At 34.9% G+C, this 72089-nt stretch overlaps 3 protein-coding genes and 1 pseudogene across 3 annotated transcripts; all 4 read left to right on the forward strand.

Moving 5' to 3' along the window:
- Window positions 1-14415: 14415 nt before the first annotated feature.
- On the forward strand, window positions 14416-56607 carry LOC145798793 (uncharacterized). The gene is made up of 4 exons (XM_082887796.1): window positions 14416-14492; window positions 14588-15111; window positions 15209-15292; window positions 56555-56607. The coding sequence occupies exons 2-4, from the start codon at window positions 14752-14754 to the stop codon at window positions 56567-56569; spliced, it is 459 nt and encodes a 152-aa protein (XP_082743922.1). The 5' UTR covers window positions 14416-14492; window positions 14588-14751; the 3' UTR covers window positions 56570-56607.
- Window positions 43660-47484, forward strand: LOC114272438 (beta-amyrin 28-monooxygenase-like; annotated as a pseudogene).
- LOC145798792 (uncharacterized) lies at window positions 52179-54506 on the forward strand. The gene is made up of 7 exons (XM_082887795.1): window positions 52179-52362; window positions 52452-52551; window positions 52628-53315; window positions 53448-53685; window positions 53783-53812; window positions 53902-54152; window positions 54233-54506. Exons 4-7 carry the CDS (start codon window positions 53454-53456, stop codon window positions 54449-54451), a joined length of 732 nt encoding a protein of 243 aa, XP_082743921.1. The 5' UTR covers window positions 52179-52362; window positions 52452-52551; window positions 52628-53315; window positions 53448-53453; the 3' UTR covers window positions 54452-54506.
- LOC145798994 (uncharacterized) lies at window positions 54461-55413 on the forward strand. Its single transcript, XM_082888505.1, has 4 exons — window positions 54461-54607; window positions 54703-54789; window positions 54885-55226; window positions 55324-55413. Exons 1-4 carry the CDS (start codon window positions 54461-54463, stop codon window positions 55411-55413), a joined length of 666 nt encoding a protein of 221 aa, XP_082744631.1.
- Window positions 56608-72089: the final 15482 nt, after the last annotated feature.

Raw genomic sequence — 72089 nt, forward strand, 5'->3', positions numbered from 1 at the left:
TGACTCAGAAAGTATGAAATTATATCATTTTTTATGTTCTCCTATTAAATCGGTAAATAACTAACTAGGATAAGACTACCTACCTGTTTCAGAGAAATTGGATGGATAGGTATCATGGTACATGAATACGTAGGTATTATATTTAGAGTTACTTTGATGAGATATTTTTGTGGATGTGTACAGATGATGGATAAGAGTTGGATCGATTTTCCAAATAGGATGTCGAGTGAATACATTAATGGGATTGATGAATTCCTTGTGTTTGCCTACACCAATAGGGTTGAAGGTTCAATGATCAGTTGTCCGTGTAGGAAGTGTGAGAATCGATACTATTTTGTACGAGAGGGTGTACGGGAGCATCTGATTTTGAATGGTTTTTTTAAAAAATACAAACATTGGATTAATCATGGGGAATCTTACGTATCTCTGCATGGTAATCGAGAGAATGAAACATTAGCTAATTCAGACATTGGGGATGATATGATTGGAATGATACAAGGGGCTATGGGAAATCCACATGCCGATACAAGTGTTGAGGGTGATGAACCACAGGGGCCTGATCCCCATGCATTTGAACCCCAGCTCGGTCCAAATGCAGAGACTGCAAAGTATTTCAAACTTCTTCAAGATGCACAAAGTGAATTGTATCCGGGTTGTCAGAAGTTCACATCTTTGTCATTCATTGTTCGACTTTTACATTTGAAGGTGCTTAATCAGTGGACAGACAAGTCTGTTGACATGCTGCTTGAGTTATTGAATGAGGCGTTCCCGTTGGGTGTGAAACTCCCGAACTCATATTATAAAGCTCAAAAGGTCACAACAGATTTGGGCTTCACGTATGAGACGTGGGATGCATGTCCCAACAGTTGCATGTTGTTTCGAAACGAGGACGCCAATCTTGATAAATGTGTCATATGCAACAGTTGTAGATGGAAATCAAATGGGGATGGTGGTTCAAATGGTCCTGACAAAGGTGGCAAACGAATAGCTGCAAAACAGATGATGTATTTTCCTTTAAAGCCAAGGTTGCAGAGGTTGTTTATGTCATCCAAGACGGTCAAGTTAATGAGATGGCATGCAGAGGAACGAACTGATGATGGTGTCTTCAGGCATCCTGCTGACTCCCTTGCATGGAAAGATTTTGACCGTCGGAATATTGAGTTTAGTAATGATTGCCAAAGTGTAAGGCTTGGCTTAGCATCTGATGGTTTTAACCCATTCAGAACGATGAACATAGTTCATAGCACTTGGCCTGTTGTGCTCGTTCCATACAACTTGCCGCCATGGATGTGCATGAAGCAACCATTTCTAATTTTAGCCGTGCTTATTGACGGCCCAAAAGGACCTGGTGACAAGATTGATGTGTACATGCAACCGTTGATTGAGGAGTTGAAAGAACTATGGAATGAGGGTGTGTCAACATTTGATGCATCAACAAATCAAATGTTTCAAATGCATGCAGCTTTACTGTGGACAATTAGTGATTTTCCTGCATACGCAAACTTGTCAGGATGGAGCACTAAAGGCGAATATGCATGTCCTTGTTGCAATAAGGAAACTACATCGTGTTGGTTGAAGCATAGTAGGAAACAATCATACTTGGGTCATCGCAGATTTTTACCTACTGGCCATAAATTCCGGAAGGATAAAGTATCATTTGATGGTACTCGGGAAGTCCGACTCAAACCCAAATTGTTGTCTGGAACTGAGATGTTGCTACAATTAGAATCTGAGGGTATTTTAACCCAATACAAGAGGGATGACCTTAAGGAGAGGCATATGAGACAGGTAGAGAAGGAGAAAGCTGGACATTGCACCCACAGTTGGAAGAAAAAGAGTATCTTTTATGAATTGTCATATTGGGAGCACAATCTAATAAGACACAACCTTGATGTGATGCATATAGAGAAGAATGTTTGTGACAATGTGTTGTGGACAATATTAGGGGTTGCAGGAAAATCGAAGGATGGCGTTAATGCTCGGCGTGATTTACAAGATATGAATATTAGAAAACCCCTACATTTGCAGTTAAGAGGGTCGAATAAAGCCTATTTACCAGCAGCACAATTCACGATGACCAAGGATGAGAAAGATTTGTTCTTGAAAGTGTTGAAGGAAGTAAGAGTTCCTGACGGCTATTCATCCAAAATATCACGTCGTGTGCGCTCACATGATAGAAGTATTGGGGGTCTTAAGAGCCATGATAGTCATATTCTGATGCAACAACTTATTCCATTGGCTATTCGAAGATCGTTACCGAAGAATGTAATTGAACCCTTGATTGAATTGAGCAATTTCTTTAGACAATTGTGTTCCAAAGTGAATCGTGCGACGGATTTGCAATATATTCAAGATCGTATCGCTATAACACTTTGTCATCTAGAGAAAATATTTCCTCCGAGTTTTTTTGATATAATGGAGCACTTGCCTATACATCTAGCTGATGAAGCCTTATTGAGTGGAGCGATTCAGTTTCGATGGATGTATCCAATTGAGAGGTATCTTCTTACTTTGAAGCAATACGTGCGTAATAGAGCTCATCATGAAGGATCAATTGCTAAAGGATATCTTATGGAAGAATGCCTGAATTTTTGTGCACAATATCTCAATGATGTGGAAACCAAATCTAGTCGACCCGTGAGGAACTATAGTGGTGCTGATAATTTGGGTCATGCTATTGGTGAAAACACAAGCTTTTATCTTGATAATACTTCTTGGGTACAAGCTCATCGGTACATCTTATTCAATACAAGCGCGGTTCAACCATTCATAAAGTAGGTTAAGTCACTCACTCAATATTTTATTATGTTTTATTGAATTTTCTACAAAATTTTTTGTATTGCTAAAATTTCAATCTACACAGCGAACACCTTGAAGTACTTAAGCTCAAAATGCCTCGTGTTGACGATCATCAGCTTCGGCGTGAACATTTTGAAACTTTTCACATTTGGTTCAAGGAACATGTATGTATTTAACTCTATAGATTCTATGTAACGCCCTCAAATTAAACCCATAATGTACATAACATTAACGTGCATTATTAAAAGAAAACGAATCTTTTGAATTATTCATCAGAGTACTTTTATTAAAAGTCATTACATGGAACATCAAAATAAATGCCCTAAGGGCTTACATCTTTCCAAGCTAACACTTGGACACAAAAGAATGAGTATTAACCCATTTACAAGTTAAGCCCTTGGCTTGAATGTTTACATGTAACCTTATTTAAAATAAATAACTAAAGACAAGTCTTCAAAATCCGCATCCTTCCAAACTAAGTCCTGGGAGGTTGCTTATCACCTGAACCTGAAAATGATGTTCCCATAAAGGGTGAGCCACAGCCCAGTAGAAATATACTAAACCACATATAAGCAATGAATAAAGCAATAGTATTTGACAGATGGTTAACCAAGATAATCAACCACTTCATTTTTACAGTCTCATGACACTATTGTCTAAGATACAATTTACTCTCCAATTTTATCAACATGGCTCAGAACCTGGCCAACCTACAACAGTGAATTACATATACCATATTCACATCCTTCCAATATCAACAAACAAATGAGACTCAAGCTCAATTCACAACACTTCATACTTCCAGATTGATACACATTTTAGTGTTGTATCAATAAAACACTTCTATATAAATAAGCACACATAAAAGTGATGCTAATGGAGTCCATCCCCTATCTCCTCCCAAACAAAATCCGGTTTAGAGGTCCATCCCCTATCTTCCCCTAAACCGTGGAGTACATCCCCTATCTCCTCCCACACAAAACAATGTATGCAAATGCAATGCTCAATCAATACACGTATTTTCTGTATCAATGCAATAGTCAAAGTAAATGACTTAACCAATGTGATTAGTTTCAGTTATTCCTAATCCACATGCAATGTCTACAACAATCACGACTATCCTCCACCGATAGCCCAAAACAGTTATTTCTAAACAGGAAATAAATGTATCAACTAACATAATTCCAACATTTTCATAGGTGAGTGATTAAACTAACCAACTACACCATTTAATCAATAAATTCATTAATTCCATGAATTCAACTAAATTCCCCAATTTTCCCTGAATTGATTATATAAATTAATTTATTACAACAACTAGGGTTTTCCCGAAAATTACCAAAGTAACCCAACACATCAAAATACCAAAACTTAGAGCAAAACCTATAAGATGGAGTAGGAAATCCCTACCTCAAAGAAAACAACCCAAAAAGGTGAAGAAATAGATGAATGCCCAAAATACCAAAGTGCTCCAAATCGTCAAATGCTCAGATTAAATGGTAGCCCTTGCCTCACTCTATCTTTTTAATGAAGGATCTAGGGTAGAAACACAACCTATGTGGATCAAATCTAAGAAAGAAGGTGAGTAGGGAGAGAGAGAGAAGTCGAACCTGGGGTTTTGAATCAAAAGAATATGAAAAAGACTGATCAAATCCCGCTGCTGTGTATATAAACTGGACAGGCTCGCTCGAGCGAAGACTTGGTCGCTCGAGCGACCAGACACAGAGAAACTACGCTCGAGCCAAGGAAGCCTTGCTCGAGCCAACAACTCAAATGCTCACTCGAGCGAAAGAAAGCTCGGTCGAGCGAAGAACTCAAACCCTCAGGTCTGAACCCAGACACACGCTCGAGCGAAGGAACTATAGCTCGAGCGAAGGATGAACTAACTCGCTCGAGCGAAGAAAAGCTCGCTCGAGCCAAGAATGCTCAGCTACAGGTCCAAATCAAACACTACCTCTCGCTCGAGCGAACAACTACTCGCTCGAGCGAAGAACCAAAAACCTGGACAGCAACTCTTGGTTTCTAAACCCAACCAACCTGAAACAAACCTGCCCAACACATCCTATAATTCCAAAAGAGAAAATAAGGAATAACAACAACAACCATTATACAATGACAAAATCTACGGAACAGTCCGGATACAATAATTAAATGGGAAAAGACCAGGGTCGCTATAACCTCCCCTCCTTCAAAGAATTTCGTCCCCGAAATTAAGCATGAATTTTTTTGAAAACAGATTTTTTCTCAATTTCCCAATGATATAATATAACCATAATAAACAACTTGACCCAATACTGGTCACTTCATCTTTTTATCAAGAGGTATCCCACAATATATATAAAATAACATATATTTCAACCTGCACCACTATTATGCATTATTCCCTTCAATGTTAACAATTTCCATATCATATTCAATTGCATGATATATATAACACATCCAACAATGTAACCAACATATACAATGTTAAACTAATCTTCTATAATGAAACAAGTTTCAAGATACAATCAATTACCAAAACATACCCAATGTTTTACAACTTAAGACATATATAAAGCTCTTAAGTTCAACAATATAACAGAATCTAGTTGTAAGATTACAAATCAACAAACATGTCCGGATATTTCTCGCGGACTTCCAATTCACGTTCCCAAGTGGCTTCCTCCACTCCATGGTGTTTCCACAAAACTTTGACCAAAGGGATGGTCTTGCCTCGCAAAACTTGATCCCGCCTATCCAAGACTTGAATCGGTCTCTCCTCATATGAAACAACCTCATCAACTACTAAATCGGTCCAATCCAACACATGTGATGGATCCGGCTCATACTTCCAAAGCATACTCACATGAAACACGTCATGTACTCCGGACAACTGCGGCGGCAAAGCTAAACGATAAGCAGCCTCGCCAATCCTCTCAAGGATCTCAAACGGACCAATGAACCGAGGGGACAACTTCCCACTCTTCCCAAACCTCATCAAACCCCGTCTAGGTGATATCTTCAGAAAGACATGATCACCCACCTCAAACACCAAAGGTCTCCTCCTACGGTCGGCATACGATTTCTGACGACTCTGTGCTGTAACAAGTCTCTTACGGATAAGCTCAACTTTCTCCGTTGTTTCCCTCACCAACTCTGGACCCAACAGAGGTGCATCACCCACCTCGGCCCAACACACAGGAGATCTACACGGTCGGCCATACAAGGCCTCAAATGGTGCCATACCGATACTAGACTGGAAACTGTTGTTGTAGGCAAACTCTACCAACGGCAAGTGCCTCTCCCACGACCCACTAAAGTCTAGAACACAACCCCGAAGCATATCCTCAAGTATCTGAATAGTACGCTCGGACTGTCCGTCAGTCTGAGGATGGTAAGCCGTGCTAAAGGTCAACTTAGTGCCTAAGGCACTCTGCAAACTCTGCCACAACCTAGCAGTAAAACGAGGATCTCTATCTGAGACGATCGTCACTGGGACCCCGTGCAATCTCACTATGTCCCGAATATACAAGTCAGCAAGATGATCTACTGAATCTCTAACATGCATAGGAATAAAATGCGCCGACTTAGTCAACCGGTCCACAACTACCCAAATAGCATCACTACCCCGCTGAGCCCTCGGAAGACCCACAACGAAGTCCATAGTGACATGCTCCCACTTCCACTCGGCAATAGGCAAGGGTTGCAATAAACCCGCTGGCCTCTGATGTTCGGCCTTCACTTGTTGACAAGTAAGGCACTTAGATACGAAAGCTGCCACATCTCTCTTCATACCCCGCCACCAGAACTGGCGACCCAAATCCCGATACATCTTAGTGCCTCCCGGATGCACCGCAAGGCGTGAATGGTGGAACTCTCGGAGTACTTCCTCTCGGCAAGACTTCGGCACAAACAGACGGTCTCGATATCTCACACTCTGGTCGGAATACACCGTCAAACCCTGCTCTACCTTCCCACCGGAAATCTTCTCATGGAGAGATTCTACCTCAAGGTCACCTCTCTGAGCCTCTAACACTCGAGTCACAAGTGTGGGCTGTGCAACAACAGAAAATAAGGCCGCAGCCTCAACGGATTCGCCTAGAAGTAAGTCAAACTCCCCAAGTGCACCCAACATCTCCCATTCTCGGATGGCTATACCAGCCATATCACCAATAGGTTTCCTGCTAAGGGCATCGGCCACCACATTGGCCTTTCCCGGATGATAATGCAACTCAAAGTCATAATCCTCTATAAATTCCATCCACCTCCTCTGCCTCAAGTTTAAGTCTTTCTGTGTAAACAAATATTTCAGACTCTTATGATCCGAGAATACCTCAAATCTCTCACCATAAAGATAATGCCTCCAAATCTTCAAGGCAAATATCACAGCTGCTAACTCTAGATCATGCGTAGGGTAATTCTGCTCGTGAATTTTCAACTGACGAGAGCCATAGGCAACTACTTTCCCTTCTTGCATTAACACACAACCCAGACCCTCTCGTGAGGCGTCACAATAGACTGCATAACCCAACCCTCTCTCTGGAATAATCAAGACCGGAGCGGTGGTCAGTCTAACTTTCAACTCCTGGAACGACTTTTCACAAGTCTCACTCCATACAAATTTGACTCCCTTCCGAGTCAACCTAGTCAAAGGCGAAGCTAATCTGGAGAAATCTTTTACAAACCGACGGTAATAACCAGCTAATCCCAGAAAACTACGGATCTCAAAAACGTTCTTAGGCTGTGCCCAATCCTGCACTGCCTCTACCTTGGATGTATCAACAGACACTCCTTCCCCAGAAACAACATGGCCTAAAAACTTGACCTCTTCTAGCCAGAACTCACACTTCCCAAACTTAGCATAAAGCTTATGGGCTCTAAGTAACTCAAGCACCACTCTCAAGTGTTCCTTGTGCTTCTCCTCAGAAGGTGAATAAATAAGGATGTCGTCCACAAAAACGACTACAAACCGATCCAAGAATTCCCGGAAGATCCGGTTCATCAAATCCATAAAAACTGCCGGTGCATTGGTGAGCCCGAATGGCATCACCAAAAACTCATAATGGCCATACCGTGTACGGAATGCCGTCTTCGGAATATCCTCTTCCCTGACCCTCAACTGATGGTAACCCGATCTCAAATCTATCTTAGAGAAACAACGGGAACCTTTCAACTGGTCAAACAGGTCATCTATACGGGGCATAGGGTACTTATTCTTGACCGTAGCCCGATTCAACTTCCGGTAATCTATACAAAGTCTCAAAGCACCACCTTTCTTTTTAACGAAGAGAGCTGGTGCTCCCCACGGCGAAACACTAGGACGAATAAAACCCTTGTCTAGCAACTCCTGGAGCTGAGTCTTCAACTCAACTAGCTCGGCTGGGGCAAAACGATAAGGTGCCATGGAAATCGGCGTCGTGCCGGGCACTAGGTCAATAGAGAACTCAATCTCCCGATGCGGTGGCAAACCAATAAGATCCTCGGGAAAGACATCCGAGTACTCACAAACCACCCTTGGCAACACAATCTGAGTCTCATCATCCTCACTAATCAAAAAGTTAGCAAGTAGACTACTAAGCTCACTCTGTCCTCGCGGAATGTACCCCGGTGGCAACACATCACCAACCCGGTCCCCCAGAAAATGAAAATACTCTCCGCTCACGGTACAACAAGTGACCCTCTGGCGGTAGCAATCAATAACTGCCCGGTATGACGATAACCAGTCCATACCCAAAATAACATCGAAACCCCTCATAGGCATAACTACAAAGGAAAATGGGATTCTATGATAATCAACCTCTATATCACAACCCCTAACACCTTGTTTCAAAATCAATTCACCTCCAAGAGGTGACACTACACAAATAGGAGATGCTAACTGTGCTAACTCCAACTCCAAAACAGATGCAAATGCAGCAGACACAAAGGAATGAGATGCACCCGTATCAATCAAAACATTAGCAACCGAGTTGCAAAACAAGAAGGTACCTCTCACAACTGATGGTGCTGGCACAAGATCCTGTGCGGTAACAGCATACACTCGCCCAGACGACCTCTGATCAACCTGCTCAACCCTAGGAGCATAAGATTGCTGTACTGACTGGGACGATGAAGCCCCCTGATTGGCCCTCGAGGCCTGACCTGACGGAGCTGGCTGCTGACCCTGAATCGGCCTCATACCGGATGCACCAGGTGTGCCACCCAACTGCGGGCAATACCTCTTCATATGCCCTGGCTGACCACACTGATAACACGAGAGTGGCTGGCCTCTACCCTGACTCTGGCTCTGAGATCGAGCCGAAGATGATGCTGCTCTCTGAACTCCTCCCCTCTGAGGACAAACTGGAGACTTGTGGCCTAGCTGGCCACACTTGAAACAGGTAATGTCTCCCTGGCTGCCTTTCCCCGAACTAACACTCGGTACAGGAAAAGTCGATCGAGAAAAGCTACCCTGAGACTGCTGGGAATTATAACCCTTCTGTCTCCTACCATCATTCTGACCATCCTGACTCCTCTTGGAGCCCTTCTGCCCTTCCTCCTCCTCCTGCATCATGATCTCCATATGGGCTGCAGCATCAACCATACGCCCATAATCTCGAATCATAGTTCCCCCAACTCTCAGCTTGAGGCCACGCCTCAACTTCTTCTCAAACTCAATACAACGGCGTTCCTCAGACGCCACCAACTCAGGTGCAAACCTGGACAAACTAGTAAATGCAGCCTCAAATTCGGCCACTGAAGAACTCGCCTGCTTAAGCTGACAAAACTGATCTCGCAGCTTCTCCCTGACTGCCGGAGATAAAAACTTCTCCTGGAATGCATTCACAAAAGCCTCCCATGTACCTCCTATACGCCCCTTAGTAAATTTCCACCACTGACCTGCATCCCCCTTCAACTGGAAAGATGCCAAGGTCACTTTCAACCCCTCGTCTTCGATGCCAAGCATCTCAAACGTCTTCGTTGTCTGTTCGAGCCACTCATCTGCCTTAAGCGGCTCTTTAGGATCACCCACAAATTCATCCGGATTAGACCGGAAGAACTCCCTCTTCAGAAAGGAAGGTCCTGCATCTGCAGCAACAACCTGAGCTTGATTCTCAGCTCTAAGAATGCCTACTGACTCCCTGAATGCCCCTGCTATCTCTCGGGCAAGAGCGCCCATAGCCTGCTGGCCTACTGGCTCGGCCACATTGGCCTGGCCAACTCCCTCCTGAACTGCCGGAATCTCCTCTGGCACAGGCACCTCCTGCCTACCCGGCCTACCACGCCTACCGCGTCCTCGTCCTCGTCCTGACATCCTAATAAAGGAAACAAAGACATTAGCACATTAATAAATGTGCCGAAGCTAAACACTCGCGTCCTAATGCAATGGACAACAATAATTCATTCCACATAAGCACATAATCACATAAGCACCTACGAATTTCATTCCCGGATAATGATAGTCCCAATGCGTTACTATAGTTCCAGTTGGAAGCAGCAGTGATCAAGTGCCTTTCCAACAAGACTACTAGAAACTCAAGGGTCCAATCAGCATCCTAGAAACTACATTCCATACCCACATAATCACATAAACATGTTATCACATAAGCATATAACGTTACACTAAGTCTCTATCAAACGAGACGAACCCATTGTGATACTAATCACTTCCCACGTACCCAAAGTATTCAAACCCGGTACGCTCTGATACCAAGTTGTAACGCCCTCAAATTAAACCCATAATGTACATAACATTAACGTGCATTATTAAAAGAAAACGAATCTTTTGAATTATTCATCAGAGTACTTTTATTAAAAGTCATTACATGGAACATCAAAATAAATGCCCTAAGGGCTTACATCTTTCCAAGCTAACACTTGGACACAAAAGAATGAGTATTAACCCATTTACAAGTTAAGCCCTTGGCTTGAATGTTTACATGTAACCTTATTTAAAATAAATAACTAAAGACAAGTCTTCAAAATCCGCATCCTTCCAAACTAAGTCCTGGGAGGTTGCTTATCACCTGAACCTGAAAATGATGTTCCCATAAAGGGTGAGCCACAGCCCAGTAGAAATATACTAAACCACATATAAGCAATGAATAAAGCAATAGTATTTGACAGATGGTTAACCAAGATAATCAACCACTTCATTTTTACAGTCTCATGACACTATTGTCTAAGATACAATTTACTCTCCAATTTTATCAACATGGCTCAGAACCTGGCCAACCTACAACAGTGAATTACATATACCATATTCACATCCTTCCAATATCAACAAACAAATGAGACTCAAGCTCAATTCACAACACTTCATACTTCCAGATTGATACACATTTTAGTGTTGTATCAATAAAACACTTCTATATAAATAAGCACACATAAAAGTGATGCTAATGGAGTCCATCCCCTATCTCCTCCCAAACAAAATCCGGTTTAGAGGTCCATCCCCTATCTTCCCCTAAACCGTGGAGTACATCCCCTATCTCCTCCCACACAAAACAATGTATGCAAATGCAATGCTCAATCAATACACGTATTTTCTGTATCAATGCAATAGTCAAAGTAAATGACTTAACCAATGTGATTAGTTTCAGTTATTCCTAATCCACATGCAATGTCTACAACAATCACGACTATCCTCCACCGATAGCCCAAAACAGTTATTTCTAAACAGGAAATAAATGTATCAACTAACATAATTCCAACATTTTCATAGGTGAGTGATTAAACTAACCAACTACACCATTTAATCAATAAATTCATTAATTCCATGAATTCAACTAAATTCCCCAATTTTCCCTGAATTGATTATATAAATTAATTTATTACAACAACTAGGGTTTTCCCGAAAATTACCAAAGTAACCCAACACATCAAAATACCAAAACTTAGAGCAAAACCTATAAGATGGAGTAGGAAATCCCTACCTCAAAGAAAACAACCCAAAAAGGTGAAGAAATAGATGAATGCCCAAAATACCAAAGTGCTCCAAATCGTCAAATGCTCAGATTAAATGGTAGCCCTTGCCTCACTCTATCTTTTTAATGAAGGATCTAGGGTAGAAACACAACCTATGTGGATCAAATCTAAGAAAGAAGGTGAGTAGGGAGAGAGAGAAGTCGAACCTGGGGTTTTGAATCAAAAGAATATGAAAAAGACTGATCAAATCCCGCTGCTGTGTATATAAACTGGACAGGCTCGCTCGAGCGAAGACTTGGTCGCTCGAGCGACCAGACACAGAGAAACTACGCTCGAGCCAAGGAAGCCTTGCTCGAGCCAACAACTCAAATGCTCGCTCGAGCGAAAGAAAGCTCGGTCGAGCGAAGAACTCAAACCCTCAGGTCTGAACCCAGACACACGCTCGAGCGAAGGAACTATAGCTCGAGCGAAGGATGAACTAACTCGCTCGAGCGAAGAAAAGCTCGCTCGAGCCAAGAATGCTCAGCTACAGGTCCAAATCAAACACTACCTCTCGCTCGAGCGAACAACTACTCGCTCGAGCGAAGAACCAAAAACCTGGACAGCAACTCTTGGTTTCTAAACCCAACCAACCTGAAACAAACCTGCCCAACACATCCTATAATTCCAAAAGAGAAAATAAGGAATAACAACAACAACCATTATACAATGACAAAATCTACGGAACAGTCCGGATACAATAATTAAATGGGAAAAGACCAGGGTCGCTATATTCTAGTTACTTAAGTCGAACTACATTTTAAATTTTACATTTTCGTGTAAAATATGTCCAAACTTTGCGAAGGACTACTGATGTCATATTTTCTGAAGAGATTATTCTATTGGCAAATGGTCCTCATAACTTGGCAAGGAGGTTCAACGGGTATATACTGAATGGGTTTCGGTATCGAGTAAAGGCCATGGATGATCGTCGAGCCACACAAAATTGTGGTGTAGCTTTGAAGGCAAATACCATAAGTTATGCTAGTCGAAAAGACAAGAATCCTCGTGTGGGGTCTGTGTACTATTATGGACAATTGACAGATATTGTTGAGATTCGATATTCCAATGAGAAGAAACATGTGTTGTTTAAGTGTGATTGGATTGACAACATTCACGGAAAGAAAGAAGATGTCTTCAATTTCACGTTGGTGAACTTCAATCATTTGTTGTACCGAGATGATCGAATTACCAATGAACCTTTCATCTTGGCGTCCCAAGCAGAGCAAGTTTGGTATGTTGCAGACCCATTACAACCAGACTGGCAAGTCGTGGTGAAGATGTCTCAAAGAGGTTTATTTGATATGAGTTCGACTGATCCACAAATCGAGCCATACATGAGCCAACAATTGGAAGAAAATATAATGCTTCGTGATAAAGAAGTTGGTTGGGTGAGGGAAGCCGCAGAAGGGGAAACAGTTGATGTTCAAATAGGCTGATAGTGGTGGAAACATTAGTAATTCAATTAAGGCCAAGGTTGTAGTTAATCATCAATTTCTTAATTTACTTTGTCTTTGTAATTGTATTAGTTCAATTAATGTCATATTATAGTTGACAACAAACCATTGTCTATGTTTCTAATGTCAATTAATGTTATATTGCTTGCAGATTATTATGGGAAGGAAGAGGAAGCCTGATCATCCCCGGCGTATGATGTCTGATGTGCTACATAACAGGACATCAGTAGCACCACCATCAGAGGAGACATCACATCGGCCACTATCGGAGGGGCCTTTAGTGACACCACAGCAGCTACCATGTACTCAGCCTCCACGCCTACCATCGGTGCGTCCACCATCAGTGCCACCACAGCAGCTATCATCATCAGCTTATGAGCCATCCGCAGGTATATAAATTTGCTTTGATTTGTATGAAAATTATTTAAACATACATTTATTTATGCTCATTATATATAACTTGTTTATTCTCATTGTATTTTCCAGACCCTTCGACTTCTTCACAGCCCACCTCAGGTTTATGTGATATGATTTGTATTCACATTATTTAAATTTGCATTTGTTTATTACCATTGCATATTGTTTATTGTTATTGTATCTCACAGGTCATGTTAGTTCTTCATCAACCTCGACTAGGCGTGGTAGAGGATGTGCCAAGGGCATTAAAGAGTGGGGTACTGGTAAAAAGCTAGACATACAATTTGATGAAAATTACTGCCCAATAGGGGATAACGTGGCTAAGTTAACTACTCAACTTGGCATTATTGTGCGGAATGGTAACATTGTTCCTCTTACTTTTCTTGACTGGAACAATGTGCCTGATGATATTATTGATGCTATCTGGAAGGATATGAAGGTAAAAGTATATTTTTGTCCACAAATTCGAATTCCAAAATTGTGTTATTATTATTTAAACTTTGAAATTGTGTTTTATAGGACAATTTGAATATATGTCCAGAGGAGTACAAGCCAATCTGCATGAAAAACTGCAACAGCATATGGAAGGATCACAAGAACAAGCTTAAGGCTAAGTATTTCAAGCCTAGAAGTTCTGATCCTAATCTGAAGGATGATGTTCCTATGCACATTGTGCCAAGCCAGTGGGAAGAACTTGTGGAGTATTGGCGTACTTCCGATGCTGAGGTATACAAATAAGTTATATTTATGATATGTAAACATACAAATCATATTTACATACTCACATTTGTCGAACCTGTTATAGAAAATCGCAACTGGAACGCTAAAAATCGGCGAGCTCACGGCATAGCTCATACCACAGGGCGTACTACTTTCTCTCAGATACAGCATGAGGTTTACATTTTATTGTTATATTTTTGTATATAAATAAACATTGTATATTTACAAATTATTTATATTCTAATTTTCATATTTCTAAAAAAATGCAGATGACCAGTAAGGGGGAGTCTACTGATAAGATGAATGTTTGGCTTATGACACGTAGAGTAGATGACCCAGAAGTTATTCAGACCTTGGTAGTTTCCAAACACCTTTGATTGTATTTAAAGTTTATTTTTTGTGTGTCAACCATCTTAATTTGGCATATACTTATATGTCTTATTCAATACAGGATGAGTTTAATCGTCAACTCTCTATGCTACCTGAGGATGGTCGGACTTTGGAGGCTAGGAATGCCATTTTCCAAGAGTTGATAGGTCATGACGGACATGGATATTATCGCACATACGGGAGAATTGTGCCTCGGAGAGCGGTGTATAAAGATGGTGCTGGGCCATCACAATCAACACCCCAGCCATCGACTATTGATCAGATCACGCAGAAGGTTCGTGCAGAGCTAAGGGATGAGTTGAGGGAGGAGCTGCGAGCAGAGTTCTCTACACATTTACAGCAGATGAGAGCTGAGATGATGGCCTTAGTGTCACAGGGGGCAAGTGTGGATCCCAACAGACAGGTTCGATATAAATTAAATTGTTTGATAGTTCAATTTTTACACAAGATTATGTATAAAATTCGAATATGATTACCACATTATGTATTGACTATCATAGGTTCCTGATGCATCGAGTGGCCACCGGGCATTTAGGGAATCTGCAGAAGACAAGAATCCATATACACCACCACCAGAAGATCAGGTATAAAATGTATCTTTGCATTCTAAGCTAAAATGTATCTTTGCATAATTTAGACATTCTAAGTTAAAGAGAGACTTGTGGGAGAAAACGGGGCTCGAATCGGGTTCCCAGTTTGGGAGTTAGAGCCGGATTTCACTTTAGGCAAACTAGTTCATTAAGAAACTTGAATTCGAGGCGTTAATGCTCCAAAATCACCAAACAGCGTCGGTTGAGCACGAAACTTGGCACACGCGACCGCCTAGGCACGAGAGACCTGTGGGAGAAGACGGGGCTCGAATCGGGTTCCCGGTTTGGGAGTTAGAGCCGGATTTCACTTTAGGCAAACTAGTTCATTAAGAAACTTGAATTCGAGGCGTTAATGCTCCAAAATCACCAAACGGCGTCGGTTGAGCACGAAACTTGGCACACGCGACCGCCTAGGCACGAGAGACTTGTGGGAGAAGACGGGGCTCGAATCGGGTTCCCGGTTTGGGAGTTAGAGCCGGATTTCACTTTAGGTAAACTACTTCCTTAAGAAACTTGAATTCGAGGCGTTAACGTCCCAAAATCACCAAACGGCGTCGGTTGAGCACGAAACTTGGTACACGCGACCGCCGAGGCACGAGAGACTTGTGGGAGAAGACGGGGCTCGAATCGGGTTCCCGGTTTGGGAGTTAGAGCCGGATTTCACTTTAGGCAAACTAGTTCCTTAAGAAACTTGAATTCGAGGCGTTAATGCTCCAAAATCACCAAACGGTGTTGGTTGAGCACGAAACTTGGCACACGCGACAGCCTAGGCACGAGAGACTTGTGGGAGAAGACGGGGCTCGAATCGGGTTCCCGGTTTGGGAGTTAGAGCCAGATTTCACTTTAGGTAAACTACTTCCTTAAGAAACTTGAATTCGAGGCGTTAACGCCCCAAAATCACCAAACGGCGTCGGTTGAGCACGAAACTTGGCACACGCGACCGCCTAGGCACGAGAGACTTGTGGGAGAAGACGGGGCTCGAATCGGGTTCCCGGTTTGGGAGTTAGAGCCGGATTTCACTTTAGGCAAACTAGTTCCTTAAAAAACTTGAATTCGAGGCGTTAATGCTCCAAAATCACCAAACGGCGTTGGTTGAGCACGAAACTTGGCACACGCGACAGCCTAGGCACGAGAGACTTGTGGGAGAAGACGGGGCTCGAATCGGGTTCCCGGTTTGGGAGTTAGAGCCGGATTTCACTTTAGGCAAACTAGTTCCTTAAGAAACTTGAATTCGAGGCGTTAATGCTCCAAAATCACCAAACGGTGTCGGTTGAGAACGAAACTTGGCACACGCGACCGCCTAGGCACGAGAGACTTGTGGGAGAAGACGGGGCTCGAATCGGGTTCCCGGTTTGGGAGTTAGAGCCGGATTTCACTTTAGGCAAACTACTTCATTAAGAAACTTGAATTCGAGGCGTTAATGCTCCAAAATCACCAAACGGCGTCGGTTGAGCACGAAACTTGGCACACGCGACCGCCTAGGCACGAGAGACTTGTCGGAGAAGACGGGGCTCGAATCGGGTTCCCGGTTTGGGAGTTAGAGCCAGATTTCACTTTAGGTAAACTACTTCCTTAAGAAACTTGAATTCGAGGCGTTAACGCCCCAAAATCACCAAACGGCGTCGGTTGAGCACGAAACTTGGCACACGCGACCGCCTAGGCACGAGAGACTTGTGGGAGAAGACGGGGCTCGAATCGGGTTCCCGGTTTGGGAGTTAGAGCCGGATTTCACTTTAGGCAAACTAGTTCCTTAAAAAACTTGAATTCGAGGCGTTAATGCTCCAAAATCACCAAACGGCGTTGGTTGAGCACGAAACTTGGCACACGCGACAGCCTAGGCACGAGAGACTTGTGGGAGAAGACGGGGCTCGAATCGGGTTCCCGGTTTGGGAGTTAGAGCCGGATTTCACTTTAGGCAAACTAGTTCCTTAAGAAACTTGAATTCGAGGCGTTAATGCTCCAAAATCACCAAACGGTGTCGGTTGAGAACGAAACTTGGCACACGCGACCGCCTAGGCACGAGAGACTTGTGGGAGAAGACGGGGCTCGAATCGGGTTCCCGGTTTGGGAGTTAGAGCCGGATTTCACTTTAGGCAAACTACTTCATTAAGAAACTTGAATTCAAGGCGTTAATGCTCCAAAATCACCAAACGGCGTCGGTTGAGCACGAAACTTGGCACACGCGACCGCCTAGGCACGAGAGACTTGTGGGAGAAGACGGGGCTCGAATCGGGTTCCCGATTTGGGAGTTAGAGCCGGATTTCACTTTAGGCAAACTAGTTCCTTAAGAAACTTGAATTCGAGGCGTTAATGCTCCAAAATCACCAAACGGCGTCGGTTGAGCACGAAACTTGGCACACGCGACCGCCTAGGCACGAGAGACTTGTGGGAGAAGACGGGGCTCGAATCGGGTTCCCGGTTTGGGAGTTAGAGCCGGATTTCACTTTAGGCAAACTAGTTCCTTAAGAAACTTGAATTCGAGGCGTTAATGCTCCAAAATCACCAAATGGCGTCGGTTTAGCACGAAACTTGGCACACGCGACCGCCTAGGCACGAGAGACTTGTGGGAGAAGATGGGGCTCGAATCGGGTTCCCGGTTTGGGAGTTAGAGCCGGATTTCACTTTAAGCAAACTAGTTCCTTAAGAAACTTGAATTCATGGCGTTAATGCTCCAAAATCATCAAACGGCGTCGGTTGAGCACGAAACTTGGCACACGCGACCGCCTAGGCACGAGAGATTTCTGGGAGAAGACGGCGCTCAAATCGGGTTCCCGGTTTGGGAGTTAGAGCCGGATTTCACTTTAGGCAAACTAGTTCCTTAAGAAACTTGAATTCGAGGCGTTAATGCTCCAAAATCACCAAACGGCGTCGCTTTAGCACGAAAGTTGGCGCACGTGACCGCCTAGGCACGAGAGACTTGTGGGAGAAGACGGGGCTCGAATCGGGTTCCCGGTTTGGGAGTTAGAGCCGGATTTCGGTCTAGTCAAAATTATTTACTAAACTATCTTTCTAATTATATAGTAGTCAATTTTTTTTTCTGTAATTAAAATATTAACACCATTATATGGTTATTAATTATTTTTATCTTGTTTTTTTCAGATTTTTCCTGAGTAGCAGCTTGCTTCTTGTGGAATTCGGGCGTACAAAGATTATTACCAACTTTTTTTTTGTAACCCGTCGCAAACTTGTGAATAACATCAAGACGAAAACTTTTGGTTTTGATTTTGATTTATGTTATTTAAATTTGTGAATAACATTATGTATGTAGTATGCGACATTATGTAGTGGCATAATTTTTGTTTTCATGAATTTTTATTTCTGTATTGTTATGAATGGAACAACATTATGAATTTTTATTATTTGTCAACTTTTGTTTATGTATGTATTTATATTATTATGTAATTTTTGGATTTTTTTATAGTTATTTTTCATTTAATACAGGTTATTTTAATTTTTTTAATAATTTCCCAACAGTTTTTTTTTTTTTTTTTAATTTTTTGAGACGGCGTAATAACCCGTCGCAAAAACATTTTTGGAGGCTTTTGCGACGGCAGACATACTGTCGCAAAAGCTACGAAATTTAATTTAAAATAAAACCTTTAGCGACGGCTCAGGCTGCCGTCGGCAATAGTATAAGCTACGACACTTTTAGCGACGGCCTTCTTGCCGTCTCAAAAACCTTTTTTAGCGACGGAAATACTGAGCCGTCGCAAAAAGTCAGATTTTCTTGCATTATTGGCGACAGAACATTGCCATCGCAAAAAAGACAGCCTCCCGTCGCAAAAAACAATGGCGACGGCACTTACCGTCACTAAATCCCTTTTGCAACCCCCTCTGTCGCGACCCCCTTTGCCGTCGCAAAAAGCCAACTTACCGTCGCAAAAGGTATTAGCGACGGCTCACGGACCATTTGCGACGGCGTTTTGCCGTCGCAAAAAACACTTTTTCCTGTAGTGTATTTTATCCTCAAGTATCTGTGTATGTCACTGTGGTTAGGAGGTATAACCAATAATAAATTCCTATGTATTGATGCAAAAGTTGTGGCTATGAAGTAATTCGATTTGTGTTTTTCATACAAGGAATAATTTGGGTAAGCAAACCCAAGGTTCAACAAGCCTGACTGGACATGACTAGATTATCTCCTGAAGATAGAATTCTAGATTGTACATCAGGAATTGTGTATGTACGTGAGGCATTTGCTTGTCAAAAGTACTCTATTATTTATTTGGAATTACATTTTGTTAAAAATATGGTTAATAGGCGTGGAGGCCCTTTTTGCCTTAAACTAATTAATCGAGAGTTTAATGGAGAAATGAGTCGCATCGATCTATATCTACCAAAAAAAAATCAATAATACCACCTCATCAACTATTGTCAGCCAGAGAGCTTAGATGATGTTTAATATACAAATAAAACCATATAAGTACTTTAGTTAAGAAGTCAAAAAAATTACTATAAATTGTCATATCACTTTTTTTATTTTTCTATATTTTTCTTCATAGAAAAATTAAAATTTATTAAAATAGCATGTATCCTTCAAAAATCACCTCTATAATAGGAGGTTTCTTCCACCCCTAAGCTTATCCAAAACTATAGTTGAGTTGTTTATTGACCACAGTTGATCTTTTCTTCATGGCCAAGTTCATCTTTCCAAATGTACCAATATCTTCTGTTTCACCAAGTGGCTATGCTATATAAGCATTGGGTGGGCCAATTTTACATGGGTTGATTAATGGAAAATTTATCTATAAATTTCGTATTAAGAAATGGTGATTCATTTAGTTCTAAGAATTTTTATATAGACCAATTAATCCTATTGATGATGAAAAGATATATGTATTATATTATTTAAAAATTAGATTTACGGTTATATCCTTATTTGTATTATGTTTCCTTCTCTTTTTTTCTTTTATACTAGAAAGGTAAGGTACATTAGAGAATCAAATTTGAAATGAATTTTTATATGAGAATTTTTTTTTATTTGGAAAACATTTCAAAAAGAGTATAAAAATGAATTGAAATATGAGATTCTTTAAATATTCCAAAAGGATGTGGGACTTTTCAAATATTTCAAAAGCAGTACAAAAACTTTTTAGTAAGTTTTGGACATATGTATAATTTCAAACTGTAACACTCCAATGTAGCACTCAAACGTAACACTTCAACAAAAAAAAAAATTCCTTAGTGTACTTTCCCCAAACGTAACACTATAATATAACACTCCAAAAAAATTCCTTATTGTAGCACTCTAATGTAACACACAAAAATTTCATAGTATACTTTTCTCAAACATAACATTTTAATATAACTGTCACGACCCGAACCTGCCCCTAAAGATTTAAGTCATGACTGGCCAGTAATCCTTGATTACCTTTGGTCTCTAAAACAAAATCAAATTGTATAATTATAAATGGGGTTTAACGGAAGCTATAACAAAATAAGAATAATTCCAGTGAGTAGTGCTTACATTACAAATCTCACAAATAATTTAAATTCAATCTTCATACTTAAACATATTTTCAACAAACCTCAACTTGTTTTACACAATATCATTACACAAAAAAAAAGTTCCCGAATAACAAGGACCAAAAAAAAAAAAAAAGGTTGACAAGCTTGGCTCCGCTTGAGACCAAGTAACACCCCATCACGGAGGCACTTCACATATGGCTTCTCAAAAAAGGTGGACTCCCAAAGTATCTTTAAACTTGACGATCCACATGCTCACTTACATATATATAAGTAGGGGTGAGCATCGGATATTCCAATTCGTCCAAAGCGACCGAACCGAACCGATCTGCCACATTTTGGATGGATGCATTATGACGAGCGGACGATTGTGGAATGATTTTTTTCATTCTGCCTAGTTTTGGACTGATGGCGGATTCGAGATTCCTTTGGCCGCAACCGAACCATCAAACCGCGAGCACCCCTAGTAATTTGTAAAACTTTGTATTTTTAATTTGTTTAGATATTCTGTTTATATTTTCAATTGAAAAAGAGTTTAGATATTCTATTGTATTTTCAATTTGGAAATCCTTTTATCAAATGGCAAGTGTTGATATTTGGTATTTTTGTGTGCAAAAATATAAGGCTTAATTTTGTCATTTAAAAAAAAATCAAATTAAATAGTTTTTGAATAAAAGAAATAATGAAATAATTTTGATAAAGCATGGTTTTTTATACGTATATATTATTGGTGTTTGACAATTTACTTGATAATCTTTTGGTTATATTGAGTTGGATTGTTATCCCAAAAAAAAAACGTTGACAACTTGTATTATGTTTAAAATTTGTAAAAGTTTAAACTGCCAAACTGATTCGCATCCATTAGCCAATTTGTTCAATCTGCATCCATCAATCCGTAGGACGGATGCGGATTGATTTTTTCCAATATGCTAATCTGGCGGATTGGAGGTTTTCCGACCGCAACCGAACCGCAAACACCCCTATATATAAGGGAGATGGGTGAGCTGGAGCCTAGTGAGTAACATCAATATAAAAGATTTAATGAATGAAGTCCAACATTTCATAAAACATATCTTTTTAATATCCAAAACAATTCGTATAATAATCATATATCAAATTCATATCAATCATCTGTTTCAACAATATTCATTGCAAATCATTATACGTGGTAACATCCAATAGAGAAACAATAAACCAATATGTCGAAGTCAATGGGATCATTAAGGTCAGTTCAATAGGACCACAACGGGTAATTCAATGTGAACCACTAGGGTCTAACATCAGAGATCTCTGTGTTTAAATTAATCTAATAGGCCATGACATTATGTCCCTCAGACAAGGGCCTTACTAAAAGATGTCGCGAATTCAATTTTTAAAAAGGACATTCATTCAGAGATAACAAATAAGATTTCAAAATATCATTATTGAGCAATTCAAAATACTTTTCGAACATATCTTTATAGAGATATTACTCACTGTGGGTTTGAACTGGTGTTAACCTTCAGATGACCACCTACACAAAACACGTAATAAAGATACACATTGAAACACATTGTCTAATCAAACGTTCCAACTTAATTCAATTTTCTTAAATGTGTTTCTACCTAATTCTCTCATTAATGATACCTAAACAATGCCCAAGAATTCCTGAAAGATCATGGAAATAAAAGTAAGCATTTGAAAGTATTTTGCAAAAGTTACTGAAATAGGGCAGTTTGCTCGAGTGAACCTTTGGTCGCTCGAGCGGTCTGTATGGTCTGCAAAAGTTCTGGATGCTTGAAATCTAGGCTCGCTTGAGCCAAGTGTAATGAAAGATGAGTTCACTTGAGCAGACATTCGGCCGCTCAAGCTATGTGCAATGTTTTTGTAAAAATGCTAGATGCATGCAAAAATAATTGTATCATAGATAAACCGCTCACTTATCAGGTTAGGCTTTATACAAGTACCAGCCTTTTTGTTTTTTTCGTTGTTTGTTCATAGTTTTGTTTGGGTTTTTCCGTTGTGCTTAAACTAAACTAGAGAGTCCTTACAATGATTTCAAATTCACTTTTACATGTTTAATGGTTGAATTACTCTTCTAATAGTGGTAGCCAACTTATTATCACAGGTTTATTCAAATTTGGAAGTGGCTTTTGTGATATCAGAAGAGGAGAACATCTTCAAAGCATTGTCCAAAACTGTGGAATTATTAGAAGGAAATACTACACTAATTAGTCAATACTATTATGGTTGCCTTTTCCATGACCTTCTAGCCTTTTAGCTTGCAGATGTTAATTTTCCTTGTGCTCCTACTTTAATTTTATGATATTCATTCCTAATATTCTTTTGATTATCTTGTGGGTGTAAAAACTATTCTTCTTTGATAAATTAACTATTCCTTGTCGGTCAGTTGATAATATTAGTTGATTAACTCTTACCTGATTGTAATTTTGAAAGTAGAATGCCTTTTGGAATGTACCAAGATTCTCATATGTAAGAATTAAAGCTTTTAATGTTAAAAACACTTAAAGTTTCCATTATTACTATTCTGTGTTTTTTTAACACTTAATTAATGTTTCAACATTTGAACATAGATATAAGAGTAATTTCTGTTCTACTTTATGGCTTTTCGAATTTACATATTAATACATACGAACTGATTAGATTTTCCTCCAAAATAACTAATTTTTACTTTGGTCTAAGTTAAATTTTTTAAGTGAAATAAGTTCAATTCTTTTATTGGTTATGCCTTTTCATTCTTCTTTTTTATCAATTAGTTAAATATAGGCACTTCCCCTTCTCATGTGTAGCTCATATAATTTTTTTTACTCTTGGTTTTAATTAAATTTGTTTTTCCAGATTATCGGTCAAAACAGGGAAAGAAAATACTCCTCCTTTGAAAAAAAGATATGGACAATATCAATGGTATGAACTTGTAAGTCAATTTCGATGAACAAATAAAAAAAAAATATGTTCATGATTTGTTACAGTTACTAATGAAAAGATTTATCATAGATGCAATTTCAGAACGTCATACTCGACAAAAAAACCAATATGCTAAATTTACAAGTGCTAAAACTTGCTTCTAGACACACATATATATTTATCACAAGGCTAGACAAGATGAATAGCAACGATTGCACATCTGGAAAGATTATAGCAGAAGAAGTACAAAATGACGAAGATCAATGTGAAATGAAAAAGTGCAATACAAGAAATTATCAAAATTTAACCGCAAAGAGGATCAAACTAGAAAATGAATGAATTTTGTAAAAGTACTTTCATTTTTCAATTTCCGTTACTTAATTTATTTCAAAATAATAATAATATTACAATATTAGTTTTTTTTTTTTTTGGGACCAAATTACAATATTAGTTTGATGTTTTATTTATTCACCTTAAATAATAATAATAATAATATTACAATGTTAGTTGGGTGTATTATTTATTTATCTTTTAATTACAAAGTGGTTTATACATACATACACATAAAAAAGTAAAATAACCTGGTAAATTATATATTTAATAGCATTAAGTCCAACCATGTGATAAGGATTACAATTATTTTATATGATTTTTTCAATCTACTTTTTGAATTTTAATACTTAAACAGAAATATAATTGACCCATCATACGTAGGAATTGATACATTATTTTTTTGAATTGACAAAAAAATCTCACATATGAAGGACATGGAATCCGGTTAGACTCCTAATCCAATCTACCAATTTTCAACCAAACAATGCACTATTCCATAGAATTGACATGGAATACTATCCATAGTTTGAATACCACCACACAAACAATACTTATGTGAAAATTACCATACATAAATTTACGTGTTTATGTTATTTATACTAGTTGTTCACATGTGCGACATGTGTAATTTAAATAAAAAATATATATTTATTATATATATTGTGCCATAATATTAATTTCATTCTGCAATCATTTTATTTAACTAAACACTACCTAAAAGTATAAAAATATATTAACGATTAAACATTCAAAGATTCAAACACTTTGATTTTTTAGACTATTAAACATTAACAAAAATGATTTAAAAAAAAATTGGATCAAAAAGTAAAATTATTATAAAAGCTAAAAGTCAAATAAAAATAATAATAAAATATACAAAGAAATACAAGAAAAATTATCACGTGCAACGCACGTTGATCCCCCACTAGTACATTATAGACTACCAATAAAATAGAGATTAGTATGTGATTTTATAAATAGTTATCATCTAATTATGTATTTTATAAATAATCTCATTATATATATTATAAATGATCAGTTCCGCTCCTGATCAAGCATGCTCAATAAACACATTTTACTTTTGGTCCTTAATTTTTTTAATTGTGATGTATTTAATTCTGAATTTTAAATATTATTCCAAATCAGGACAATCAAAGATAGTTTTTTTATAAATAGTTTATTTCAAGGGCAAAGTCATTATATAACTTATTTTGTGTTGGTCAACTTGTACGCTATTTGAAATGTAATTGGCCTTTTTTTAATAAATAATGCTAACATATTGTTGATTATAAAGTTTTGTTTGGTTTGGTTTTCCAAATCTATTTTCAAAATTTTTTTTTCTGAGAAACTAAAAATTAAATTGGTGAAAAAAATTAAAAACATATCATTTTTGTATAATTTTATATTTTGGGACGGTATAAATACATTTTTTAATATTTATTTTCATTGAATTAATTTCTATTTTTTCAAAAGTAAAAAATGGCGACAACTTTGATATCATTATTAAACCAATCCATTAAATAAAAAAAATCTAAAACTAAAAATATTTCATGCATTAAATATATGGATTACACATTAATTCATAATAACCAATTATTACATGATAATCATCCAAAAATATATGTTAACAACAAAAACAACCATTTATTCCTTGATAACTATCCAAAACATCAACAAAACAACCACCTATTACATGATCATTATCCAAACACATACTACAACTTAATTTCGTAAAAAAATAAAAATAAAAAAATAAAAAAGATTTATTATTTTTTATAATTTTATCTTTAGTAGGTAAAAATTATTTTTAATAGTTTAAAAATATTTTTTTGACATTTATTTTTGTCAAATTAATTTATATTTTATCAAATTGACGATTTTATCATTAAAATAGAGCATTTTCTGTTTAAAAAAAAAATAATATCTTAAATTATCTTTACTTAAAATAAAATTTAAAATTCATATATATTATAATTAAAAAGTGAATAATTAAAATAATACAAATCTCGAATTACATAAACCGTTCGTTCAAGTCTATCCTGGAAAAATGTAGATATGTCTTTCTCATGTTTATTGTATTGACTAACATTATCGGATAAATGGCGCTGTGTGTTTTCAATTGTAATAGAGATCTCTCTCTATATATATATATATATATGAGTGGACTTTACATATATATTAAGGATCAAGATTAAATTAGGGGTTATGAAACTCCAAACAAGGGAGTCCCAAACATTATTCGTGTATTTTTTTATATTTGGCCATTTTTTTATTTTAATTTTTTAATTTTTTAAAGTTAATTTTTATTTAAAATTAGATAATAAAAAAAAAACATCACAATAACTATTGCATAATATAAAAAATATATTATTATATTAAAATTTAAATTTATACTAGATGTATGAGTTATATATAATAAAATATTTTTATATCACGTACCTATCAATGAGTTTTTTTTTTTTTTTTTGTCTAATTTTTAATAGAAATTAATTTTAGAAGCAAATTGGAAAAAATTTAAAGCATAAAAAGTTAAACTAAAAAAAAATATATTTTAAAAATCAAAATGAAAAGTGATCAACCATAAAAGAAAAAAGGCAAAAGTGTAATTTACTCCAGCGCTGTTATGTGGCCCGAAAAATGCTCAGCCCAAAATGGCTCAAATTTAAAACGACGTCGTTTTGGATTTTTTTTTTTTCCCTTTCTTTCTCTTTTCTCATTTGTTTCAGTCTACAAACAAGAAGAAGATGAAGAAAAAGAAAAAGAAAAAGAGAAGATCATCATCATCATCATCAACACATCATAATCAACATCAAAACAGAGAGAGAGAGAGAGAGAGTGTGTGGGGTACACAGATCTGTGTATACGCACAGGGGATGGCGGTGCTCGTGATGGCAGCGCCAGTGATGGGTGCTCTCTCTTCTCCTCCCTCTTCTCTCTTCCTCTCTTTTCTCTCTCTTTCTCTTTTTCTTCTGCTCTCTTCTCTCTCTTCCTCCCTTTGTTTCAGCAATATAAGAGGAAAAAAAAAAATTACCCAAAACGACGTCGTCGTTTTGGGTAGTCGAGCCATTCGGGACAGAGAGATTTCGAGTTACGAAGGATTATTCAATTGGGGTTGTTTGTGGTGTCCTAAATAAGTGTACTTTTTGTCTTTTTGGACTAAAAAGTAGATGAAAAAATATATGGATGTTTGGGTTAACTTTTTAAATTTTTATGAAAAAATGTGTATCAAAATATTGTATAAAATTATAAAATTACGAAATTACCCTCGCTGACAAAAGCAACAGTACTGGCAGTGCACTTTCTATCTCTTTTCAATTTTTTTTTTAATTGCATGTGTGGCTACAAGTGTGCCACATTTTCCATTGACTTGGATGTGTGGCAGCACAGTTTTGTGCAGCGCAGTTTTCTCTTCTTTTTTTTTTCTTTTTTTCAATTGGCAGATTTTTCGCCAAAAAAGAGGTAAGTAATATGATTTTTTTTTACTTTTTTAGTTACTTTTTGACTTTTTAGATTTTTTTGATGATATCAAACAAGCCCTTGCTCAACATTATTATGTGTTGTTTTGGGAACAAAATAAAAAGTCACGTTTTTGGACAAAATGTCCAAAAACGCAAGTGCCAAAAACGCAACAAATGTGGTTTGGGACGTGGCAAAAATGCAAGTGTAAAATTACAAATTAGGGCCTATGAAAAAAAAAAATAAATTTCTTATGTTGAGTAAGGGTATTTTGGTCATTTTAATTTGATTTGACACCATAAATAAATATCAAACTAAAAAGTAAAAAGTCAACTTTTTACCAACTTCCCAAATCACTTTTCAAAAAACTAAAAAACTTGGTAAAAAATCAAAAGTCTACTTTTTACTAACTTCTCAAAACATCCCTATATATGCTGGTTCAAACGTGTTCATACCGGCACCAGCTAATCAGTGCCATAAAGCGTCAAATAATGATGACAGTGACATCATGGTACAAAGTCCAACTGATTAGTGCCTTAAAGCTTCAAATAAATGACAAACACGATGATAGTAACGTCATGGTAAAGAGTTTGAAATGCTAAACTTATCTTTACAGGCAATTTGAAAAGTTTGTAAAAAATTAGTTTTTTAGCTCTTTAGTTTTTTTATACAAAAAAATTATAAAAAGTCAATTTTTTTAGTTAAAAAAGTCAATTTTTTTGCTAAAAAAATTACCAAAAATCTAAAAAAGTCAAAAAATCAACTTTTTACTAACTTTCCAAAACACCGCTTATTATAAGAGCCCGATCCTCGGTTGTGATTTTTTGAAATGGTTCCAGTGGTGGTGTCAAAAATGGTTCTAGTGGTAGTTTCAAAACGACATTATTTTAATAATTTTTTTTTTCCTTCTTTTCTTGTTTATCTCTCAAATGTTTGAGAATCAAATTCTAACAAACAGAAATGTGAGGTGACGACAAGAGAAAGAGAAGAGAATGAGGAACAAAGGGGAAATAGGAGAAGGAAGAGAGGACGCCAGAGATGGCTTCGCCGACAGAATGGGAAGCCGCGATCTGGTCACATTAGAGAAGGGGAAGGGATAGAAGAAGAAGAGAGGAGAATGGGTCATCTGCCGGTGGGTGTGGCATTCTCTCTCTCTCTCCATTTTTCGATGGGTGGTCTTATCTCTCAGGCGACCATTGTTTGCCAAGGTCATGGTTGTGAGGGTCGTCGAAGTGGGTTTGGTAGTTTTCAGAAAGAGAAAGGAGGAAGAAGAGGGTCGCTAGAGTGGGTTTGATTTTTCTTAAAAAAATAAAATCTCTGGCCAATGTATTTGTTGAGTTCTCTGTATACAGTTGAGTTTGACACCCTAGTGGACCCAGAAATACAACTGTTATTGATAACATTCTAGTATACAAAACACTTGTACACAATCACACACTAATACACTTCACTTATCCACTTACACATACATTCAAGCACTTCACATTTTGTGTCTTCCTCACACAAGACTTTGAGATACCTCACACTAGATAGTGCTTGACCACTCACTTTGGACCCACTCTTCTTTCACTCAATTGTCCAATTGTCCAATTGGTTAGTATATGCACTTATCTCATATTTATACTAGTTAAAAAACTTTCTAGAATACACTTATACTCTCCCTACATTCTAGAACAATCTAGATTACTCTAATACATATTAGAGCTTTCTATTATTCTCTAAAATATTCTAGAACCTTTCGAAACTTTCTAGATTTCTCTAGTTTTCTCCAAACTTCTTCAATAACCTTCTAGGATATTCTAGAATCTTTCGGATTTCTCTAGGTCTTTCCAGAATCTTTTAGATCTTTCCGGAGTATTCTAGATTCATGTGAAAACTTCTAGAATATTCTAAAAGAAGATTCTAGAGAGTGAGGAGAGTTAGTGATGACTCTCAACACTCCCCCTCAACACTAACTCTCATTTCTAGATTATGTAGCCATGCTACGTTGTTTCAGAAACTCTTCGCGAGTATATCTGCACCTTGGTCCTCTGCCACGATAAACTTTGTCTCCATCTCTTCCAATATTGACTTCTTTCTTTTGAAGTGATTTATTTTTCCATGGAACACCACGTCCTTGGCCAGCTGTAGGATTCTTATCCTCCAATTAGATAGCGAGTGCCATGTTTGAATATGTGTTGATGTATCAATATCTTCTTTTGTTGTCTTCCTCAAATTGTTAAATTTTGTTGTTTCCTGAAATGTTATTGATTCCTTTATATCATCCATCTTAGCAAAGGTTACATCAACGTACCTTGGATTAGATTGGCATTGCCTTGCAGATATTGATTGCTATAGCTTTATCACTTCTTGAACTTCTTCTTCTGTTTGCTCCCTCAACTTCTCTAGTAGGTGAGCTTCTGGATCTTTAGCTCTTGAAGATTGAGACTTAGCTGTAGGAGTTGACTCATCTGTAATAGAGTATGCATCCATTTCCTTGGTAACTGCATTGCATTGCTCATGTATGCTTTTATCGAAGTCTATCTCCTCTTTTGAATTTGCTTTAGTGACCACGAACATTGTAGGAGATGCTTCAAAATCCCATTCTTCTTCAAATTCTAGCTCTTCTTTTAAGCAACCTAGTTCCACGATCTCGAACATTGCACATGAAGCTTGGAAATCCCATTCTTCATCACTCTCATCTTGGTAACCATAAGATGTTACCATATTACCTTCAATTGGTCTTCTTCTTAACTGACAATCTTTTGCGTAGTGGCCAATCTTGCCACATTTGAAGCACTCCATTTTGCGTCGTCCAAATCTAGTAGCTTTTCGATCATTTTTATCATGTCAAACTCCCCTTCGTTGATAACTTCGATCATCTTGTGATTGTTTATCTTCTTCTTTCTTCGTTTTTCTATATTCTTGCCACTTTAGTCCATTTCTTCTCTTTCTACTACATGATGCCCCTTCTTCACTTTTATTCTTCAGTGTGACTCCAGCCATTTGCTTTGCTAGAGTTTCTTGATTCGCCAATAGACTTTCGAGCTCGACCAGTGATGGTTGAGTGGACCATCCTCTAACAGCGCCCATAAGCCCACTATACTCGGGTCTTAAACCTTGAGTAATAACGCGCCTCATTCTTGACTCGCTAATTTTTTACTCGTGATCAAGTTGTGAAATTTCATTGCAAAGAGTCTTTACCTTGAGAAAATATTGGCTGATAGTTATTGATCCTTGTCTCACCATTGCAAGCTCGTTCTCTAGATACTAGAGTCGTGCATCGTTAGTCTTCGAAAATAACACCGTAAATATGTCCCAGACTACTTTTGGAGTAGTAGCCTCCCGAACATACTCCATAACTCTTTCTAAATAGTTCTCCTTAACACGATCATCGCTTTTGCAGCCTTAATCCGCCACTTTCGTAAGACCTCTGCATTTTCTTCTCTACGTGACGCAGTTTCCTTGCCGTTAACAATCTCCTATAGATCCTGTCCTTGAAGATATGCCTCGATGCATATTCGCCAATAATCATAATTATAATAATTTAATTCCTCCATACCACCGATGAAGTTTCCAAAATTCGCCATAACAATTGTGCTCGTTGACTTCAACAATCACTTGTATCAATCTCAATTGCTCTTCGTGTCGGTCCCCGAACAACCAAGCTCTGATACCAAATTGTTGAGTTTGACACCCTGGTAGACCCAGAAATACAACCTTTATTAATAACACTCTAGTATACAAAACACTTGTACACAATCACACACTAATACACTTCAGTTATCCACACATATATTCAAGCATTTCACACTTTGTGTCTTCCTCACACAAGAACTTGAGACACCTCACACTAGATAGTGCTTGACCACTCACTCTAGACTCACTTTGGACCCACTTTTCTTTCACTCAATTGTCCAATTGTCTAGTACATGCACTCATCTCATATTTATACTAGTTAAAGAACTTTCTAAAATACACTTATACTTTCCCTACACTCTAGGACAATTTAGATTACTCTAGTATATATTAGAGCTTTCTATTCTTCTTTAAAATATTCTAGAACCTTCTAGAACTTTCTAGATTTATCTAGTTTTCTCCGAACTTCTTTAATGTTCTGGAATACCATTAAGCACAATACCTCAATTCCAAGCTTTAACAAGAAATTGGTTTGAAACAACTTTCAAAACAAAGAAAAAAAAAGTCAAGAAAGGAGGGAAGTTGCAGAGGTGTTTTAAAGATGAACACAAGTATGGAAAGTAAGAAATAAACACTATCAACTCAAATAGCTAGGTGGCTAAGGCCTAGACCTCCAAATCTATGAGGACCATTACACTGAAAGCATACTATTCAAAGCATAAATGAAGTAACCAGCCTAAAACAGCCCTAAATGAAGCTAAAATAGTGCTGGAATTGAAGTCAAAAAAGCTAAAAAAGTAAGCTACAACATGGAGTAAGTTAAGTTAGTAAGCAAGCACAAGGAAGGGAGGCTACCCCCTCCATTTTTTGAACTTCAAAACATTATTTTAGCCTCTGAAAAACTATGAAAACCAGTGGTAAAAAGCTCAAAAAAAGTTGATAACAAGGTAGGAAACACAAGGGTAAAAGCTTATGAAACAAGGTTCAAAGAAGGGTGATCCACCCTTCTACCTTTAATGGCTTTAAACCACAAGTTTTAGCTCAAAAATACAGTCCCAAAACAGTCTAAAAATAGTAAGAAAAGATGAGGAAAAAGTAGTGTAGAGAAGGCCAAGGTTATACCTCTTGAAGAGGAATAACACTTTGTTCCACAAACCACAAGTCTTTCACTCTCAAGGGCTAAAATTTGGACTCAAGAATCCCAGCAAGAAGAGCTCAAATATTGGTTTAGGAAGTGTTTGGGTCAGGTGTGTGTGTGTGTTACAAGATAGAGATAGAGAGAGAATTTCAAATTTTGGGATTTTTGGAATTTTTTGTAACCCTAATTTCCTTCTTCAAATTTTTCTAACCATAAAACAAAGAGGGAATGTCCCCTATATATAGAAAACATGAGCCTCAGTCAAAAATATCTATATACAAACAGCTGGTGCAATGTGGAAACAACTAGCAGAAAATATTTGCAAAAATCTGCTTTTTGACACAAGTGGCTAATAGGCACTTCTTTTGGCCGACAGGCCACTATTAGTGTTTGGAAGGCCACTAGTGGGGGACACTTGGCAGGCCAAAACACTCAAAATGGCCAAATTTTGCACATCTAGCCGGCAAGCCACTAAAGTGGCCGGCCACAAAAATTTGCTTCAATGCCCGATTTCAAATGGGCATATTCGCTCATCCGGACTAGGTTTTAGGTCATTCTTGAGTCTAAATAGAAGCCACATAAGTCTACTTTCCAATAGAGGTGGATTCACATCTAAATTCTAAGTGTGCACAGAGATATGCTTATTTTAGTAAAGGTTGCTCATTTTTGTCCTAACGGATTGATGCCTAACTTTTCCCCCAACTAGTTTTCTTCCCTCCCCTCCTATTTTCTTCAAATCCAAACCTATAAATAAGATGTTTTGAAAGATTTTTCAAAGAGTTCACCTCCCTTCCATTTATTTCCACTTTGTCCTCACTCGGTTTACCAAAAAGTGCAATATTTTAAACGAAATGCAAGCCTTGGAACAACATATAAACATTTGGAAAAATATTTTGAAAATTTGGATTTTAAGGTCTAAAATAGTTTTGGTCAAAATGGAGTGTACATGTTAGAATTTAGAAGCTCTTCTTGCTGAAGAAATTGAACATTTGTACAGCATAACTTTCATCATCGAGTGATCAACCTAAGGCGCCCAAATTTTAAGGACAGTAAAAAATGGGATGGCTACAATTATGTAATTGGAAGATGTTAAGTCTAGATTGTGTAATTCTTCGGGGCGTTACACTAACTGTGTGTAACGGTGTAACGGGTGTGTCACTGAAGAAGTAAATCCTCTTGCCCATTTCTCTATACAGTGATACTCTGTAGGGATGAAAGGTTAAGCTAATACTTTTAATGACCTAAGTGAGATAAAGAATCAACCACGGTATAATGAGATACCTTATATAGATCACCTATATGAATGCGAAGTGGGGCTACTTCTTTAAGAATTGACAAAGCCGAATTCTTTCAAAATAGCTGAATTTTTTAAAAACACTAACTGAACTAGACTAGTGTTCTAAGGCCATATCGAATACACCAGTGAGAACAAGAACAATGGTTAGACTAACTCCAGTATGAGGTCTATTGTCTCGATTTACACAAATGGCAGAACAGTTCAAGACGTCACTTTCAATAGTCAGCCAGTAAATCCGATAGGTTTTCATTACGAAAGATTCAAGTCCAATAACTAGCTTTTATGACGAAGGGTTAGTCTGTGTGCTCTCTCTTTACGTCTTTATTGTTAAACGTTGTCTGTTTTCTTTATTCGATTAATTTTTATTCATGTAGGGGGATTGTTAGAAAAAAAATGATTTTCTGATGACTTTAATATGAAATTAAAGTACGTCCCAACCACCAGTTGAGATGGGATCAAAAGGGCTTAGATTCTTTGTAATAAAATCTTTACACCACAAAAAGAATAATCAAAAAATCATTAAGAATAGAATAAGAAATTGTCTCATAAAGTTGGCCTCATGAATGAGGTATTGAGAATTATGTATAGCTACCAATCCCACATTGATTGTAGAGGAAAGTTTTGATAGGTATTTAAATCTCAAGATTTTGATAAAAACATGAGCCCTTTGGGGGCATCCAAATTTTTCGAAGGAATGGAATTTATGGATGCTTCAAAGATGGGTTTGGGCCAAAATTATGGTCCAAGTTGATTATACAAAAATTGCCACATGCTCGTGCGTGCGCTCCGCCCCGCCCGAATTGTCCCAAAAAAAATTAAAATTCAGTACATTTTCATGATTATGGGCTGTTTGGGATGGACTTTTTGGCCTTTTTTATTTTTGTGAGAGAAAAAATGTAATGATTATGAGTTAGATGTAATATTTTGTCTTATTGGGCTAAAAACCTATTTTATTTTTTTTGGCTAAAATAACCCCAAACCCAACCCAACCCAACCCAAGTTGCCAAACGAAGGCAAAGTGAAAAACTATGTTAGTGTTCAGAAGTCTTTCTCTCTCCTTAGAGTAAGTGTCAATTTATCTATTCAAAATAAATAAATAAATAAATAAAAACTAATTAGATTGAGATGAGAGTGAGATTTGAACATGAGATCTTAAGCTTAATAAAGAATATTCTACCACATAAGTAATACATAATATTGAATTAATATTTTTTTATTTCTATTTATTTAAATCAAGACGCATCACTAGTTTGGTTAAATTAACTAATAAAGACAAAACAAACTAATTTAGTCAATAAGATAAAATGCCATATCTAAATCATAAATATTTTATTTTTTCTATCACAACCATCAAATGAAATACAAAAATTTCAAAATTTATCTCAAACATAAGTTTTTTTAGCTAGGCTACAATAGTCCAAAAGTCGAAAAGCCAAAAAGTTAGGCTAAATTAGCTCATCCCAAACGAGGGCTTATTGTAAATAGAAATTTTTGTGTTTAGATCGCTGATTGTTGGTTAAAATATCTAATAAAGACAAAACAAAATTTAAAATAATTAATAACACAAAATATTATATCTTACATATTAATTAATTATTTTTTCTCTCACAGCCATCTATTATAAAAAAATTCACAAATTATTCCAAACATAATTTTTTTGAAAAATGAGTTGGACCCCTTCAAGGAGGCACCCCTTTTAACTCCCTCTTTCTCTGATTGGCCAGTTTTTCTTTTTCTTTTTTCTTTTTTTCCTTCTCCTCTAATCACCACCCGCCACGTGTGTATGGGGGTAGTGGGGGTGGTGATTGGAGGGGGTCTCGATCACTTCCCAATTTTTTTTCATATCATAAAATAGCCAAATAATAAAAAACAATCAACTAAAATAACTACTGTTCCAAACGAGGGATGAGAAAGATGGGTTGCAAACATGACCCAGAATATAGCAAGGACACGTCCGACTTGAAGTTGGCCAGCAAAGGCAAGACAGTTTGTTTCAGTGGTTTGGTCTGCAAATAGTTTGATGTCTCTCTTTACACACTGAGAAGTGTGTGAATAATAAATAGAAAAAAAATATTTTTTTTTATGTAAAATTTATATAAAAAAAACTTTATAAAAATATATAGTAATATCATTATTATAAATAAATTTATTTTTAATAATTTTTTATTTTAAAATAAAAAATTCACAATGAATCACATCATTATATATAAAAATTTTATATAAATTTTTTGTTTGTTTTAAATTATTATAAAAAATATTATATTAAAAATATAAATTTCATATTCAAAAACTATATTGAGCCATTCAAACTTTATGGACTTCATGTCAAGGTGTATACACGAACAACACAATCAAACAAATCCTTGAAACTATTGGAGTGATGGCCTAATGGTGAAGTCATCCCTCTCCACAGGCATGATCCAAGTTCTAATTCTTGGGGAGGTGACTCTGTTGCTTTGCAGCTGGTTCTTTATGGAGATCTCGCCTTGTATTTCAATCGAAATCTGGACTCGTTTGTAGTGTATAGTTGAGTTCTATTGGTACTTCAGTGGTGAGTCCCTTCCTATGGGCTGAGTCAAATCAGACTGGCAACTGATTATCCCGAGGTCTGTGCCCACGGATACATTAATGGCACCTCAAAGCATCATTTTTTTTTCTTTTTTTTTATCTGGTTCAAAAAAAAAAAAAAGAAAAAAGAAAAGACCTTGTGGTCCATGTATATAATATTAGTTTTTCACATGTGCTATGTATAGGTTGTGTTTATAATTATCTGTATATCTATGAATTGCGATTTTAAATGTCATCTATATATTTTTTTTTCTTTTCCCTTTTTTTGCACACAAAAAAAGGAATATAACAAATGCATCATATTTTCAATCAATTATTTTATATTTGCTTTTATTCAAAATTTAAATATAACGTATGGGCAAAATTTATAACTAAATTAAGGAAAATTTTATTCCCGACGACATTTTTTTTTACTTTTATATAAATACTTAAAAAAATAAACATGAAAAAGGTAATCAATATAATATTATACATTAAGTAAAAAATACGGTTAGCAATTATGCTTACGTAGATTTGCTATAGTTTTAATTTCAAAATAAAAAGGGGGGAGGGGGGGGGTTGCATTTACGCTCAAGTCCTAATTTATGAACTAATACTCCATTAATTCTTAAGTAAGATTTTTTGAACCTTCACGTCCCATTAAATTTTTAATAGTTAGAATTGCCCTTCAAACAATGATCGTTCATCATTTACGATTATCTATAAAGGAACATAATAATTTTACATTTATTTTAATTTTCAAAACTTTAAAATATCAACTTTCAAATTGAATATGTATATATATATATATATATATATGTGCAGAAAAAAAAAAAGAAGCTAATGTTTGTTTTGAAAAAATTGAAAAAAGTGAATTATTTTTTGTGTAAAACTGAAAGTTTTAGGCCTATAAAGGAGCATGATGATGGAACATTGTTGTGCAAAACTAAAAAAAATAAATAAATAACTTTAAAAATAAAAAACTAATAATGTTCTTAGTTTTAAAATTGGAAAAAACTAATAATGTTCTCGGTTTTATTGGATAGCTGTATCAAACTAATAAGTAGAAGGGCAAAAACGTTTAATCTCATGCTCTCTCTTTTTTTTTTTGTGAAACAATTATCTAAAACATTACTATGCAAAATTGATAATGTTCTTAGTTTTAAAAACTCAGTTTTACTAAATAGAACTTATTGATTCAAAAAATCCTAAATAGGACCTGAGCTACTATAACATTTATAAATAGGACCTGAGCTACTATAACATTTATAAATAGGGTTTTTAGGTAATTAACTAAAAAAAAAACTATTTTAAAAGCATTTTATTTAGTTAGTACCAAATAGAATTTTCGTAGGAAAAAGGAAAGTTTGAAAATTTTATTACAAATTTTTAAATGTCTATTGTTAAACATTCTATTCTACTTGCTTGTTTGTTTGCTTGCTTGTTTTGGAAGTTTTAATCTTTGATCTTTGCTCCATTCATCGTATTGTTTTATTTATTTTTCTTCTTCTTACTTTTTTTCATAGTGCATCTCCGTGTGTATTAGTGAAAACATCATACACTTAAAATGCACAAAATTACAATATATAGAAGAAAAAAAAAAGAAGGTAAGTAATTGCCCAAAAACTAAAATTACGTTAAGAAAAAAATAAAAAATAAAAACAAAAAACAAAATTGTTTGAAATAGAAAATGATTTATTTATTTAAAAAAAACTTTTAAAGAAAAAAAATAAAACTATATATAAAAAAAGTACGGAAACCAAACATAAAATATAATACAAAAAATAAAGGAATTATAGGATTTTTAAAAAGTGAGACTCACAAATAAATTTTGTAAAATATTGTCTATTCATATACTTTTTATGTATATTTTTTGTACTTCTAATCTCGAGAATGACATTGAAATAATCTGTACTTCTTGCATTAGATCCATCTATTAGTTTTAGCAAACACAGAATGAAAGTAACATTCAATGATGATATAGAAGCACACCTGACGTTTTAATTGGAGATATAACTAGATAAATCACCATAGAAGGGGAAGGCAACCTTATTTTTTTATCACAACAATTACATAACTCAGTATATAATTTTAATATCTCTCATTCTTCCACACGTCCAATTCTCTATCAATATTAGAATGAATGCATGCACCAAAAAAAGAAACATTTGAGAAGATAAAAAGATGTGATTTAAGACTTTTCAATTTCTGAATTTTATTAATTAATAGTTATTAGGCTTCAATAGTCAAGTTTTTAATATTTGTTAGCCATTAAAACTGAGTTCTTTGGTTTCATTTATATTCACTTAATAATTTGATAGTAGACACGTGTCAAGCCTTTACACAAACACTTGACACATTTTTTTGAACATTATTAATGAAATGCACAATGTATTTTTCTTTTTTCTTTTCTTTTCTTTTTTTTTTTTTTTTTTTTTGCAATTGTAACCTATTATTTTTTAATAAGAATTTATATTTGTTTTAGATTTTTTTTAATATACAAATTATTTTTTTTCAGATTTTTTTGTAAAAAATAATTTAACAATCTCATCACTAACCATCGTGTGTGAGAAAAAGTTGAAAAAGGTGAAGCAGTAGGTATGAGAAAAGTTAAAAAGGCTTGTGAGTTGAGAGAAGTCAATAAATGCTGAGGGTTTTTTTTCTTTTTTTGAAATCAAAAAATTAGAAAACTAAGATTGAGATATTAGAGCTCTCACAAGACTTGTGCGTTAGAAACCCCTTTTTCCTTATATAATATATAGATAATTAGAAAATTAGTGTAAGATCTCTCTCCCATTTTTAGTAATGGAAGAGATCCATAATATTATTTTGTGATGTCTAAGGTCCCTCAACCCCACACCATATTTCACAGAGAAATTTAACTCTCTCAAATCAAATCTCATTTCTTTTTCTCTCTCTCTTTCCCTCTCTCTTCTCTCGCTTCAACGTCGTCACAAAGCTCGCTCTCCGATGCGACCCATAATTCGTCAGCCTAGATGACAATGCCCTGATTCTTTTGTCGCTCCGCTACGTTAACCTCATGCGCCTCAAGTTCCGTAGTTGCTCAAGCTCACCGATATTGGCATGGCTGTTTTAGCCAAGAACTACAAGGGTTTGAAAAAGTTCTCGTGTAGATCTTGCATGATTGAAGTCAGAGGCATGAACGTAGTGCTCGATCACTATTCCTCTCTCAAAGAGTTCTCCATCAAGCGCCTCCATGGCATCAACGACGATAGAGGCGTAGCCGCCGCCGCAGAGCCTACTAGCCCGGGCGTCGTCACTTCGTCTCTAAAAACCATATGCCTCAAGGAGCTCTACAATGGATAGTGCTTTGGACCGCTCATCATTGGAGCGAAGAATCTGAAAACTTTGAAATTGTTGAGGTTCCAGTGAAAATATGTTCCAGAGATAGCCCACTCCATGATCGGTCATCCATGGTGTTCAGGCACTACTACTTTCTGATCAGTCGAAAGATGACGAGGATGGATGTGGGATGCTATGGCATCCACGATATTTGGACCTACTTGTGATGGAATGGATGTAGTGACGACATAATGTAAGCTGCCAGAGCTCCAACTTAATGATTTGATTGTGTTCTACAACATGGGCGCCTATTCAGCCTTTACATGAGCCAAATTCAATGGCTTCAATATATAATCCAGTGACTCTCTCTCTTTCTCTCTCTCTCTCTCTCTCTCTCTCTATATATATATATATATATATGTATATTGGTTGTTGTTGTTGCTTATTTGGGTGATCGATTTGGGTATTGCACATTGTGATTGGGAAGGCAATCTAGAGAAAATTCAGAGAAAATCTCTAGACTAGAATTCAGAGAATTTCTCTGGCCTTCCCAGATCTAAAAAATTTCTTCATCCTTTCCAGATCTGGGAAAGCTAGAGAAATTCTCTGGATATATGTATATTGGTTGTTGTTGTTGCTTATTTGGATGATCGATTTATGTATTGCACATAGTGATTGAGAAAGATAGATAAATTTTCTGATTTAAACTCAGAAAAATTCTTGCAAAAATCAGAGAAATTCTTTGAAAATCTAGAGAAAATCTCTAGACTAGAATCTACAGAATTTCTCTGGCCAATGGCCTTCCCATAATTTCTCTAGAAAGAAATTCCCTAATTTGGAGAGAAATTCTCTAGAAAGTGCAGAGAAATTCTTTAGATCGAATTTTCTTTGAATCGATTTTAGAGGTTTTAAACATTATAAAAATATTAGATATCTTTTATGCTATAAAATTTTAATATTAATGACCTTAAAAAAAATCATAATTTATATTATGTTTTGTTTTGTTTTTTTTTAATAATTTAATAGTTTATACTATGCTTCGTTGAATGTTTTCAGTTTTTTTTTTTTTTTAATTGGTTCCCGATGTTATTCATTGGTAGTAGCAAAAGAGAAAGCACTCCCGTGTGCTGTTTGGCGGGTGGTTTCACGATTATTTGCTTCTTTTCTTTTTTGTAAATAATTTATAAGGATATTTTAAGAAGAAAAAAAAAATAGACAAACACTTTCGGTATTTTAAAATGATTTAGATTTAGATTTCTAGATTTAGATTTAGATAATTTCTAGTTTATTTAAAAATTTCAGAAAAGAAATTCTCTAACTAAACTAAACACAATATTTTTGTTTTTGATTTTTGATTTTTTTAATAAATGAAACTAAGGGGTCGTTTGGTTTTCATTTTGGACTAAAAAAATCACAAAATGACAAAAAAAAATCAAAAAATCACAAAAAAACAAAATAAGCAAAAAGACAAAAAAAAATATACAATTTCAAAGTCAAAAAGTCAAATAAAAATACCAAACGATTAAAAAAGTAACAGACTAAAAAAATCAAAAAAATTAAAAATTTAACGAAAAAAATCATTATCAAACGGGCATTAAAACAACAATTTTATCAAACTACCTTAAAATTGATTTTACATTATTTCATCTGCCCCATTTATTTGCTGCCTTGTCAGAAGTCAATAGCGAATTGACATCTCCGCATCAATCATAAAACAAAAAGGTACGCTAATAAGTCTAGCCCTTCTCCAGTTTGAAAATGAAAAATGAGTGATAGTACTAATTAGTGTTACTATTAATGATGTAGTAGTGAGTCTCACCATGAATGATTTGATATTTTAACTGTAATGTTGTATTTTTTTTTTATTGAATGCCATGTCATTAATGATCTTTTTAAAATTTTAAAATTAATAATCCCTATCATTATTGTTTGAAAATACATTGGACAGTACCATTAAATCAAGGTGGGGTCGACTTTAGGGTTATTTTAATTCAATTCGTAAAAGTTATCATGTATATTGGTTTTATTTAGTTTGTTTTTAGAAAAATTTTTAAATTTTTTTTTTATAAATAAATTTTCAAGAGTAATTAAATTAAACAAATTTTTTTCAAAAAAAATCTCAAAATTTTATTTGGTTACCTACTTTTCAAAATCACACTCTCTCTCATAAACATCAAATCAATCACTTTTTTTTAAAACTTTCTCTCCAAAATAAATTTTCAAAATTATTTCTGAAAAAAGACAAATTAAACAAGTTTTCGTACTTTTTATCTCAAAAACTACTCTACAAACACAAACCAAGCATTGTAAAATGTTATATTAATTAGATATTGATAGTCATTTAATTAATTTATATTTGTTCTTTTAATTTATTTTTAAAATTATAAAAAACAACTGCAAACTGATCAAATAATTATCGATATTTGATTAACGTAATTTTTTAAAGAATGATATATTTGAAGAATTCTACACATTAAATGATTTAGATCAGTAGGAGGAGCTTGAAATCGTACTCACCACAACCCAACAATACCATCTAATTTGATTCTGGATTGAAAGAAACTGTTACCCAATAATAATACGTGCAACATTGGTTGGCCATTTGATTTCAAAATACTTATTTAAGGTTAATTTTGCTGTTGATTTTAGTGATATGATTTGCTTTTTCAAATTTGTTGCGTAAAAATAAAAAATAAAATAAAGTTCACTTTATAAACTTTTTTTTTCTACGTTTAATGATATATAAGTGATGGTTCATATCCTCTAGGCAAGCCGCAGAAGTTTGAATAGGGTTCCTCATTGAACACCAACAAAGAAGCCTAAAAAATGTGATTTATTAAGCACTGCCAATCAGAACTGAATTTCCCATTTGCAATTGTAATTGTGATAATCATTGGATGAGATTCTAAACCTGAAGATATTTTGTTGCAGTGGTGGCCATAAAGTCTTCAATTTGGCCTTGCGTTATGCCTTGGGTTTTGGAGTTAGTGTGTTTAGGGAGAAAGTGTGAAGTTACAACGGAGGTTGGGTGATTGGAGAGAGAAGGGAAATCGCAAGAAGAGCAGTGGTTTAATTAGTTTTCGTAAATAACTGATTTACGGCTTATCTTTGAATAATCTAATTTTATAAGTCATATGATTAGTTGATAATTAAAAAAAAATATGAGACAGAGTATTACTTGAAATATCCTAATTAATTATCACATCATTAGACCTAAAAAATGAGTCTAATTTTTGGGATTGAATATCAATGCTCAAAGAAAATTTATGTAAAAAATTGATCAAACATTGATGGTTATATGTTTAAATCATATTTATTTTTAAAAAATGTATGATAATTATTATTTCAATAATAACTATTCATTTTTGTAATACAAATATAATTCAAACGCATATTTATCAATATTCGATTATTATAATTTTTTTAAGAATATTCTATTTAACGAATGCTAAAAGGTGAATAGTTTGAATCATAGAGGTCGGCTCTAAAATTAGCTCACCAATTCCAAATTTCTATAAAAAAAGAAATGTTAGAGATCTAAAATAAACTATTCAATCTGTTCTAAAATATTAGTCTCTTATTCTATTTTTCATTGTCTCAAAATATTAGTCTCTTTAACATGAATTTCTTATTTTTTCATTCTTTTAAATTTATTAATTAGGACAATTGATGTTCTAAATGAAAGCTAGTTTTAAAAAATTAATCAGCTTGTTTGGTTTTGGTTTTTAGAAAACACTTTTAAGAAAATTTTATTTTTTTATTTTTCTTTTTTTTTTCAATGAATTTTTTTAATATTTTAAGTAATTTTTTTAATTATTAGACACACCTAATATAAATACATTTAAAAAGTATAATATTTGTAAAAAAATCTTTAAAAAATTCACTAAATACCAAAAATACAAAAAAAAAAACTAAAATTCAATACATTTTTTATATTTTTGTGTATTTATTAATTTTTAAAAATATTTTTTTCACAAATATCTTACTATTTAGATACATCCAAGTAAAGTACATTTAAAAAAGTAAAAAAATTGCTTAAAATTTTAAAAATATTCTCTAAATCCAAAAAAAAATGAAAAATAAAAAATTCAATTTTTAAAAAATTAAAACCAAATACAGTGAATATTTTTGAATTGTAGCAATTGCACTATTAAAAAAAATTATATTCTCTAAAAAAGGCTATTATTTTAAAACGGAAAAAATATTAAATTTTCTACGGAATATTCACTTACTTGTAGACTTATCTACCTAAAAATATTATATAAAATATTTGATAATTCAATTGGTTGCTAGCATGGTTCTATAAATATTACTCGACTTGGTTCCAAACTCATTCCACAACCCATTGAATTGTTGAGGCAACTATAGTAGATATGGAGCTCTTCTTCCTCTCCCTCCTCTGCCTCTTTCTTCTCTTTCTCTTACTCCCACTGAGCTTGCACTTCCTCTTCTACAAATCCAACTCCAAAAACCTCACTCTCCCGCCGGGCTCCACCGGGTGGCCGTTGATCGGCGAGACCTTCGAGTTCCTGGCCACCGGCTGGAGAGGTCACCCGGAAAAATTCGTATTCGACCGCATATCCAAGTACTCATCCTACGTCTTCAAGACAAATCTTCTAGGCTCCCCAACAGTCGTGTTCGCCGGTCCAACGAGAACAGGCTCGTCCAAGCATGGTGGCCTAGCTCCATCGACAAAATCTTCCCATCCTCAACCCAAACCTCTTCTAAACAAGAAGCAATCATTCTCAGAAAAATGCTCCCAAACTTCCTCAAACCCGAAGCTTTACAACAATATATTGGTGTCATGGATACCATTTCACAGCGACACTTCGATTCCGATTGGGTTGGCAGCGAAGTGGTGGTTTTCCCTCTCACCAAGCGATACACATTTTGGTTGGCTTGTCGCTTGTTTATCAACATCGATGATCAGAACCACGTCGCTAAATTCGCCGATCCTTTTGGGATTTTGGCTGCTGGAATTTTTTCCATCCCTATTGATTTGCCTGGAACACCGTTCCGGAGAGCTATCAAGGCCTCGGAGTTTATTAGGAAGGAGCTTTTGGCGATTATTAAGCAGAGAAAGGTTGATTTGGGAGATGGAAAGGCTTCGCCGACACAAGATATATTGTCACATATGCTTGTGACGAGTGATGAAAATGGAAATTTCATGAAAGAGGCTGATATTGCTGATAAAATCCTGGGTTTATTGGTTGGTGGCCACGACACTGCTAGCTCCGTCTGCGCTTCTATTGTCATGTTTCTTGCGGAGCTTCCTCATGTTTATCAACGAGTGTACGAGGATACGTATCTATGCATGCATATTTATTCTATTCTATAAGCACGTACAGTTTTGGATTCTCTCGGGCGCTTTTTTAATACCACAATTCAATGTTGGTTTATTATCACCTAGGTCAAATAGGTTATTTTAGTAATTTTTTTAAATTTTTTATAAAAAGATATATCAAAAAATAAAAAAAATGATATAATAATTTATAATAATTTTTTGATTAAAACTGAAAGTTGCCAAATGAAACCTTATTTGTGGCCTTTGAATTAGTTGCTAGATGATATTATGAAGAAAGTGTTAATCGTGTTCTAAATATCAGCCAATACTTACTAATATTTGAGATCTCTAATACTCGTTATATATTTATTGGTATATTGGTTGATACAGTCCGATATTTGGTCATATCACTAATAGCCATACGTTATCTGATACTGTTATTTAGAAAAAGAAGTAAATAAATAAGTAGACTATTTTTGAAATCATGCTTGCTAGTTAAAGTCCTCGAAATTTGAAAAAGATGTAAATAAATAAGTAGAATATTTTTGAAATCATACTTGCTAGTTAAAGTCCTTGAAATTTGAAATAAGGATAAATTTTAACATATATAGTCCAAAATGACCTTATAATCGAAAAAATCTTAATCTTTCTTGTTGTATCTCCCATAATGTTGTTTCTCTCTTCTGTGAGTTTTTACATTATTTAAGTGATTTCAAAATTTAAAATTTAATAACTTTTTATTACATCTTTAGAATCCTATTTGAAATTTCATTGACCTACGTAAAATTCACTAAATTAAAATTTCACTGACTAACCAAAATTTTACCATTGACTTGGTCATCAAAATTTTATTGACCAACCAAAATCTCAATAATTTAGACTGACTTGGTCATCGAAATTTTACTGACCAACCAAAATTTTATTGACCTATCTTAGGTTAGTAAAATTTCATCACCTTTTCTTTTTATAATTTTGTATTCATCATGCATCTTATTTCATAGATCTTAATGAAATGATTTCAAAATTACAAATTTTATATTAAAAAAAAAAAAAAAAAAACTAGATCAAAAGTTATAAAATTTTCAAACTTTAAATGAGTTAAAAAAAGTAATAGGTGGTATTTGAAGGGGTGTAATGGGGTTATTTTTCCGACTGTATGTTTTGGAGAACCTATACTACTATAGACAATTATGTTGTCATTATCTTTCTAACAAATATTATTAGGGATCTAAAAAAAAAATTTCTATTGTTTAAAGACAAATATAATTTAATTATATATCTATTAATCTCCAACAACTTAATTTTTACGTGAATAATCTACTTGAGTAGCACTTAGGATGACCATAATGGGCTCACAGTAGGCACAAGATTGGAGGTAAGTCAGGTCCAAACCGAAAAATAACTTAGCATTAACAACTTTATCTTAAAAAAAAAAAAAAAAAAAAAAAAAAAAAAAAAAAAAAAAAATAGAAAGGGTAAATTACATTGAAAAATACAGTTAAGCCCATATTATTGACAAAATTACATTTACATCTCTTGATAATTTAATTGACATTACAGTTAGACAATTTTTTATAAATGAAAAAATGGGCATTGTCATCATTTTTTTTATGAAAATATATATTTATCTTTATTTATTTCACTATCTGCATTAGTTTCAATCAATTTAGTTTTACTAAAAGAGAAATCGGTATAACTATGTCAAAGGTATGGGGGTGACCGTATTTTTTTCAAATCTCAAAGGAGACAAGTATAATTTACCCAAATAGAAAACAAAATGTTATTAAAAGAAAACTCGTCAAACCAACCCCAAATTATAAAAGCTGGAAGAAATGTTACGAATTGAGTAGTATCTGCCCAATTGAGCCACCTTAGAAAAAATTATCAATTATTTAATATAATGTTTCTTTTAATGTTTTATTAATTTTCCCTAAGAAGCCAAAGATTCGAATGATCCACAAGAAGATCAAGTAACTAAATTAACAGCAAATGATTGTATTTTGCATTGTTGTGAACAGAGCAAATGGAAATTGCGAAATCAAAAGCTCCAGGGGAATTGTTGAACTGGGATGATATTAAGAAGATGAAGTATTCATGGAATGTAGCGTGTGAAGTGATGAGACTTGCACCACCCCTCCAAGGAGCTTTTAGAGAAGCAATGACAGATTTCATGTACAATGGTTTCTCAATTCCAAAAGGCTGTAAGGTGATAACCAAAATTTCATATATAATTGTTTTATGAGATTGGAATTTCTCCGGTTTAGATCTGGATTAGAGAGGTATTGTTGGGGCCAATGGGACCCACTACGGGACTCGTTTAGATTCAAACCGTTCATTTTTTAAGACTCTTCTTCGTATACATCACATAAAAAAAATCAAGTCAATCCGATAATTATAGCATCTTTATTTTATTTGTTTGCCTCTAGTCTAGATCTGGACTAGATTATTTGTATTATGTACTTGTTTGAAATTGTAAGCTACTTAATAACTTTACCTTGTCATTTTCATTTTATTTTTCTTCTTTTATTTTGAAATCATCAGTTATATTGGAGTGCGAACTCGACAAATAAAAATTCAGAATTCTTCTTCGAGCCACACAAGTTTGACCCATCAAGGTTTGAGGGATCTGGACTCGTACCTTACACGTATGTGCCTTTTGGAGGAGGACCAAGAATGTGCCCAGGAAAAGAGTATGCTAGATTGGAAATACTAGTGTTCATGCATAATCTGGTAAAGAGGTTCAAGTGGGAGAAAGTAATTCCTAACGAGAAGATTGTTTTCAATCCCATGCCTAATCCTGAAAAGGCCTTCCGATTCGCCTTCTCCCTCACAAAGCTTAAATTGGCTCTAGATTGTTAATGAATAATGCTATATGTATCAATTAGTGTACTAATTAGTGTACAAATTGATGATGTAGTATATTTTAAAATGTTTTTTGTATTTGTAATTTGTAAAATGAGTTGGATAAATAATAATAACAATTTCTCACTCACTCGAATATGTATTTATTATAAATATCACTACAAGAAAAGGGGGTAAAAAACACGGAAGCATTAGCGACGGCAATTTTCCCGTCGCAAAAATTGGTTTTTTGCGACGGCAACTTAAACCGTCGCAAATGAGGGCTTTAGCGACGGCATTGTCCCCGTCGGTAATAAAAAATGCGCGGATAGGAAGTAAATGCATCAGTATTAGCGACGGATGTTTTTACCGTCGCCAAAAGTAATGTTTTGAGACGGCGTACGGTTGCTGTCGCGAATATTTTACATATTGCGACGGCAATTGTCCGTCGCAAATAAGTATAAGTTAAACGGCGTCGTTTTATGAATAAAGTACTTGACATTTGCGACGGTGTAAAACCTACCGTCGCAAAAAGTGAAATTTTTTTTCCCCCGCTCTTCATCTTGCCGCTCGATCAAAAAGTGTAAAACCTATATCCAAATCCCTAAATCTGTGAAACCAATTTCTTTCCCCCAAATCCCTGCGAAGCCGAACGGCGAACGGTGGTGCGGTGGTGCCGCGGTGCTGCGGCGAGGACGAACGGTGGTGCGGTATGCTCTCTCTCTCTCTCTCTGTATAGATATATACATGTATCATCTATATATATATATATGTATATAAATCTGTATCATCTATATATATATTGATAATATATACATTATGAAATCTATATATATATATATATAAATCTGTATCAATATGTATATATAAATCTGTCTCATCTTTATATATATATATATATACATTATTAAATCTGTATATATACATTATTAAATCTGTATCATCTTTATATATATATATTGATATATATATATATATATAAATATGTAAATTAATATGTATACATTATTAAATCTGTATATATACATTATTAAATCTGTATATATATATATATAAATATGTAAATTATATATAAATATATATATACATTATAATTCTAATTACATTGATATTATAAAATCTGTATATTTAAATAAATAATAATAACATTTATGGAAATATTATTGAACACGAAATGCAACCAAATTAGTAAGTTTATTATTTTGACATTTATGGAAATATTATAAATAACAATAACATTTATTATTTTGACAAATAATAAACTTTTAAAAATTCACAACCTATTTTTATATATGTAAAAAAAAAAAAATTAGTAAGTTTATTATTAAGTTTATTATAACCAAATTAAACTTAGGTTGTTTATAACCAAATTAAACTTATTAAGTTTATTATAACCAAGTTTATTAGTAAGTTTATTATTAAGTTTATTATTAAGTTTATTATAACCAAATTATTAAGTTTATTATAACCAAATTAAAAATTAGTATAACCAAATTAGTAAGTTTATTATTTTGACATTTATGGAAATATTATAAATAATAATAACATTTATTATTTTGACGAATAATAGACTTTTAAAAATTCACAACCTATTTTTATATATGTAAAAAAAAAATTAGGAAAAAAAATTGAACACGAAATGCAACCAAATTAGTCCAAGAATAGTTTGGTCAGGAGGAAGTGACTCTACTTGATTTCATTTATGAAAATTAGGAAGGTAACATGGAAAGTAGTTCTGTAGTTGTAATATTTTCTCCCTATATGTTTATTTTCATATATTTGACTTTCTATATGAAGAAGGGTGTGCATTTTCATGCTGAAAGGCCAAAGTGTAATCGGAATTGTAAATTGCAAAAATGGGCTATAAAGAGTCTATTCTTTTTATTTGTATAATAACGCTGCTTGCATTTTCGAATGTAAATGGTACTCCTATTTCATTTTGTGATCCGTCTATATTGGTTTTGAACTACCTGGTTGTTTCCTTTGAATATTGCAATTTCAACTTTTTGATAATTGACAAAATCTTTCTATGGAATAGAAATCCTAAGGTGCAACTTGTGTCTCATGTGGTGTTTGGTTATGATTTATTTATTTTTTAAGTTATGACTCAGAAAGTATGAAATTATATCATTTTTTATGTTCTCCTATTAAATCGGTAAATAACTAACTAGGATAAGACTACCTACCTATTTCAGAGAAATTGGATGGATAGGTATCATGGTACATGAATACGTAGGTATTATATTTAGAGTTACTTTGATGAGATATTTTTGTGGATGTGTACAGATGATGGATAAGAGTTGGATCGATTTTCCAAATAGGATGTCGAGCGAATACATTAATGGGATTGATGAATTCCTTGTGTTTGCCTACACCAATAGGGTTGAAGGTTCAATGATCAGTTGTCCGTGTAGGAAGTGTGAGAATCGATACTATTTTGTACGAGAGGGTGTACGGGAGCATCTGATTTTGAATGGTTTTTTTAAAAAATACAAACATTGGATTAATCATGGGGAATCTTACGTATCTCTGCATGGTAATCGAGAGAATGAAACATTAGCTAATTCAGACATTGGGGATGATATGATTGGAATGATACAAGGGGCTATGGGAAATCCACATGCCGATACAAGTGTTGAGGGTGATGAACCACAGGGGCCTGATCCCCATGCATTTGAACCCCAGCTCGGTCCAAATGCAGAGACTGCAAAGTATTTCAAACTTCTTCAAGATGCACAAAGTGAATTGTATCCGGGTTGTCAGAAGTTCACATCTTTGTCATTCATTGTTCGACTTTTACATTTGAAGGTGCTTAATCAGTGGACAGACAAGTCTATTGACATGCTGCTTGAGTTATTGAATGAGGCGTTCCCGTTGGGTGTGAAACTCCCGAACTCATATTATAAAGCTCAAAAGGTCACAACAGATTTGGGCTTCACGTATGAGACGTGGGATGCATGTCCCAACAGTTGCATATTGTTTCGAAACGAGGACGCCAATCTTGATAAATGTGTCATATGCAACAGTTGTAGATGGAAATCAAATGGTGATGGTGGTTCAAATGGTCCTAACAAAGGTGGCAAACGAATAGCTGCAAAACAGATGATGTATTTTCCTTTAAAGCCAAGGTTGCAGAGGTTGTTTATGTCATCCAAGACGGTCAAGTTAATGAGATGGCATGCAGAGGAACGAACTGATGATGGTGTCTTCAGGCATCCTGCTGACTCCCTTGCATGGAAAGATTTTGACCGTCGGAATATTGAGTTTAGTAATGATTGCCAAAGTGTAAGGCTTGGCTTAGCATCTGATGGTTTTAACCCATTCAGAACGATGAACATAGTTCATAGCACTTGGCCTGTTGTGCTCGTTCCATACAACTTGCCGCCATGGATGTGCATGAAGCAACCATTTCTAATTTTAGCCGTGCTTATTGACGGCCCAAAAGGACCTGGTGACAAGATTGATGTGTACATGCAACCGTTGATTGAGGAGTTGAAAGAACTATGGAATGAGGGTGTGTCAACATTTGATGCATCAACAAATCAAATGTTTCAAATGCATGCAGCTTTACTATGGACAATTAGTGATTTTCCTGCATACGCAAACTTGTCAGGATGGAGCACTAAAGGCGAATATGCATGTACTTGTTGCAATAAGGAAACTACATCGTGTTGGTTGAAGCATAGTAGGAAACAATCATACTTGGGTCATCGCAGATTTTTACCTACTGGCCATAAATTCCGGAAGGATAAAATATCATTTGATGGTACTCGGGAAGTCCGACTCAAACCCAAATTGTTGTCTGGAACTGAGATGTTGCTACAATTAGAATCTGAGGGTATTTTAACCCAATACAAGAGGGATGACCTTAAGGAGAGGCATAGGAGACAGGTAGAGAAGGAGAAAGCTGGACATTGCACCCACAGTTGGAAGAAAAAGAGTGTCTTTTATGAATTGCCATATTGGGAGCACAATCTAATAAGACACAACCTCGATGTGATGCATATAGAGAAGAATGTTTGTGACAATGTGTTGTGGACAATATTAGGGGTTGCAGGAAAATCGAAGGATGGCGTTAATGCTCGGCGTGATTTACAAGATATGAATATTAGAAAACCCCTACATTTGCAGTTAAGAGGGTCGAATAAAGCCTATTTACCAGCAGCACAATTCACGATGACCAAGGATGAGAAAGATTTGTTCTTGAAAGTGTTGAAGGAAGTAAGAGTTCCTGACGGCTATTCATCCAAAATATCACGTCATGTGCGCTCACATGATAGAAGTATTGGGGGTCTTAAGAGCCACGATAGTCATATTCTGATGCAACAACTTATTCCATTGGCTATTCGAAGATCGTTACCGAAGAATGTAATTGAACCCTTGATTGAATTGAGCAATTTCTTTAGACAATTGTGTTCAAAAGTGAATCGTGCGACGGATTTGCAATATATTCAAGATCGTATCGCTATAACACTTTGTCATCTAGAGAAAATATTTCCTCCGAGTTTTTTTGATATAATGGAGCACTTGCCTATACATCTAGCTGATGAAGCCTTATTGAGTGGAGCGATTCAGTTTCGATGGATGTATCCAATTGAGAGGTATCTTCTTACTTTGAAGCAATACGTGCGTAATAGAGCTCATCATGAAGGATCAATTGCTAAAGGATATCTTATGGAAGAATGCCTGAATTTTTGTGCACAATATCTCAATGATGTGGAAACCAAATCTAGTCGACCCGTGAGGAACTATAGTGGTGCTGATAATTTGGGTCATGCTATTGGTGAAAACACAAGCTTTTATCTTGATAATACTTCTTGGGTACAAGCTCATCGGTACATCTTATTCAATACAAGCGCGGTTCAACCATTCATAAAGTAGGTTAAGTCACTCACTCAATATTTTATTATGTTTTATTGAATTTTCTACAAAATTTTTTGTATTGCTAAAATTTCAATCTACACAGCGAACACCTTGAAGTACTTAAGCTCAAAATGCCTCGTGTTGACGATCATCAGCTTCGGCGTGAACATTTTGAAACTTTTCACATTTGGTTCAAGGAACATGTATGTATTTAACTCTATAGATTCTAGTTACTTAAGTCGAACTACATTTTAAATTTTACATTTTCGTGTAAAATAGGTCCAAACTTTGCGAAGGACTACTGATGTCATATTTTCTGAAGAGATTATTCTATTGGCAAATGGTCCTCATAACTTGGCAAGGAGGTTCAACGGGTATATACTGAATGGGTTTCGGTATCGAGTAAAGGCCATGGATGATCGTCGAGCCACACAAAATTGTGGTGTAGCTTTGAAGGCAGATACCATAAGTTATGCTAGTCGAAAAGACAAGAATCCTCGTGTGGGGTCTGTGTACTATTATGGACAATTGACAGATATTGTTGAGATTCGATATTCCAATGAGAAGAAACATGTGTTGTTTAAGTGTGATTGGATTGACAACATTCACGGAAAGAAAGAAGATGTCTTCAATTTCACGTTGGTGAACTTCAATCATTTGTTGTACCGAGATGATCGAATTACCAATGAACCTTTCATCTTGGCGTCCCAAGCAGAGCAAGTTTGGTATGTTGCAGACCCGTTACAACCAGACTGGCAAGTCGTGGTGAAGATGTCTCAAAGAGGTTTATTTGATATGAGTTCGACTGATCCACAAATCGAGCCATACATGAGCCAACAATTGGAAGAAAATATAATGCTTCGTGATAAAGAAGTTGGTTGGGTGAGGGAAGCCGCAGAAGGGGAAACAGTTGATGTTCAAATAGGCTGATAGTGGTGGAAACATTAGTAATTCAATTAAGGCCAAGGTTGTAGTTAATCATCAATTTCTTAATTTACTTTGTCTTTGTAATTGTATTAGTTCAATTAATGTCATATTATAGTTGACAACAAACCATTGTCTATGTTTCTAATGTCAATTAATGTTATATTGCTTGCAGATTATTATGGGAAGGAAGAGGAAGCCTGATCATCCCCGGCGTATGATGTCTGATGTGCTACATAACAGGACATCAGTAGCACCACCATCAGAGGAGGCATCACATCGGCCACTATCGGAGGGGCCTTTAGTGACACCACAGCAGCTACCATGTACTCAGCCTCCACGCCTACCATCGGTGCGTCCACCATCAGTGCCACCACAGCAGCTATCATCATCAGCTTATGAGCCATCCGCAGGTATATAAATTTGCTTTGATTTGTATGAAAATTATTTAAACATACATTTATTTATGCTCATTATATATAACTTGTTTATTCTCATTGTATTTTGCAGACCCTTCGACTTCTTCACAGCCCACCTCAGGTTTATGTGATATGATTTGTATTCACATTATTTAAATTTGCATTTGTTTATTACCATTGCATATTGTTTATTGTTATTGTATCTCACAGGTCATGTTAGTTCTTCATCAACCTCGACTAGGCGTGGTAGAGGATGTGCCAAGGGCATTAAAGAGTGGGGTACTGGTAAAAAGCTAGACATACAATTTGATGAAAATTACTGCCCAATAGGGGATAACGTGGCTAAGTTAACTACTCAACTTGGCATTATTGTGCGGAATGGTAACATTGTTCCTCTTACTTTTCTTGACTGGAACAATGTGCCTGATGATATTATTGATGCTATCTGGAAAGATGTGAAGGTAAAAGTATATTTTTGTCCACAAATTCGAATTCCAAAATTGTGTTATTATTATTTAAACTTTGAAATTGTGTTTTATAGGACAATTTGAATATATGTCCAGAGGAGTACAAGCCAATCTGCATGAAAAACTGCAACAGCATATGGAAGGATCACAAGAACAAGCTTAAGGCTAAGTATTTCAAGCCTAGAAGTTCTGATCCTAATCTGAAGGATGATGTTCCTATGCACATTGTGCCAAGCCAGTGGGAAGAACTTGTGGAGTATTGGCGTACTTCCGATGCTGAGGTATACAAATAAGTTATATTTATGATATGTAAACATACAAATCATATTTACATACTCACATTTGTCGAACCTGTTATAGAAAATCGCAACTGGAACGCTAAAAATCGGCGAGCTCACGGCATAGCTCATACCACAGGGCGTACTACTTTCTCTCAGATACAGCATGAGGTTTACATTTTATTGTTATATTTTTGTATATAAATAAACATTGTATATTTACAAATTATTTATATTCTAATTTTCATATTTCTAAAAAAATGCAGATGACCAGTAAGGGGGAGTCTACTGATAAGATGAATGTTTGGCTTATGACACGTAGAGTAGATGACCCAGAAGTTATTCAGACCTTGGTAGTTTCCAAACACCTTTGATTGTATTTAAAGTTTATTTTTTGTGTGTCAACCATCTTAATTTGGCATATACTTATATGTCTTATTCAATACAGGATGAGTTTAATCGTCAACTCTCTATGCTACCTGAGGATGGTCGGACTTTGGAGGCTAGGAATGCCATTTTCCATGAGTTGATAGGTCATGACGGACATGGATATTATCGCACATACGGGAGAATTGTGCCTCGGAGAGCGGTGTATAAAGATGGTGCTGGGCCATCACAATCAACACCCCAGCCATCGACTATTGATCAGATCACGCAGAAGGTTCGTGCAGAGCTAAGGGATGAGTTGAGGGAGGAGCTGCGAGCAGAGTTCTCTACACATTTACAGCAGATGAGAGCTGAGATGATGGCCTTAGTGTCACAGGGGGCAAGTGTGGATCCCAACAGACAGGTTCGATATAAATTAAATTGTTTGATAGTTCAATTTTCACACAAGATTATGTATAAAATTCGAATATGATTACCACATTATGTATTGACTATCATAGGTTCCTGATGCATCGAGTGGCCACCGGGCATTTAGGGAATCTGCAGAAGACGAGAATCCATATACACCACCACCAGAAGATCAGGTATAAAATGTATCTTTGCATTCTAAGCTAAAATGTATCTTTGCATAATTTAGACATTCTAAGTTAAAGAGAGACTTGTGGGAGAAAACGGGGCTCGAATCGGGTTCCCGGTTTGGGAGTTAGAGCCGGATTTCACTTTAGGCAAACTAGTTCATTAAGAAACTTGAATTCGAGGCGTTAATGCTCCAAAATCACCAAACGGCGTCGGTTGAGCACGAAACTTGGCACACGCGACCGCCTAGGCACGAGAGACCTGTGGGAGAAGACGGGGCTCGAATCGGGTTCCCGGTTTGGGAGTTAGAGCCGGATTTCACTTTAGGCAAACTAGTTCATTAAGAAACTTGAATTCGAGGCGTTAATGCTCCAAAATCACCAAACGGCGTCGGTTGAGCACGAAACTTGGCACACGCGACCGCCTAGGCACGAGAGACTTGTGGGAGAAGACGGGGCTCGAATCGGGTTCCCGGTTTGGGAGTTAGAGCCGGATTTCACTTTAGGTAAACTACTTCCTTAAGAAACTTGAATTCGAGGCGTTAACGTCCCAAAATCACCAAACGGCGTCGGTTGAGCACGAAACTTGGTACACGCGACCGCCTAGGCACGAGAGACTTGTGGGAGAAGATGGGGCTCGAATCGGGTTCCCGGTTTGGGAGTTAGAGTCGGATTTCACTTTAGGCAAACTAGTTCCTTAAGAAACTTGAATTCGAGGCGTTAATGCTCCAAAATCATCAAACGGCGTCGGTTGAGCACGAAACTTGGCACACGCGACCGCCTAGGCACGGGAGATTTCTGGGAGAGGACGGGGCTCGAATCGGGTTCCCGGTTTGGGAGTTAGAGCCGGATTTCACTTTAGGCAAACTAGTTCCTTAAGAAACTTGAATTCGAGGCGTTAATGCTCCAAAATCACCAAACAGCGTCGCTTTAGCACGAAAGTTGGCGCACGTGACCGCCTAGGCACGAGAGACTTGTGGGAGAAGACAGGGCTCGAATCGGGTTCCCGGTTTGGGAGTTAGAGCCGGATTTCGGTCTAGTCAAAATTATTTACTAAACTATCTTTCTAATTATATAGTAGTCAATTTTTTTTTCTGTAATTAAAATATTAACACCATTATATGGTTATTAATTATTTTTATCTTGTTTTTTTCAGATATTTCCTGAGTAGCAGCTTGCTTCTTGTGGAATGCGGGCGTACAAAGATTATTACCAACTTTTTTTTTGTAACCTGTCGCAAACTTGTGAATAACATCAAGACGAAAACTTTTGGTTTTGATTTTGATTTATGTTATTTAAATTTGTGAATAACATTATGTATGTAGTATGCGACATTATGTAGTGGCATAATTTTTGTTTTCATGAATTTTTATTTCTGTATTGTTATGAATGGAACAACATTATGAATTTTTATTATTTGTCAACTTTTGTTTATGTATGTATTTATATTATTATGTAATTTTTGGATTTTTTATAGTTATTTTTCATTTAATACAGGTTATTTTAATTTTTTTAATAATTTCCCAACAGGTTTTTTTTTTTTTTTTAATTTTTTGAGACGGCATAATAACCCGTGCAAAAACATTTTTGGAGGCTTTTGCGACGACAGACATACTGTCGCAAAAGCTACGAAATTTAATTTAAAATAAAACCTTTAGCGACGGCTCAGGCTGTCGTCGGCAATAGTATAAGCTACGACACTTTTAGCGACGGCCTTCTTGCCGTCTCAAAAACCTTTTTTAGCGACGGAAATACTGAGCCGTCGCAAAAAGTCAGATTTTCTTGCATTATTGGCGACAGAACATTGCCATCGCAAAAAAGACAGCCTCCCGTCGCAAAAAACAATGGCGACGGCACTTACCGTCACTAAATCCCTTTTGCAACCCCCTCTGTCGCGACCCCCTTTGCCGTCGCAAAAAGCCAACTTACCGTCGCAAAAGGTATTAGCGACGGCTCACGGACCATTTGCGACGGCGTTTTGCCGTCGCAAAAAACACTTTTTCCTGTAGTGTATTTTATCCTCAAGTATCTGTGTATGTCACTGTGGTTAGGAGGTATAACCAATAATAAATTCCTATGTATTGATGCAAAAGTTGTGGCTATGAAGTAATTCGATTTGTGTTTTTCATACAAGGAATAATTTGGGTAAGCAAACCCAAGGTTCAACAAGCCTGACTGGACATGACTAGATTATCTCCTGAAGATAGAATTCTAGAATGTACATCAGGAATTGTGTATGTACGTGAGGCATTTGCTTGTCAAAAGTACTCTATTATTTATTTGGAATTACATTTTGTTAAAAATATGGTTAATAGGCGTGGAGGCCCTTTTTGCCTTAAACTAATTAATCGAGAGTTTAATGGAGAAATGAGTCGCATCGATCTATATCTACCAAAAAAAATCAATAATACCACCTCATCAACTATTGTCAGCCAGAGAGCTTAGATGATGTTTAATATACAAATAAAACCATATAAGTACTTTAGTTAAGAAGTCAAAAAAATTACTATAAATTGTCATATCACTTTTTTTATTTTTCTATATTTTTCTTCATAGAAAAATTAAAATTTATTAAAATAGCATGTATCCTTCAAAAATCACCTCTATAATAGGAGGTTTCTTCCACCCCTAAGCTTATCCAAAACTATAGTTGAGTTGTTTATTGACCACAGTTGATCTTTTCTTCATGGCCAAGTTCATCTTTCCAAATGTACCAATATCTTCTGTTTCACCAAGTGGCTATGCTATATAAGCATTGGGTGGGCCAATTTTACATGGGTTGATTAATGGAAAATTTATCTATAAATTTCGTATTAAGAAATGGTGATTCATTTAGTTCTAAGAATTTTTATATAGACCAATTAATCCTATTGATGATGAAAAGATATATGTATTATATTATTTAAAAATTAGATTTACGGTTATATCCTTATTTGTATTATGTTTCCTTCTCTTTTTTTCTTTTATACTAGAAAGGTAAGGTACATTAGAGAATCAAATTTGAAATGAATTTTTATATGAGAATTTTTTTTTATTTGGAAAACATTTCAAAAAGAGTATAAAAATGAATTGAAATATGAGATTCTTTAAATATTCCAAAAGGATGTGGGACTTTTCAAATATTTCAAAAGCAGTACAAAAACTTTTTAGTAAGTTTTGGACATATGTATAATTTCAAACTGTAACACTCCAATGTAGCACTCAAACGTAACACTTCAACAAAAAAAAAAATTCCTTAGCGTACTTTCCCCAAACGTAACACTATAATATAACACTCCAAAAAAATTCCTTATTGTAGCACTCTAATGTAACACACAAAAATTTCATAGTATACTTTTCTCAAACATAACATTTTAATATAACTGTCACGACCCGAACCTGCCCCTAAAGATTTAAGTCATGACTGGCCAGTAATCCTTGATTACCTTTGGTCTCTAAAACAAAATCAAATTGTATAATTATAAATGGGGTTTAACGGAAGCTATAACAAAATAAGAATAATTCCAGTGAGTAGTGCTTACATTACAAATCTCACAAATAATTTAAATTCAATCTTCATACTTAAATATATTTTCAACAAACCTCAACTTGTTTTACACAATATCATTACACAAAAAAAAAGTTCCCGAATAACAAGGACCAAAAAAAAAAAAAAAGGTTGACAAGCTTGGCTCCGCTTGAGACCAAGTAACTTCACATATGGCTTCTCAAAAAAGGTGGACTCCCAAAGTATCTTTAAACTTGACGATCCACATGCTCACTTACATATATATAAGTAGGGGTGAGCATCGGATATTCCAATTCGTCCAAAGCGACCGAACCGAACCGATCTGCCACATTTTGGATGGATGCATTATGACGAGCGGACGATTGTGGAATGATTTTTTTCATTTTGCCTAGTTTTGGACTGATGGCGGATTCGAGATTCCTTTGGCCGCAACCGAACCATCAAACCACGAGCACCCCTAGTAATTTGTAAAACTTTGTATTTTTAATTTGTTTAGATATTCTGTTTATATTTTCAATTGAAAAAGAGTTTAGATATTCTATTGTATTTTCAATTTGGAAATCCTTTTATCAAATGGCAAGTGTTGATATTTGGTATTTTTGTGTGCAAAAATATAAGGCTTAATTTTGTCATTTAAAAAAAAATCAAATTAAATAGTTTTTGAATAAAAGAAATAATGAAATAATTTTGATAAAGCATGGTTTTTTATACGTATATATTATTGGTGTTTGACAATTTACTTGATAATCTTTTGGTTATATTGAGTTGGATTGTTATCCCAAAAAAAAAAATGTTGACAACTTGTATTATGTTTAAAATTTGTAAAAGTTTAAACTGCCAAACTAATTCGCATCCATTAGCCAATTTGTTCAATCTGCATCCATCAATCCGTAGGACGGATGCGGATTGATTTTTTCCAATATGCTAATCTGGCGGATTGGAGGTTTTCCGACCGCAACCGAACTGCAAACACCCCTATATATAAGGGAGATGGGTGAGCTGGAGCCTAGTGAGTAACATCAATATAAAAGATTTAATGAATGAAGTCCAACATTTCATAAAACATATCTTTTTAATATCCAAAACAATTCGTATAATAATCATATATCAAATTCATATCAATCATCTGTTTCAACAATATTCATTGCAAATCATTATACGTGGTAACATCCAATAGAGAAACAATAAACCAATATGTCGAAGTCAATGGGATCATTAAGGTCAGTTCAATAGGACCACAACGGGTAATTCAATGTGAACCACTAGGGTCTAACATCAGAGATCTCTGTGTTTAAATTAATCTAATAGGCCATGACATTATGTCCCTCAGACAAGGGCCTTACTAAAAGATGTCGCGAATTCAATTTTTAAAAAGGACATTCATTCAGAGATAACAAATAAGATTTCAAAATATCATTATTGAGCAATTCAAAATACTTTTCGAACATATCTTTATAGAGATATTACTCACTGTGGGTTTGAACTGGTGTTAACCTTCAGATGACCACCTACACAAAACACGTAATAAAGATACACATTGAAACACATTGTCTAATCAAACGTTCCAACTTAATTCAATTTTCTTAAATGTGTTTCTACCTAATTCTCTCATTAATGATACCTAAACAATGCCCAAGAATTCCTGAAAGATCATGGAAATAAAAGTAAGCATTTGAAAGTATTTTGCAAAAGTTACTGAAATAGGGCAGTTTGCTCGAGTGAACCTTTGGTCGCTCGAGCGGTCTGTATGGTCTGCAAAAGTTCTGGATGCTTGAAATCTAGGCTCGCTTGAGCCAAGTGTAATGAAAGATGAGTTCACTTGAGCAGACATTCGGCCGCTCAAGCTATGTGCAATGTTTTTGCAAAAATGCTGGATGCATGCAAAAATAATTGTATCATAGATAAACCGCTCACTTATCAGGTTAGGCTTTATACAAGTACCAGCCTTTTTGTTTTTTTCGTTGTTTGTTCATAGTTTTGTTTGGGTTTTTCCGTTGTGCTTAAACTAAACTAGAGAGTCCTTACAATGATTTCAAATTCACTTTTACATGTTTAATGGTTGAATTACTCTTCTAATAGTGGTAGCCAACTTATTATCACAGGTTTATTCAAATTTGGAAGTGGCTTTTGTGATATCAGAAGAGGAGAACATCTTCAAAGCATTGTCCAAAACTGTGGAATTATTAGAAGGAAATACTACACTAATTAGTCAATACTATTATGGTTGCCTTTTCCATGACCTTCTAGCCTTTTAGCTTGCAGATGTTAATTTTCCTTGTGCTCCTACTTTAATTTTATGATATTCATTCCTAATATTCTTTTGATTATCTTGTGGGTGTAAAAACTATTCTTCTTTGATAAATTAACTATTCCTTGTCGGTCAGTTGATAATATTAGTTGATTAACTCTTACCTGATTGTAATTTTGAAAGTAGAATGCCTTTTGGAATGTACCAAGATTCTCATATGTAAGAATTAAAGCTTTTAATGTTAAAAACACTTAAAGTTTCCATTATTACTATTCTGTGTTTTTTTAACACTTAATTAATGTTTCAACATTTGAACATAGATATAAGAGTAATTTCTGTTCTACTTTATGGCTTTTCGAATTTACATATTAATACATACGAACTGATTAGATTTTCCTCCAAAATAACTAATTTTTACTTTGGTCTAAGTTAAATTTTTTAAGTGAAATAAGTTCAATTCTTTTATTGGTTATGCCTTTTCATTCTTCTTTTTTATCAATTAGTTAAATATAGGCACTTCCCCTTCTCATGTGTAGCTCATATAATTTTTTTTACTCTTGGTTTTAATTAAATTTGTTTTTCCAGATTATCGGTCAAAACAGGGAAAGAAAATACTCCTCCTTTGAAAAAAAGATATGGACAATATCAATGGTATGAACTTGTAAGTCAATTTCGATGAACAAATAAAAAAAAATATGTTCATGATTTGTTACAGTTACTAATGAAAAGATTTATCATAGATGCAATTTCAGAACGTCATACTCGACAAAAAAACCAATATGCTAAATTTACAAGTGCTAAAACTTGCTTCTAGACACACATATATATTTATCACAAGGCTAGACAAGATGAATAGCAACGATTGCACATCTGGAAAGATTATAGCAGAAGAAGTACAAAATGACGAAGATCAATGTGAAATGAAAAAGTGCAATACAAGAAATTATCAAAATTTAACCGCAAAGAGGATCAAACTAGAAAATGAATGAATTTTGTAAAAGTACTTTCATTTTTCAATTTCCGTTACTTAATTTATTTCAAAATAATAATAATATTACAATATTAGTTTTTTTTTTTTTTGGGACCAAATTACAATATTAGTTTGATGTTTTATTTATTCACCTTAAATAATAATAATAATAATATTACAATGTTAGTTGGGTGTATTATTTATTTATCTTTTAATTACAAAGTGGTTTATACATACATACACATAAAAAAGTAAAATAACCTGGTAAATTATATATTTAATAGCATTAAGTCCAACCATGTGATAAGGATTACAATTATTTTATATGATTTTTTCAATCTACTTTTTGAATTTTAATACTTAAACAGAAATATAATTGGCCCATCATACGTAGGAATTGATACATTATTTTTTTGAATTGACAAAAAAATCTCACATATGAAGGACATGGAATCCGGTTAGACTCCTAATCCAATCTACCAATTTTCAACCAAACAATGCACTATTCCATAGAATTGACATGGAATACTATCCATAGTTTGAATACCACCACACAAACAATACTTATGTGAAAATTACCATACATAAATTTACGTGTTTATGTTATTTATACTAGTTGTTCACATGTGCGACATGTGTAATTTAAATAAAAAATATATATTTATTATATATATTGTGCCATAATATTAATTTCATTCTGCAATCATTTTATTTAACTAAACACTACCTAAAAGTATAAAAATATATTAACGATTAAACATTCAAAGATTCAAACACTTTGATTTTTTAGACTATTAAACATTAACAAAAATGATTTAAAAAAAAAATTGGATCAAAAAGTAAAATTATTATAAAAGCTAAAAGTCAAATAAAAATAATAATAAAATATACAAAGAAATACAAGAAAAATTATCACGTGCAACGCACGTTGATCCCCCACTAGTACATTATAGACTACCAATAAAATAGAGATTAGTATGTGATTTTATAAATAGTTATCATCTAATTACGTATTTTATAAATAATCTCATTATATATATTATAAATGATCAGTTCCGCTCCTGATCAAGCATGCTCAATAAACACATTTTACTTTTGGTCCTTAATTTTTTTAATTGTGATGTATTTAATTCTGAATTTTAAATATTATTCCAAATCAGGACAATCAAAGATAGTTTTTTTATAAATAGTTTATTTCAAGGGCAAAGTCATTATATAACTTATTTTGTGTTGGTCAACTTGTACGCTATTTGAAATGTAATTGGCCTTTTTTTAATAAATAATGCTAACATATTGTTGATTATAAAGTTTTGTTTGGTTTGGTTTTCCAAATCTATTTTCAAAATTTTTTTTTCTGAGAAACTAAAAATTAAATTGGTGAAAAAAATTAAAAACATATCATTTTTGTATAATTTTATATTTTGGGACGGTATAAATACATTTTTTAATATTTATTTTCATTGAATTAATTTCTATTTTTTCAAAAGTAAAAAATGGCGACAACTTTGATATCATTATTAAACCAATCCATTAAATAAAAAAAATCTAAAACTAAAAATATTTCATGCATTAAATATATGGATCACACATTAATTCATAATAACCAATTATTACATGATAATCATCCAAAAATATATGTTAACAACAAAAACAACCATTTATTCCTTGATAACTATCCAAAACATCAACAAAACAACCACCTATTACATGATCATTATCCAAACACATACTACAACTTAATTTCGTAAAAAAATAAAAAAGATTTATTATTTTTTATAATTTTATCTTTAGTAGGTAAAAATAATTTTTAATAGTTTAAAAATATTTTTTTGACATTTATTTTTGTCAAATTAATTTATATTTTATCAAATTGACGATTTTATCATTAAAATAGAGCATTTTCTGTTTAAAAAAAAATAATATCTTAAATTATCTTTACTTAAAATAAAATTTAAAATTCATATATATTATAATTAAAAAGTGAATAATTAAAATAATACAAATCTCGAATTACATAAACCGTTCGTTCAAGTCTATCCTGGAAAAATGTAGATATGTCTTTCTCATGTTTATTGTATTGACTAACATTATCGGATAAATGGCGCTGTGTGTTTTCAATTGTAATAGAGATCTCTCTCTCTATATATATATATATATGAGTGGACTTTACATATATATTAAGGATCAAGATTAAATTAGGGGTTATGAAACTCCAAACAAGGGAGTCCCAAACATTATTCGTGTATTTTTTTATATTTGGCCATTTTTTTATTTTAATTTTTTAATTTTTTAAAGTTAATTTTTATTTAAAATTAGATAATAAAAAAAAACATCACAATAACTATTGCATAATATAAAAAATATATTATTATATTAAAATTTAAATTTATACTAGATGTATGAGTTATATATAATAAAATATTTTTATATCACGTACCTATCAATGAGTTTTTTTTTTTTTTTTTGTCTAATTTTTAATAGAAATTAATTTTAGAAGCAAATTGGAAAAAATTTAAAGCATAAAAAGTTAAACTAAAAAAAAATATATTTTAAAAATCAAAATGAAAAGTGATCAACCATAAAAGAAAAAAGGCAAAAGTGTAATTTACTCCAGCGCTGTTATGTGGCCCGAAAAATGCTCAGCCCAAAATGGCTCAAATTTAAAACGACGTCGTTTTGGATTTTTTTTTTTTCCCTTTCTTTCTCTTTTCTCATTTGTTTCAGTCTACAAACAAGAAGAAGATGAAGAAAAAGAAAAAGAAAAAGAGAAGATCATCATCATCATCATCAACACATCATAATCAACATCAAAACAGAGAGAGAGAGAGAGAGAGAGTGTGTGGGGTACACAGATCTGTGTATACGCACAGGGGATGGCGGTGCTCGTGATGGCAGCGCCAGTGATGGGTGCTCTCTCTTCTCCTCCCTCTTCTCTCTTCCTCTCTTTTCTCTCTCTTTCTCTTTTTCTTCTGCTCTCTTCTCTCTCTTCCTCCCTTTGTTTCAGCAATATAAGAGGAAAAAAAAAAATTACCCAAAACGACGTCGTCGTTTTGGGTAGTCGAGCCATTCGGGACAGAGAGATTTCGAGTTACGAAGGATTATTCAATTGGGGTTGTTTGTGGTGTCCTAAATAAGTGTACTTTTTGTCTTTTTGGACTAAAAAGTAGATGAAAAAATATATGGATGTTTGGGTTAACTTTTTAAATTTTTATGAAAAAATGTGTATCAAAATATTGTATAAAATTATAAAATTACGAAATTACCCTCACTGACAAAAGCAACAGTACTGGCAGTGCACTTTCTATCTCTTTTCAATTTTTTTTTTAATTGCATGTGTGGCTACAAGTGTGCCACATTTTCCATTGACTTGGATGTGTGGCAGCACAGTTTTGTGCAGCGCAGTTTTCTCTTCTTTTTTTTTTTCTTTTTTTCAATTGGCAGATTTTTCGCCAAAAAAGAGGTAAGTAATATGAATTTTTTTACTTTTTTAGTTACTTTTTGACTTTTTAGATTTTTTTGATGATATCAAACAAGCCCTTGCTCAACATTATTATGTGTTGTTTTGGGAACAAAATAAAAAGTCACGTTTTTGGACAAAATGTCCAAAAACGCAAGTGCCAAAAACGCAACAAATGTGGTTTGGGACGTGGCAAAAATGCAAGTGTAAAATTACAAACTAGGGCCTATAAAAAAAAAAAAAAAAAATTCTTATGTTGAGTAAGGGTATTTTGGTCATTTTAATTTGATTTGACACCATAAATAAATATCAAACTAAAAAGTAAAAAGTCAACTTTTTACCAACTTCCCAAATCACTTTTCAAAAAACTAAAAAACTTGGTAAAAAATCAAAAGTCAACTTTTTACTAACTTCTCAAAACATCCCTATATATGCTGGTTCAAACGTGTTCATACCGGCACCAGCTAATCAGTGCCATAAAGCGTCAAATAATGATGACAGTGACATCATGGTACAAAGTCCAACTGATTAGTGACTTAAAGCTTCAAATAAATGACAAACACGATGATAGTAACGTCATGGTAAAGAGTTTGAAATGCTAAACTTATCTTTACAGGCAATTTGAAAAGTTTGTAAAAAATTAGTTTTTTAGCTCTTTAGTTTTTTTATACAAAAAAATTATAAAAAGTCAATTTTTTTAGTTAAACAAGTCAATTTTTTTGCTAAAAAAATTACCAAAAATCTAAAAAAGTCAAAAAATCAACTTTTTACTAACTTTCCAAAACACCGCTTATTATAAGAGCCCGATCCTCGGTTGTGATTTTTTGAAATGGTTCCAGTGGTGGTGTCAAAAATGGTTCTAGTGGTAGTTTCAAAACGACATTATTTTAATAATTTTTTTTTTCCTTCTTTTCTTGTTTATCTCTCAAATGTTTGAGAATCAAATTCTAACAAACAGAAATGTGAGGTGACGACAAGAGAAAGAGAAGAGAATGAGGAACAAAGGGGAAATAGGAGAAGGAAGAGAGGACGCCAGAGATGGCTTCGCCGACAGAATGGGAAGCCGTGATCTGGTCACATTAGAGAAGGGGAAGGGATAGAAGAAGAAGAGAGGAGAATGGGTCATCTGCCGGTGGGTGTGGCATTCTCTCTCTCTCTCCATTTTTCGATGGGTGGTCTTATCTCTCAGGCGACCATTGTTTGCCAAGGTCACGGTTGTGAGGGTCGTCGAAGTGGGTTTGGTAGTTTTCAGAAAGAGAAAGGAGGAAGAAGAGGGTCGCTAGAGTGGGTTTGATTTTTCTTAAAAAAATAAAATCTCTGGCCAATGTATTTGTTGAGTTCTCTGTATACAGTTGAGTTTGACACCCTAGTGGACCCAGAAATACAACTGTTATTGATAACATTCTAGTATACAAAACACTTGTACACAATCACACACTAATACACTTCACTTATCCACTTACACATACATTCAAGCACTTCACATTTTGTGTCTTCCTCACACAAGACTTTGAGATACCTCACACTAGATAGTGCTTGACCACTCACTTTGGACCCACTCTTCTTTCACTCAATTGTCCAATTGTCCAATTGGTTAGTATATGCACTTATCTCATATTTATACTAGTTAAAAAACTTTCTAGAATACACTTATACTCTCCCTACATTCTAGAACAATCTAGATTACTCTAATACATATTAGAGCTTTCTATTATTCTCTAAAATATTCTAGAACCTTTCGAAACTTTCTAGATTTCTCTAGTTTTCTCCAAACTTCTTCAATAACCTTCTAGGATATTCTAGAATCTTTCGGATTTCTCTAGGTCTTTCCAGAATCTTTTAGATCTTTCCGGAGTATTCTAGATTCATGTGAAAACTTCTAGAATATTCTAAAAGAAGATTCTAGAGAGTGAGGAGAGTTAGTGATGACTCTCAACACTCCCCCTCAACACTAACTCTCATTTCTAGATTATGTAGCCATGCTACGTTGTTTCAGAAACTCTTCGCGAGTATATCTGCACCTTGGTCCTCTGCCACGATAAACTTTGTCTCCATCTCTTCCAATATTGACTTCTTTCTTTTGAAGTGATTTATTCTTCCATGGAACACCACGTCCTTGGCCAGCTGTAGGATTCTTATCCTCCAATTAGATAGCGAGTGCCATGTTTGAATATGTGTTGATGTATCAATATCTTCTTTTGTTGTCTTCCTCAAATTGTTAAATTTTGTTGTTTCCTGAAATGTTATTGATTCCTTTATATCATCCATCTTAGCAAAGGTTACATCAACGTACCTTGGATTAGATTGGCATTGCCTTGCAGATATTGATTGCTATAGCTTTATCACTTCTTGAACTTCTTCTTCTGTTTGCTCCCTCAACTACTCTAGTAGGTGAGCTTCTGGATCTTTAGCTCTTGAAGATTGAGACTTAGCTGTAGGAGTTGACTCATCTGTAATAGAGTATGCATCCATTTCCTTGGTAACTGCATTGCATTGCTCATGTATGCTTTTATCGAAGTCTATCTCCTCTTTTGAATTTGCTTTAGTGACCACGAACATTGTAGGAGATGCTTCAAAATCCCATTCTTCTTCAAATTCTAGCTCTTCTTTTAAGAAACCTAGTTCCACGATCTCGAACATTGCACATGAAGCTTGGAAATCCCATTCTTCTTCACTCTCATCTTGGTAACCATAAGATGTTACCATATTACCTTCAATTGGTCTTCTTCTTAACTGACAATCTTTTGCGTAGTGGCCAATCTTGCCACATTTGAAGCACTCCATTTTGCGTCGTCCAAATCTAGTAGCTTTTCGATCATTTTTATCATGTCAAACTCCCCTTCGTTGATAACTTCGATCATCTTGTGATTGTTTATCTTCTTCTTTCTTCGTTTTTCTATATTCTTGCCACTTTAGTCCATTTCTTCTCTTTCTACTACATGATGCCTCTTCCTCACTTTTATTCTTCAGTGTGACTCCAGCCATTTGCTTTGCTAGAGTTTCTTGATTCGCCAATAGACTTTCGAGCTCGACCAGTGATGGTTGAGTGGACCATCCTCTAACAGCGCCCATAAGCCCACTATACTCGGGTCTTAAACCTTGAGTAATAACGCGCCTCATTCTTGACTCGCTAATTTTTTACTCGTGATCAAGTTGTGAAATTTCATTGCAAAGAGTCTTTACCTTGAGAAAATATTGGCTGATAGTCATTGATCCTTGTCTCACCATTGCAAGCTCGTTCTCTAGATACTAGAGTCGTGCATCATTAGTCTTCGAAAATAGCACCGTAAATATGTCCCAGACTACTTTTGGAGTAGTAGCCTCCCGAACATACTCCATAACTCTTTCTAAATAGTTCTCCTTAACACGATCATCGCTTTTGCAGCCTTAATCCGCCACTTTCGTAAGACCTCTGCATTTTCTTCTCTACGTGACGCAGTTTCCTTGCCGTTAACAATCTCCTATAGATCCTGTCTTTGAAGATATGCCTCGATGCATATTCGCCAATAATCATAATTATAATAATTTAATTCCTCCATACCACCGATGAAGTTTCCAAAATTCGCCATAACAATTGTGCTCGTTGACTTCAACAATCACTTGTATCAATCTCAATTGCTCTTCGTGTCGGTCCCCGAACAACCAAGCTCTGATACCAAATTGTTGAGTTTGACACCCTGGTAGACCCAGAAATACAACCTTTATTAATAACACTCTAGTATACAAAACACTTGTACACAATCACACACTAATACACTTCAGTTATCCACACATATATTCAAGCATTTCACACTTTGTGTCTTCCTCACACAAGAACTTGAGACACCTCACACTAGATAGTGCTTGACCACTCACTCTAGACTCACTTTGGACCCACTTTTCTTTCACTCAATTGTCCAATTGTCTAGTACATGCACTCATCTCATATTTATACTAGTTAAAGAACTTTCTAAAATACACTTATACTTTCCCTACACTCTAGGACAATTTAGATTACTCTAGTATATATTAGAGCTTTCTATTCTTCTTTAAAATATTCTAGAACCTTCTAGAACTTTCTAGATTTATCTAGTTTTCTCCGAACTTCTTTAATGTTCTGGAATACCATTAAGCACAATACCTCAATTCCAAGCTTTAACAAGAAATTGGTTTGAAACAACTTTCAAAACAAAGAAAAAAAAAAAGTCAAGAAAGGAGGGAAGTTGCAGAGGTGTTTTAAAGATGAACACAAGTATGGAAAGTAAGAAATAAACACTATCAACTCAAATAGCTAGGTGGCTAAGGCCTAGACCTCCAAATCTATGAGGACCATTACACTGAAAGCATACTATTCAAAGCATAAATGAAGTAACCAGCCTAAAACAGCCCTAAATGAAGCTAAAATAGTGCTGGAATTGAAGTCAAAAAAGCTAAAAAAGTAAGCTACAACATGGAGTAAGTTAAGTTAGTAAGCAAGCACAAGGAAGGGAGGCTACCCCCTCCATTTTTTGAACTTCAAAACATTATTTTAGCCTCTAAAAAACTATGAAAACCAGTGGTAAAAAGCTCAAAAAAAGTTGATAACAAGGTAGGAAACACAAGGGTAAAAGCTTATGAAACAAGGTTCAAAGAAGGGTGATCCACCCTTCTACCTTTAATGGCTTTAAACCACAAGTTTTAGCTCAAAAATACAGTCCCAAAACAGTCTAAAAATAGTAAGAAAAGATGAGGAAAAAGTAGTGTAGAGAAGGCCAAGGTTATACCTCTTGAAGAGGAATAACACTTTGTTCCACAAACCACAAGTCTTTCACTCTCAAGGGCTAAAATTTGGACTCAAGAATCCTAGCAAGAAGAGCTCAAATATTGGTTTAGGAAGTGTTTGGGTCAGGTGTGTGTGTGTGTTACAAGATAGAATAGAGAGAGAATTTCAAATTTTGGGATTTTTGGAATTTTTTGTAACCCTAATTTCCTTCTTCAAATTTTTCTAACCATAAAACAAAGAGGGAATGTCCCCTATATATAGAAAACATGAGCCTCAGACAAAAATATCTATATACAAACAGTTGGTGCAATGTGGAAACAACTAGCAGAAAATATTTGCAAAAATCTGCTTTTTGACACAAGTGGCTAATAGGCACTTCTTTTGGCCGACAGGCCACTATTAGTGTTTGGAAGGCCACTAGTGGGGGACACTTGGCAGGCCAAAACACTCAAAATGGCCAAATTTTGCACATCTAGCCGGCAAGCCACTAAAGTGGCCGGCTACAAAAATTTGCTTCAATGCCCGATTTCAAATGGGCATATTCGCTCATCCGGACTAGGTTTTAGGTCATTCTTGAGTCTAAATAGAAGCCACATAAGTCTACTTTCCAATAGAGGTGGATTCGCATCTAAATTCTAAGTGTGCACAGAGATATGCTTATTTTAGTAAAGGTTGCTCATTTTTGTCCTAACGGATTGATGCCTAACTTTTCCCCCAACTAGTTTTCTTCCCTCCCCTCCTATTTTCTTCAAATCCAAACCTATAAATAAGATGTTTTGAAAGATTTTTCAAAGAGTTCACCTCCCTTCCATTTATTTCCACTTTGTCCTCACTCGGTTTACCAAAAAGTGCAATATTTTAAACGAAATGCAAGCCTTGGAACAACATATAAACATTTGGAAAAATATTTTGAAAATTTGGATTTTAAGGTCTAAAATAGTTTTGGTCAAAATGGAGTGTACATGTTAGAATTTAGAAGCTCTTCTTGCTGAAGAAATCGAACATTTGTACAGCATAACTTTCATCATCGAGTGATCAACCTAAGGCGCCCAAATTTTAAGGACAGTAAAAAATGGGATGGCTACAATTATGTAATTGGAAGATGTTGAGTCTAGATTATGTAATTCTTCGGGGCGTTACACTAACTGTGTGTAACGGTGTAACGGGTGTGTCACTGAAGAAGTAAATCCTCTTGCCCATTTCTCTATACAGTGATACTCTGTAGGGATGAAAGGTTAAGCTAATACTTTTAATGACCTAAGTGAGATAAAGAATCAACCACGGTATAATGAGATACCTTATATAGATCACCTATATGAATGCGAAGTGGGGCTACTTCTTTAAGAATTGACAAAGCCGAATTCTTTCAAAATAGCTGAATTTTTTAAAAACACTAACTGAACTAGACTAGTGTTCTAAGGCCATATCGAATACACCAGTGAGAACAAGAACAATGGTTAGACTAACTCCAGTATGAGGTCTATTGTCTCGATTTACACAAATGGCAAAACAGTTCAAGACGTCACTTTCAATAGTCAGCCAGTAAATCCGATAGGTTTTCATTACGAAAGATTCAAGTCCAATAACTAGCTTTTATGACGAAGGGTTAGTCTGTGTGCTCTCTCTTTACGTCTTTATTGTTAAACGTTGTCTGTTTTCTTTATTCGATTAATTTTTATTCATGTAGGGGGATTGTTAGAAAAAAAATGATTTTCTGATGACTTTAATATGAAATTAAAGTACGTCCCAACCACCAGTTGAGATGGG

The sequence above is a fragment of the Camellia sinensis genome, chromosome 9 (genome assembly GCF_055761805.1).
Source record: "Camellia sinensis isolate YWXY chromosome 9, ASM5576180v1, whole genome shotgun sequence".
In the NCBI taxonomy this organism is placed as follows: domain Eukaryota; kingdom Viridiplantae; phylum Streptophyta; class Magnoliopsida; order Ericales; family Theaceae; genus Camellia; species Camellia sinensis.

Coding starts and splice junctions, on each gene's coding strand:
- LOC145798793 (XM_082887796.1), top strand. CDS start 14,752: ATGTCTTATTCAATACAGGATGAGTTTAATCGTCAACTCTCTATGCTA. Junction 15,112..15,208: donor GTGTGGATCCCAACAGACAG/GTTCGATATAAA, acceptor TGACTATCATAG/GTTCCTGATGCATCGAGTGG.
- LOC145798792 (XM_082887795.1), top strand. CDS start 53,454: ATGGGAAGGAAGAGGAAGCCTGATCATCCCCGGCGTATGATGTCTGAT. Junction 53,686..53,782: donor AGCTTATGAGCCATCCGCAG/GTATATAAATTT, acceptor TGTATTTTGCAG/ACCCTTCGACTTCTTCACAG. Junction 53,813..53,901: donor TTCTTCACAGCCCACCTCAG/GTTTATGTGATA, acceptor TGTATCTCACAG/GTCATGTTAGTTCTTCATCA.
- LOC145798994 (XM_082888505.1), top strand. CDS start 54,461: ATGATATGTAAACATACAAATCATATTTACATACTCACATTTGTCGAA. Junction 54,790..54,884: donor CAGAAGTTATTCAGACCTTG/GTAGTTTCCAAA, acceptor TATTCAATACAG/GATGAGTTTAATCGTCAACT. Junction 55,227..55,323: donor GTGTGGATCCCAACAGACAG/GTTCGATATAAA, acceptor TGACTATCATAG/GTTCCTGATGCATCGAGTGG.